Source organism: Salmo salar, chromosome 03 (genome assembly GCF_965601325.2).
Source record: "Salmo salar chromosome 03, fSalSal1, whole genome shotgun sequence".
NCBI classification, from domain to species: domain Eukaryota; kingdom Metazoa; phylum Chordata; class Actinopteri; order Salmoniformes; family Salmonidae; genus Salmo; species Salmo salar.
Genome location: NC_138293.1, coordinates 93,269,760 through 93,341,848, shown reverse-complemented (window position 1 = coordinate 93,341,848; position 72,089 = coordinate 93,269,760). Strand labels below are relative to the sequence as shown.

Below are 72,089 nucleotides of genomic sequence, written 5' to 3'. Positions count from 1 at the left end.
AGTGCCATTTGCCATCACCCTCTGCCTTCTTGCTGTGGAGTAGCTGTGGAGCCAGGCTAGTAACCATCACCCTCTGCCTTCTTGCTGTGGTGTAGCTGTGGAGCCAGGCTAGTAACCATCACCCTCTGCCTTCTTGCTGTGGTGTAGCTGTGGAGCCAGGCTAGTAACCATCACCCTCTGCCTTCTTGCTGTGGAGTAGCTGTGGAGCCAGGCTAGTAACCATCACCCTCTGCCTTCTTCCTGTGGTGTAGCTGTGGAGCCAGGCTAGTAACCATCACCCTCTGCCTTCTTGCTGTGGTGTAGCTGTGGAGCCAGGCTAGTAACCATCACCCTCTGTCTTCTTCCTGTGGTGTAGCTGTGGAGCCAGGCTAGTAACCATCACCCTCTGTCTTCTTCCTGTGGCGTAGCTGTGGAGCCAGGCTAGTAACCATCACCCTCTGTCTTCTTCCTGTGGTGTAGCTGTGGAGCCAGGCTAGTAACCATCACCCTCTGTCTTCTACCTGTGGTGTAGCTGTGGAGCCAGGCTAGTAACCATCACCCTCTGTCTTCTTCCTGTGGTGTAGCTGTGGAGCCAGGCTAGTAACCATCACCCTCTGCCTTCTTCCTGTGGTGTAGCTGTGGAGCCAGGCTAGTAACCATCACCCTCTGTCTTCTTCCTGTGGTGTAGCTGTGGAGCCAGGCTAGTAACCATCACCCTCTGCCTTCTTCCTGTGGTGTAGCTGTGGAGCCAGGCTAGTAACCATCACCCTCTGTCTTCTTCCTGTGGTGTAGCTGTGGAGCCAGGCTAGTAACCATCACCCTCTGCCTTCTTCCTGTGGTGTAGCTGTGGAGCCAGGCTAGTAACCATCACCCTCTGTCTTCTTCTGGTGGTGTAGCTGTGGAGCCAGGCTAGTAACCATCACCCTCTGCCTTCTTCCTGTGGTGTAGCTGTGGAGCCAGGCTAGTAACCATCACCCTCTGTCTTCTTCCTGTGGTGTAGCTGTGGAGCCAGGCTAGTAACCATCACCCTCTGTCTTCTTCTGGTGGTGTAGCTGTGGAGCCAGGCTAGTAACCATCACCCTCTGCCTTCTTCCTGTGGTGTAGCTGTGGAGCCAGGCTAGTAACCATCACCCTCTGTCTTCTTCCTGTGGTGTAGCTGTGGAGCCAGGCTAGTAACCATCACCCTCTGTCTTCTTCCTGTGGTGTAGCTGTGGAGCCAGGCTAGTAACCATCACCCTCTGTCTTCTTCCTGTGGTGTAGCTGTGGAGCCAGGCTAGTAACCATCACCCTCTGTCTTCTTCCTGTGGTGTAGCTGTGTAGCCAGGCTAGTAACCATCACCCTCTGTCTTCTTCCTGTGGTGTAGCTGTGGAGCCAGGCTAGTAACCATCACCCTCTGTCTTCTTCCTGTGGTGTAGCTGTGGAGCCAGGCTAGTAACCATCACCCTCTGTCTTCTTCCTGTGGTGTAGCTGTGGAGCCAGGCTAGTAACCATCACCCTCTGTCTTCTTCCTGTGGTGTAGCTGTGGAGCCAGGCTAGTAACCATCACCCTCTGTCTTCTTCTGGTGGTGTAGCTGTGGAGCCAGGCTAGTAACCATCACCCTCTGCCTTCTTCCTGTGGTGTAGCTGTGGAGCCAGGCTAGTAACCATCACCCTCTGTCTTCTTCCTGTGGTGTAGCTGTGGAGCCAGGCTAGTAACCTTGGACACAGTTCAATGTCAGACAGATGTTGCAGGAGCTTTATGTGATCTACTCGATCAAAGGCTTTGGACATATCAGCAAGTAACACCCTCACCTTGTTGGTATTTTGGAGTCTGTAGCTGTCAGCCAGGAGTGTGTGTCTTTCAAAAGAGTGGTAGTAGTGCTGGACTTTGGTAGGCAGGCATACTGATTTGTGCACTCAGATAAAACTGTTGGCATGAGTTTTCTTTTAATGAAGTTCTCCTGGATTTGTCCAAGGCATGACGTTAGAGAGATGGGCCTCCAGTCACTCGTTGTACATGGGTTTGACACTTTAGGTATAGGACATCCTGATCACATCGACAGTGTTGATGAGATAATCCACAGTGTTCTACCGAAGTGTTTTCTCATTTGCCCGTAGTGGATGGTAGAGTATTCTCACAAACAGAGTTGAAACTGAGTTTGGGAGTCGTTTAGGACGGAGCCGAAGCCACATACACTCAAATTCCTCTTTCTCTAGGTCAGTTCTTCTCTTTGCTTGCATACTGTGATTCACATGCATAGCCACATCCCCTCTCTGGACCTGTCATTTCTGAACAGCTGATAGTTATATGTGAAAAGAGATTCGTCTGGGATATTTTCGTGGCCCAAGTTTAAGTGACGCATTCAATGTTTGCATTTACAGATTGAAGAAGCAGTTCAAATTCATCCACTTTGTTTATCAATGATTTTGAATTACAAACAAGCACATTCGGGGTCTCTGGGGCATTCTGGGACGTATTTGTGACGTCACATAATTCACTTTAGAATTCTGCATTCACGTGAGTGATTGTGTTTTTGATGTGTTTTAGGTCTGTTAACTTCTATTGTCAGTATTTTCCTCCCGAAGCACTAAAGTTTGTCTCGGATATGCGGTGCCAGTGGAGGTGCATGTTTTTTGTAAATCCGTAGAAAATGTGATGAGTATTCCACAACGTTTGTAATCCGTTAAAAGAGCAAGGAACAGTATGCAGTGCGACCAAAATAATGAAAAAACAACACAAACATTGTAATACATGTTACTCTCGAGTGGCTGCCTGGAAGCGCCACAGCATCAGTTCAAAACAAAATTGTCACACTGCTACCTTAGAGTGCATGCAACGCAATGGACTTCTGCAACGCTAGCTGGCTACTCCATAGTCCACGCTACGGTAAGAGCTGGCCATGTTGCACTGTCAGACAGGACAGAACTCAAATTGTAGCTGAGACAACAAATAAAATCTGATTTTATTGGTCCATACACATACTTAGCAGATCTTATTGCAGGTGTAGCGAAATGCTTGTGTTCCTAGTTCCAACAGTGCAGTAATATCTAACAATTCACAACAATAACGTTACACATCTAAAATAATGGAATTAAGAAAAATATAAATATTAGGAAGAGCAATATCGGAGTCCACAGTATAAATACAGTACATTCATAAGTATGTGGCCACCCCTTCAAATTATTGGATTTGGCTATTTCAGCCACACCCGTTGCTGACAGGTGTATAAAATTGAGCACACAGCCATGCAACCTCCATAGACACACATTGGCAGTAGAATGGCCTTACTGAAGAGATCAGTGACTTTCAACATGGTACCATCATAAGATGCCACCTTTCCAACAAGTCAGTTTGTCAAATTTCTGCCCTGCTAGAGCTTCCCTGGTCAACTGTAATTGCTGTTATTGTGAAGTAGAAATGTCTAGGAGCAACAACGGCTCAATCGAGAAGTGGTAGGCCACACAAGATCACAGAACGGGACCACCGAGTACTGAAGCGTGCAGCGCATAACAATCGTCTGTCCTCAGTTGCAACACTCCCAACCTAGTTCCAAACTGCCTCTGGATGCAACGTCAGCACAATAACTGTTCGTCGGGAGTTTCATGAAATGGGTTTCAATAGCTGAGCAGCCGCACACAAGCATAAGGTCACTATGCGCAATGCCAAGTGTCGGCTGGAGTGGTGTAAGGCTCACCGCCGAACGACAAATCTGGGTTTGAAGGATGCCAGGAAAAGCTACCTGCCCCAATGCATAGTGCCAACTGTAAAGTTTGGTGGAGGAGGAATAATTGTCTGGGGCTGTTTGTCATGTTTCCTTAGTTCCATTTAAGGGAATTCTTAATGCTACAGCATGCAATTACATTTTAGATGATTCTGTGCTTCCAACTTTGTGGTAAGTTTGGGGAATGCCCTTTCCTGTTTCAGCATGACAATGCCCCCGTGCACAAAGCGAGGTCCATACAGAAATAGTTTGTTGAGATTGGTGTGGAAGAACTTGACTGGCCTGCACAGAGCCCTGACCTCAACCCCATCGAACACCTTTGAGATGAATTGGAACGCAGACCGCAAGCCAGGCCTAATTGCCCAACATCAGTGCCCAACCTCACTAATGCTCTTGTGGCTGAATTGAAGCAAGTCCCCGCAGCAATGTTCCAACATCTGGTGGAAAGACTTCCCGGAAGTGGAGGCTGTTATAGCAGCAAACGGGGGACCAACTCCATATTAATGCCCATGATTTTGGAATGAGATGTTCAACGAGCACGTGTCCACATACTTTTGGGCATGTAGTGTATGTGATGGGATTCTCGTGGAAATTCAACACAGGGACACTCGAAGTCAATCTTAAATGAATTAAGGTTTTTTATCAGCATGCTGGAGAGGTCAAAGTCAAACTTAGAAGTATAAAGTACCGTTCTGAAGGTAGCTCCCTCGGGGCAGTCCCGTTAGATTTCTTATATACTGGTTACTGATAGGTTACATAGTCATCGTTCATAGGGTTGGTTCCGGCATGTGTCTGGCACCGTCTCCTATCTTAACTTATAGACCATATTCTGGGCGTTCTGCCAGATGGTCCTAAGGAGGGGGTCATACCAAGTCTGTGCTGATCAACAGTGCCAAACTAACAACTCTGCCATTAGACATGCTTGATTGTATTTACAGCTCTGATCTGGATGGTAGACTAGCCCATGTGTTGGATATTTGTCAACGGCCATTCCAGTGGTGTGGTGCTTGGGGTGGGGGAGGGGCTAAAGCCCCCCAAACCCTGATTATATAAATGTATAGGATGCATAACTCTGCAATGCTTTAGGCTAGAACAAGCTGTAAAAGGCACCAGAAAGACGTGGAAGGTAAAACCAAAAAATGTACGGATTTGGCTCCAAATACTACATCATAATGTAGTTCAGGTGTTTTAGTTATTCCTCACTTGTTATTATGACAAATAACGATTTTGCAGGTGTTGGCATTTTGGAAAGGAAAGGGGACATTCGGCCCGTATCTTGAAAGAGAGGGTGGAGCTCTTCATTCCTGCATCTGTTAAGCTCTCATCCTAACACGTATGAACTCAGAACTAAATCGTGCGGCTGACCAATTACGTGAGACATTAGTTCTGGGTTAACCAAGATTGGCTCAGGGGTGAAGGATGTGTTCAACTCCAATGAATACTCAATCAAAGGTTCTGAACATAAGACGGGGCATTACAAGTGTTATACGTTTTTACATTAGTAAAAAAATATACCACTTCCATTTGAAAAATGTCCTAAAGTGATTTGAACTGTACATTTGTGGAAAGTAATGAACGATTACACACTTCAGGAGAAAGGAGGTATTATAAGGATGCACCAATCAATCAGAGATTTAGACTAAAGTAATCAAATGTTTGGTCTAATGATATTCTATGTACAATACTTCCTGTGGTCACCAGGACAGAGCCAGCCCGTCCCCCTCCACTCTGCCGGAGTCCCCTGCTTACAACTCTCCTGGTAGCACCTTACTGCTGGGTCTGGAGAGAGTGTCTGTGGGGCTGGTCGACTGCAGGAAAACAGCAGGGCAGAGTGGAACTGTGAGAGGGGGACACGAGGAGGGAGATTTGATTTCATCAAGTAAGAACAATGGGGTGTGTGGATGAGACCACAATCTGTTTCTGCAACTTCTGTTAATTGATTTATAAACAGTAAAACACTCAGGGGCTAGTTAATTGTCAATCGTATTTTGGGAACAGAGGATGGTGTACCTAATAAACTGTCCACTGAGTGTATATTGATGAAAAGAGAGACAGGTAGTCTTGTGTTTAAGAGCGTTGGGCCACACATTGAAAGGTTGCTGGTTTGGATCTCTGAGCCGACTTGGTGGAAAATCTGTCTGTGCCCTTTGAGCAAGATACTTAACCCTAATTGCTCCTGTAAGTCACGCTGGAGAAGAGTCTGCTATATAACTTCTTTTTAAAAAAAATTTTATTATAGTATTTGTTTATGGACCCATATTTCCAAAAAATAGTTATTCAATGTCTTTGTTTCACAGGGGACACCCCTAACCATTCTCTCAGTTGGAGGGGCTTGTCATCTGGGGATCCTCAACCACATGTTGCTGACGAGACAGAGAAGAATCTTTCCAGATCAGAACATCTCAAGAAGCACCAGCAGAGACGTACAGGGAAGAAACCTCACCACTGCTGTTCTGACTGGGGGAAGAGTTTCACAAGCCGGAGTGACTTCATTATTCACCAGCGGATTCATACCGGAGAGAAACCGTACTGCTGCTCACAGTGTGGGAAGAGTTTCGCTGTTTCTAACACTTTAAAATCTCATCTGAGAATTCATACAGGAGAGAAACCTTACCCCTGCCTTGATTGTGGGAAAAGCTTTTCATATTTGGGAGCCCTTAACATACACAAGCTAACACACACAGGAGAGCAATCTTATAGCTGTGATCAGTGTGGGAAGGGCGTCAGTCAATCACAGCCCCAAAATTCACACCAGCGAACACACACTGGAGAGAAACCTTATAGCTGTGATCAGTGTGGGAAGAACTTTGCTCTAGCTTCCTCCCTGACTAGACACCATCGAACACACACTGGAGAGAGACCTTATGTCTGTCTATGTGGGAAGAGCTTTGCTATAGCTTCCTCCCTGACTAGACACCATCGAACACACACTAGAGAGAAACCTTTTACTTGTGTTAAGTGTGGGAAGAGCTTCAGCCAATCAGGGACCCTAAATTCACACCAGCGAACACACACTGGAGAGAAGCCTTATAGATGTATTCAGTGTGGCAAGAGCTTTGCTCAATCAGTCCACCTGAATATACACCAGAGAAAACACACAGGAGAGAAACCTTTTAGCTGTGATCAGTGTGGGAAGAGCTTTGTGGTGTCAGAAAAACTTACTATACACCAGCGCATACACACAGGAGAGAAGCCTTATAGCTGTGGTCAGTGTGGGAAGAGCTTCTGTCAATCAGGGACCCTGAATTCACACCAGCGAACACACACTGGAGTGAAACCCTATGTTTGTCTATGTGGGAAGAGCTTTGCTTATTTAGGGCAAATGAAAAAACACCAGAAAACAAAAACGTGCTGTATTTCCTCTCCCTGCTATCTGTCACCGGTTCCAGATCCCTGAATAAAGGATCAGTATAAAACATCTAGTGAACAGTCATATCCATCTCCTATTGTCAAACAATTGATTTAGTCTGATCACCATGGTAACCTCTGTGGAGCATAATATGCAGCTCTGATCTAGCATCAGGTCTCCCATGTGCCTATGTAATATCACACATTGATCTAAATGGACAAATGTTATAGAAAATGTCATAGTGAACCTGTGTGACTGTGTGAGGGGGGATGTTGATAATTGTATCTTTCATACAGTGCCTTGCAAAAGTATTCACCCCCCTTGGCGTTTTTCCTATTTTGTTGCATTACAACCTGTAATTTAAATAGTTTTTTATTTGGGTTTCATATAATGGGCATACACAAAATAGTCCAAATTGGTGAAGTGAAATGAAAAAAAATAACTTGTTTCAAAAAATATATTTAAAAAATAAATATAGTGGTGCATGCATATGTATTCACCCCCTTTGCTATGAAGCCCCTAAATAAGATCTGGTGCAACTAATTACCTTCAGAAGTCACATAATTATTTAAATAAAGTCCACCTGTGTGCAATCTAAGTGTCACATGATCTGTCACATGATGTCAGTATTTAAACACCTGTTCTGAAAGGCCCCAGAGTCTGCAACACCAAGGCGCACCATGAAGATCAAGGAGGTCTCCAAACAGATCAGGGACAAAATTGTGGACAAGTACAGATCAGGGTTGGGTTATAAAAAAATATCTGAAACTTTGAACATCCCACAGAACACCATTAAATCCATTACTAAAAAAGGAAAGAATATGGCACCACAACAAACCTGTCAAGAGAGGACTGCCACCAAAACTCACATACCAGACAAGGAGGGCATTAATCAGAGAGGCAACAAAGAGACCAAAGATAACCCTGAAGGAGCTGCAAAGCTCCACAGCGGAGATTGAAGTATCTGTCCATAGGACCACTTTAAGCCGTACACTCCACAGAACTGGGCTTTACAGAAGAGTGGCCAGAATAAAGCCATTGCTTAAAGAAAAAAATAAGCAAACACATTTGGTGTTCGCCAAAAGGCATGTGGGAGACTCCCCAAACATATGGAAGAAGGTACTCTGGTCAGATGAGACTTAAATTGAGCTTTTTGGCCAGCAAGGAAAACGCTATGTCTGGCGCAAACCCAACCCCTCCCATCACCCAGAGAACACCATCCCCATGTTTTTCATTGGCAGGGACTGGGAAACTGGTCAGAATCGAAAGAATGATGGATGGCGCTAAATACAGAGAAATCCTTGAAGGAAACCTGTTTCCGTCTTCCAGAGAGTTGAGACTGTGACGGAGGTTCACCTTCCAGCAGGACAATGACCCTAAGCGTACTGCTACAGCAACACTTGAGTGGTTTAAGGGGAAACATTTCAATGTCTTGGAATGGCCTAGTCAAAGCCCAGACCTCAATCTAATTGAGGATCTGTGGTATGACTTAAAGATTGCTGTACACCAGCGGAACCCAACCAACTTGAAGGAGCTGGAGCAGTTTTGCCTTGAAGAATGGGCAAAAATCCCAGTGGCTAAATGTGCCAAGCTTATAAAGACATACCCCAAGAGACTTGCAGCTGTAATTGCTGCAAAAGGTGGCTGCAAAAGTTAAGCACGCTCAAGTTGTATGTTTTTTTGTCTTATTTCTTGTTTCACAATAAAAAATATTTTGCATCTTCTAAGTGGTAGGCAGGTTGTGTAATTTAAATGATACAAACTCCCCAAAAATCTATTTTATTTCCAGGTTGTAAGGCAACAAAATTGGAAAAATGCCAAGGGGGTGAATATTTTCACAAGCCATTGTATACTCATGATACTATTATTATTAAATGTCATTATGTAGAATAATGTTTCAACAATAGGTGTATATTCATGTATTCAATTGATCAATGAATTCCATCCATTCCTTATCTTCTAAACAATAAGTTATCTCTTTAATTTTATATTTTTATAATATGTAAATTTATTAAAATGATCCTTAAACGAATCCATAATACATTGAATAATAATATCCATGAGGTCAAGGCAAGAACTATGCATACTGTGTCTTGTAACAATGGTTAATGTAATAACTTTTATATTTATAATGTAATAAAACTGGTAAATGTAATATCTTGTTGGTTAATATGATAAAATGTTGAATTGTTATAGTAATAACTTTTTCCATTTAATTTAATAAGTTACGTTATCAGGTGAGTAACAACTTTTTTTAAAGAATAATGTAATAACTTCAACCGATCATGTAATAACACCTAAACCAATGTTTTATGTGTTACTTCACTAATGTTAATGCACATACCACCTTCCACCAATTGCAAACCCACACACACAATCCTATGCACTTGTACTCATACACAAACACACACTCTAATCTTCAAATGTATTGGTCACATACACATATTTAGCAGATGTTCTTGCGGGTGTAGAAATGCTTGTGTTCCTAGCTCCAACAGTGCAGTAATATCTAACAATACACAACAATACACACACACATCTAAAAGTATAAGATTGGAATTCTTGAAATATACACACCTGTACAATCCTATATACACACACACACATTGATAAAAAAATAAACAGAATGAATCTGTAGGCCTTATAGTCAATGAGTCAGGGGGCTCGGTGGGGCTCACCTGGGGTGAAAATGTCTCATAGTGATTTTTTTGTCCCTGGAGTTGAAAATGTGTTCTATCATACACATCAGAATGACCTGTTATTTATTTTAAAAGAAAATTATACATTTGTAACTTTTTTTGACAAGTAGTTCTGAAACATCATAAAAATGAGTGGCCAGGCTTCATGTGGGGAGACCCCCCGAACGTACCCCCACCCCATCATGTGCTACCACCTCCACCCTGACAACCACTCCTCGGAGAGGTCACTACACGCCTCAGAGGACTTTTCAGATAGAAACATAAAATAGACAAACATACTTTGATAATGTAATGTGTTGTCAGTTGGACAAAACAGGACCAAAATACACATTTGGAAAATGTGAAGATCATTGAAGCAAATTAAAAAGAGTAACGGACCAAGTATGGACTGTTGCCAGAAGAAGGTGAAGAGTAAAGAATATTTTGACTCTGACTCCAATATTATGTTAATGCTACAGGCCCATAATTGTATAAATTAATCTAGCCAAGGTAGCGAGCCTTGAGTCACCATTTGGAATACTATGAAATGCAAGTGTCTAGGTTTAGCGTTATGCATTTATTAAACGACTAAGGGACAACAGCTAATATCTTGCAATCAATGACTTAGCACAGACCAGAAACAGCTTTGCCGCCCTGGATCCAGAGGTTCCGGCGACTTCTTCCGCGGTGGCTTCCCAATCAAGATCGGATCCGGAGGTACCTGCGTCTTCATCCTCGGTTCTGTCTCCCTCTCCGGTGGCTTCTACCTCGGGTTCAGATCCTTGGAGCTCCCAGCCTCACCAGACCGTGAGGCTGCCTGAGAGACCGGCCTTTCAACATCACCAGCTGTCATCATAAGCAGCTCTATGGTGAGAAACATCTCGGTCCTCAAGGCAAAAACCCTGTGCTACCCAGGAGCTCGAGTACAGAACATAACAAGGCTGCTTCTGACTGTTCTACCACAGATGCCGGGAGCTGACACTGTCGTAGTCCATGTGGGGTCAAACGACATCAGGAGGGCTAGCTCGGAACATCTGAAAATGGATTTTAAAGAACTGATTTTTGCCTTAAGACTCCAAAAAAACAGCCAATAATTTCAGGTCCAGTACCATCGCTGGGCCGCGGGTGTGAAAGACTCAGCAGATTGCTGGCATTACACATTTGGCTAAAAGACTACTGTAGCTCTGCTGGAGTCACTTTTATTGATAACTTTGACACCTTCTGGAAATAGAAGATACTCTACAGGAATGACGGAGTCCATCCAAATCATCTTGGCTCCTTGACTCTGTCCACGCATTTCAAGGCTGCATTGAAACAATTACTGGTAAATGATCCATGACCAGCTCAGTTAATCCCTACCATTGTGACAATGAGTCGTCATAATGCTGCATCAAATGTACATGATCTTAGGGGCATTGGCAAACACAATGTAAGTAATTTAATTTATGTACCCCTAATTGCACCGAATACACATGTTTATCCTCCAGCTATTGTAGGCAGTAATCATGAGCCTATAAACCAGAGTTGCACTGTTAGCACTAAGGCGGTGTGCAATAGTAGAAAGACCACTTTATGCAGCTCACCCTGCCCTATCAGCTCCAATGTAAATAACATGAGTAAGTCTACTTCTGATAAGCTTCCCAGTAAAGCATTAGAAACAATCAAGAAACCCAGCAAAGTGCTAAAAAAATAGGCCATATTAACTAAGAAACAAGGTCCATGAAGTCAATAACTTGCTTATAACAGATGACATTCATATTCTGACTATCTCTGAAACTCACTTAGATAATACCTTTGATGATACAGTGGTAGCAATACATGGTTATAACATCTACCGAAAAGACAGAAATGCCAACGGAGGTGGTGTTGCGATCTATATTCAGAACCATATTCCTGTAAAGCTTGGAGACGATCTAATGTTAAATACTGTTGAAGTAATATGGCTACAGAGTCATCTGCCTCACCTAAAGCCCGTTCTTGTGGGAAGCTGCTATAGTGCTAACAGTCAGTATCTGGTATCAACAGAGAAGTATATTTTCAGGGTGATTTTAAATATTGACTGGCTATCATCAAGCTGCCCACTCAGGAAAACACTTCAAACTGTAACCAGTGCCTGCAACCTGGATCAGGTTGTCAGTCAACCTACCAGGGTAGTTACAAACAGCACAGGAATGAAATCATCAACATGTATTGATCACATTTTTACTAACGCTGAAGATATTTGCTTTAAAGCAATATCCAAATCCATAGGATGTAGTGATCACAATATAATAGCCATATCTAGGAAAACCAAAGTTCCAAAGGCTGGGCCCAATATAGTGTATAAGAGGTCATACAAGAAGTTTTGTAGTGATTCATATGTTGATGATGTAAAGAATATTTGCTGGTCTGTGGTGTGTAATGAGAAGCAACCAGACGCTGCACTTGACACATTTATGAAACTACTTATTCTAGTTACTAATAACCACACACCCATTAAGAAAAGGACAGTAAAAACTGTTAAATCCCCTTGGATTGATGAGGAATTGAAAAATGGTATGGTTGAGAGGGATGAGGCAAAAGGTATGGCAATTAAGTCTGGCAGCCCAACTGATAGGTAAACGTACTGCAAATTAATAAATCATATGACTAAACAAAACAAAAATAAACTACACTATGAAACAACGATAAATTGTATAAAGAATGATAGTAAAAAGCTTTGGGGCACCTTAAATGCAATTTTTGGGAAAAAAAGCCAACTCGGCTCCTTCATTCATTGAATCAGATGGCTCATTCATCACAAAGCCCACTGATATTGCAAACTACTTTAATTACTTTTTCATTGGCAAGATAAGCAAACTTAGGGATGACATGCCAGCAACAAACGCTGACACTACACATCCAAGTATATCGGACCAAATTATGAAAGACAAGAATTGTACTTTAGAATTCCGTAAAGTCAGTGTGGAAGAAGTGAAGAAATGATTGTTGTCTATCAACAATGACAAGCCACCGGGGTCTGACAATCTAGATGGAAAATGACTGAGGATAATAGCAGATGATATTGCCACTCCTATTTGCCACATCTTCAATTTAACCAGAGAGCGTGTGCCCTCAGGCCTGGAGGGAAGCTAAAGTCATTCCGCTACCCAAGAAAAGTAAAGCCCCTTTACTGGCTCAAATAGCCGACCAATCAGCCTGTTACCAAGCCTTAGAAAAAATGGTGTTTGACCAGATACAATGCTATTTTACAGTAAACAAATTGACAACAGAATTTCAGCATGTTTATATGGAAGGACACTCAACAAGCACAGCACTTACACAAATGACTGATGATTGGCTGAGAGAAATTGATGATACATTATTGTGGGGGCTGTCTTGTTAGACTTCAGTGCAGCTTTTGACATTATTAATCATATTCTGCTGCTGGAAAAACGTATGTGTTATGGCTTTACACCCCCTGCTATAATGTGGATATAGAGTTACTTGTCTAACAGAACACAGAGGGTGTTCTTTAATGGAAGCCTATCAAATATAATCCAGTTAGAATCAGGAATTCCCCAGGGTAGCTGTTTAGACCCCTTGCTTTTTAAAATGTTTACTAACGACATGCCACTGACTTTGAGTAAAGCCAGAGTTTCTATGTATGCGGATGACTCAACACTATACCCGTCAGCTAATACAGTGACAAATGACTGCAACACTCAACAAAGAGCTGCAGTTAGTTTCAGAGTGGGTGGCAAGGAATAAGTTAGCACTAAATATTTCTAAAACTAAAAGCATTGTACTTGGAACAAAAACACTCACTAAACCGTAAACCTCAACTAAATTGTGTAATAAATAATGTGGAAATTGAGCAAGTTGAGATTACTAAACTGCTTGGAGTAACACTAGATTGTAAACCGTCATGGTCAAAACATATTGATGCTGTAGTTGCTAAGATGGGGAGAAGTCTGTCCATAATAAAGCGATGCTTTGCCTTCTTAACAACACTATCAACAAGGCAGGTCCTACAGGCCCTAGTTTTGTCGCACCTTGACTACTGTTCAGTCGTGTGGTCCAGTGCCGCAAAAAAGGACTTAGGAAAATTGCAAATGGCTCAGAACAGGGCAGCATGGCTGGCCCTTGGATGTTCACAGAGAGCTAATATTAATAATATGCATGTCAATCTCTCCTGGCTGAAAGTTGAGGAGAGATTGACTCCATAACTACTTTTATTTATGAGAGGTATTGACATGTTAAATGCAACAAGCTGTCTGTCTAAACTACTGGCACACAGCTCGGACACCCATGCATACCCCACAAGAACTGCCACAAGAGATCTCTTCACAGTCCCCAAGTCCAGAACAGACTATGGGAGGCACACAGTACTACATAGAGCCATGACTACATGGAACTCTATTCCACATCAAGTAACTGACGCAAGCAGTAAAATTAGATTTAAAAAACATAAAAAAGCACCTTATGGAACAGCGGGGACTGTGAAGCAACAGAAACATTGGCACACACACACACACACACACACACACACACACACACACACACACACACACACACACACACACACACACACACACACACACACACACACACACACACACACACACTATAAATACACATGGATTTAGTACTGTAGACATGTGGTAGTGGTGGAGTAGGGGCCAGAGGGAACACAGTGTGTTGTGAATGTATTGTAATGTTTTAAAATTGTATAAACTGCCTTAACTTTGCTGGACCCCAGGAAGAGTAGCTGTTGCTTTGGCAGCAGCTAATGGGGATCCAAAATAAATACAAATACAAAGGTAAGAATCTATGGATTAACTATCTAATGTTAGCTAGATGAAGTAATGAATAAATTGGCTGCATTTCTTTAAATTGAAAATTCCATGACCTGTCATGGGCAAGTTTTAAAATTACACAATACCTGTTAGCAAAGGTGTCAGCTAGAGATGATATGCAGGGATTTGTAGTCTTACATGATGTCTACTTTCATGCTAATTAGTATTTGCGAAATTTGAGTTTAAATAGAGCCGACTATATTGACAAAAGTCACCTTGTCTGAGAGAGATTTACACAGTTATCAAAGTGTCTTGCCAGGGTAAGCCTATGGGAAATCCCCTATGGGAAATCCCCTATGGGAAATCCCCTATGGGAAATATGAATGCTGGAAAACAACTGGAACCATTTTCCTGTTTTGCCACTAGGTTTTATGGGTATTATGACTCAGCCATGTGGGGCTCTAAAGACAGAAATTGTAATGGCATCTTTTTATAGGCACTAATTTTGCCATGGTTCGTTGGACAAAGCCTATGGGGAAAATGTATGGCGTTTTCGTAGGGTGTTTGGATAAATGCCGAAAATAAGGACTGTTGAAAACACAGGTTTAGATGTTATACGTTTTGTTCTACAATCTGTATCAGCTAACGTCACTTCTTGTGAATTTTGAAGTATTTATGTAATTTAAAAAAGCACATCAATCACAAAGGCTTCATAATTAATAAAGGTCATATTAACTGACTGCTATTATCTCATAGAACAAAACGTATAAGATCTCCTTAGCCTGTGCTTACCTTCTTTTCTGTGTTTATTCCAAAACCCTCATTTTCCCCCATTCATTTTTCCCATTGGGATGGCTGAACGAGACAAAAGGTAACTAATGTCTGAGTTTCAAGACTACAAGCTGGCAAGCTTTAAAGCTCTGTATAGATCGACATTGACATGATTGGTTGACGATAAGTGGGGGCGGTACTTGCTCTATAAACACAAACTCCCTTCCTTGACTACTTCCTTCCAGCAGTGTGACTCAGGGAGATTCCTAGATGTGAGAAGTGTGCAGGAGGACCTGAGAGAAAGGAATGTGTACTATTGATGTAAAAGGTTGTGTGTGTAAACTGTAGGGGTACACATGGTGCTGGAGATCAGACGTGTCCGGTGAGAGAAAGACAGGTTGAGGTTACCAGGATCACAGTAGTGCAGAAGGTGTTGTATGCTGAGGCAGTGAAGAGAGTAGTAGAGGAAGATGAGTCCAGGGTGAGGGATCTTGAGAGGATCCCTGTGATTAGGCTGAGGTCAATAGAGAGTGACAGGAATAACATGCTTCAGTAAGTTTTAATTTTTTTGGTGTTCATAGCCATAGTTGTCAACTGTACCGCAGGAATAAAATGTAAAACACAGTGGATAGATGTTGTGGTGGCAGCTGTTGAGAAGTACTTGGGTGTACAATATTTTACTGCAGAGTTACAAGGTGTTTTGAACGATAATATCCCGTCCTCCCAGGCTGCTGGCCTGGTGTAGGATCAGAGGGCCAAAGTAGTGGAATAATTATGAAGTTTTAATGGGTGTAAGGTTATAGTTGTTTGGGCAATTTTTTCACAAAATGTAATGAATTCATACTAAAGAATAATACTACAGAATAGTAGGCTGATAAACAGACAAATCGGTAGGTGGCGGCATGCACCTATAACAATTGTATGCGAACCGCCATAATACCAAAGAAGAAGAAGACCTTTTCCTTCTTTTCAACAGCCCTGCTCTGTGACTCGCAGGAAGTATGAATGCCCTAACTGCTACTACGGTTGCATTGCTGTAAATGGCCACTGCAGACGTCGGATTGAACATACATCAGGTTTTACTGGTTCGCTGCACGGATAGCGTTGCTGTAATAAGTCTGGTATTTTACAGGCTTCCCTTACTGGGCCTTAGAGAGTTACAACTATCTGTACTCTTGAAGAGGTTGTTGTTCCAACAGACTCTCGGGTAGAGTTAGACGATAACAGGCAACAGGATTCTTGGTGAATAGGGTGTTGAACGTTTTCTTGACTTTAATACATTTTCAAGTTTTAACTGTGCACTCTCCTCAAACAATAGCATAGTATTCTTTCACGGCAATTTCGATTTTGGCCACTAGATGGCAGCAGTGTATGGGCCAAGTTTTAGACTGATCCAATGAACCATTACATTTCTGTTCAAAATGTTGTTTCAAGACTACCCAAATGTGCATAATTGGTTTATTAATCTATTTCAACTTTTAATTATTATTTGTATCATGTTTTTTGTATCTTTCTCAATGATTGTAAATGCAGTATGTCCACATGTGGTTGTATTGTTTTTACATTTGCAAATTAAATTAAATTAACATAACAAATCTAAGGTATTTATAGAAACAACAAAAACTGCTTGCAGCCTCTGGCTGGCTGTGGTTTGCTGGAAGGTGGCAGGCTGAATTTGAGATGAGAGAAATTCCTTGCTATGGTCTTTCCAATTAGCTCATGGCTAGATGGCTTTCTAGGGCTTATAGCCGTCCTCTGAATGGAAGACGCAAAAGCGGCCTGCCAAGGGCTTGTAGCGGTCCTATGAGTGCAGGCTAAGGAACTTCTATTCAATCAAATAAACCTCACATGGCAAATAAACCATTAGTTTCAGTTGAGCCTTGTCTGGCAGCCAAACAGTTAATTCAGCCTCATTTACTGCCTTTCAAAAAACGTAGCTGATATGGCTGACTTTGTCACGTCCTGACCATAGTAAGATGTTATTTTCTATGGTAGAGTAGGTCAGGGCGTGACAGGGGGTGTTTTGTGTTTTTCTATGTTTTCTATATCTATGTTTAGTTCTGGTTTTCTATTTCTATGTTGTTGTTTTTTTGGGATGATCTCCAGTTAGCGGCAGCTGGTCCTCGTTGTCTCTAATTGGAGATCATACTTAAGTAGGCTTATTTTTTTCCACCTGTGTTTGTGGGTAGTTGTCTTCTGTGTTGTTTATGTACCTGACAGAACTGTGCGCTTTCGTTTTTTCTCTTTGTTATTTTTCCTTTAGTGTTTTGAGTTATAATAAATATCATCATGAGCAATCAACACGCTGCGCTTTGGTCCCCTCTCTACGACAGCCGTTACAGACTTTCTTAAACAAATGTGGTTTCTACTGACAATTGTGATGTACAAACTATGGCATAAGGGAACAATGAGCAGATAAGAGGCAATCTGTAATTTCAATTAAGACAATGAACGATGTAGTAGTAGTCAATATAAAGACGGATGTATTCAATATAACTATTTGTTCAGCACTTTTAAAATGTACAGCAACAGAGTTCAGATCACAGTCTGTTCTTACAGTATTCTTCCTGTACACCAAGTCAGAATCGTAGGATAAATAAAGGGGGCATATAAGCATACAATGAAAGCTCTTACAATATTTGGTGATATGTCTCTAAAACAGGCTATAGGCTACATGTCAGAACAGTAAGCTAAGTTATGAGGGGGTAAGGGATCAAATTATTTGGGTGAAACACATGGGCTATTAACAGCTTACTACACAGCATACACTTAGTATTACTTTCTTAGCTACAGTATACATATCTCCCTGGCATATTACATAATTTATTCAGCAGCATACACATTTTTGGACTCACACTGTTGTGCTGTGCTCACTTGAACAGGATGGTGGCATGGCAGTCCTTCTTGTGGGCAAATTTTGTCATAAAACTTTGTCAGTCTCTCATTCTCTGGATTTACGGTGCTTTCAAGACAACTGAAAACTCTGAAAAAAACAATGTTGTATCATGACGTCAGTGATCTTCAGGTTGGATCTCTAGAAAGAGGCCCGAGTTCCCAACTTGGAATTCCTGAGTTGGATGACCGTTCAAAACATATTTTAGCTACTGATTCCTTCTAAACCACTCATTGTTGAATTTGGGATTTCAAACTTGTTTAATGTTTTTGTCAAATGGCTGATGAGCACCGATACATTTTATCTATAATTTCTCTTCATATGACAAGGATTGAAAAGGATTTGCCAGTAGATTGTCGACCTCATTCATGATTTTGACTGCTTGTCTAACTTGCTAGCTAAGATTTTGAAAGTGTTATGTTGACATAATCAGTCCAATCAAAATTACAGTAGATATAACGTGATTTGATGTCATTTTATCTGTGGCCAATGACCTTGAGCCTTCTTGGATTGGCACTTCTAATGTAAATTCATGGCAGCAAAGAGGCTTGAATTTTTTTGCTCTCCCTGTAGATTTTGTGGTGATGTTTTCTAGTTGTGCCGTGATTGGCTCAGTGTTGTGTCACACATGGGGAGGCTACATTACCAACCCCTACGCTCTGTATTTTCTGCAGAAAGCACTGAGATAAGATAATGAAACACCTTCATTTTGGAGCTGTCTAACTCAAGAAAGCAAAACAGGGACCATGTTGTATGCGGCTTTATTAACTAAATTAATTTTAAAAAATTACAATGTTTGCAAACTGATATGTGACACATATTAATGCCAAACAGGCAGAAAATGTAATAAAAAAAATATTATTTTTGTTCATTTTTTGCAAAACTGGCCTGAATGACGGCTTGCCACTGGCCATACAGCATTTACAGCGATGCAGCCTCCGCAGAAGTCAGGGCATTCATACTTCTTGCGCTTCATGGAACAGAGCTGTTGTGACAGAAATGATCTTCTTCTTTGGTGTCATGGCGTTTGCACATTTTGTTTGTGTGTGCTGCCAGCTACTCTGCAGTAGTGGGTGTTTTCAATCATGTTACATGTGGCACATAAAAAAAGAAAATTGCACCACCAACCCTAAACCTATATTACACTATTTCATAATATATACAGTACTAGTCAATTGTTTAGAAGCACCTACTCATTCCAGGGTTTTTCTTTATTTTTACTATTTTCTACATTGTAGAATAATAGTGAACACATCAAAACTATGAATTAACACATATGGAATCATGTAGTGTTAAAAAGTGTTAAACAAATCTGGAATGCATTTCAATTAACAGGTGTGCCTTGTTAAAAGTTAAAATAATTTATTTCCTTCTTAATGTGTTTGAGTTGTGTTGTGACAAGGTAGGGGTGGTATACAGAAGATAGCCCTATTTGGTAAAAGACCAAGTCCATATTATGGAAAGAACAGCTCAAATAAGCAAAGAGAAACGACAGTTGACCATTACTTTAAGACATGGTCAGTCAATCCGGAAAATGTCAAGAACTTTCAGTTCAGTCGCAAAAACCATGAAGCGTTATGATGAAACTGGCTCTCATGAGGACCGCCACAGGAAAGGAAGACCCAGGATCACCTCAGCTGCAGAGGATAAATTCATAAGAGTTACCAGCCTCAGAAATTGCAGCCTAAAAAAATCCTTCACAGAGTTCAAGTAAGAGACACATCTCAATATCAACTGTTTAGAGGAGACTACGTGAATCAGGACTTCATGGACGAATTGCTACAAAGAAATCACTACTAAAGGACACCAATAAGAAGAAGAGACTTGCTTGGGCCAAAAAACACAAGCAATGGACATTAGACTGGTGGAAATCTGTCCTTTGGTCTGATGAGTCCAAATGTGAGATTTTTGGTTCCAACCGCCGTGTCTTTGTGAGACGCAGAGTAGGTCAACGGATGATATCCGCATGTATGGTTCCCACCGTGATGCATGCAGGAGGAGGTGTGGGGGTGCTTTGCTGGTGACACTGTCAGTGATTTATTTAGAATTCAAGGTACACTTAACCAGCATGGCTACCACAGCTTTCTGCAGCGATACACCATCCCATCTGGTTTGCGCTTAGTGGGTCTATCATTTGTTTTTCAACAGGACAATGACACCTCCAGGCTGTGTAAGGTCTATTTGACCAAGAAGGAGAGTGATGGAGTGCTGCATCAGATGATCTGGCCCCCACAATCACTGACCTCAAACCAACTGAGATGGTTTGGGATGACTTGGACCGCTGAGTGAGAGAAAACCAGCCAACAAGTGCTCAGCGTATGTGGGAACTCAAGACTGTTGGAAAAGCATTCCAGTTGAAGCTGGTTGAGAGAATGCCAAGAGTGTGCAAAGCTGTCATCAAGGCAAACGGTGGCTACTTTGAATAATCTCAAATATAAAATCTATTTTGATTTGTTTAACACTTTTTTGGTTACTACATGATTCCATATGTGTTATTTCATAGTTTTGATGTCTTCACTACTATTCTACAATGTAGAAAATAGTAAAAATGTTTAAAAAAACTTGAATGAGTAGGTGTTCTAAAAAACTTTTGACCGGTAGTGCACATATCATGTATGCATGAATTTCTAGCAAGCGTATCAGGAAAGCTAGACATATTTTGGTTTAGATAAACAAATGTAGTTCGCTAGCGAGCTAAACTCAGCAAAAAATGAAACGTCTTCTCACTGTCAACTGCCTTTATTTTCAGCAAACTTAACATGTATAAATATTTGTATATACATAACAAGATTCGACAACTGAGACATAAACTGAACAAGTTCCACAGACATGTGACTAACAGAAATGGAATAATGTGTCCCTGAACAAAGGGGGGGTCAAAATCAAAACTTATAGTCAGTATCTGGTTTGGCCACCAGCTGCATTAAGTACTGCAGTGCATCTCCTCCTCATGGACTGCACCAGTTTTGCCAGTTCTTTCTGCTACCCCACTCTTCCACCAAGGCACCTGCAAGTTCCCGGACATTTCTGGGGGGAATGGCCCTAGCCCTCACCCTCCGATCCAACAAGTCCCAGACGTGCTCAATGGGATTGAGATCCGGGCTCTTTGCTGGCCATGGCAGAACACTGACATTCCTGTCTTGCAGGAAATCACACACAGAACAAGCAGTATGGCTGGTGGCATTGTCATGCTGGAGGGTCATGTCATGATGAGACTGCAGGAAGGGTACCACATGAGGGAGGAGGATGTCTTCACTGTAATGCACAGCGTTGAGATTGCCTGCAATGACAACAAGCTCAGTCTGATGATGCTGTCCACCACTGCCCCAGACCGTGGTGGACCCTCCACCTCCAAATCGATCCTGCTCCAGAGTACAGGCCTCGGTGTAACGCTCATTAGTTTGACGATAAACACGAATCCGACCATCACCCCTGGTGAGACAAAACCGTGACTCGTCAGCGAAGAGCACTTTTTGTTAGTCCTGTCTGGTCCAGCAACGGTGGGTTTGTGCCCATAGGCGACGTTGTTGCCGATAATGTCTGGTGAGGACCTGCCTTACAACAGGCCTACAAGCCCTCAGTCCAGCCTCTCTCAGCCTATTGCGGGCTGTCTGAGCACTGATGGAGGGATTGTGCGTTCCTGGTGTAACTCAGGCAGTTGTTGTTGCCATCTTGTACCTGTCCCGCAGGTGGGATGTTCGGATGTACCGCTCCTGTGCAGGTGTTGTTACACGTGGTTTGCCACTGCGAGGACGATCAGCTGTCCGTCCTGTCTCCCTGTAGCACTGTCTTAGGCATCTCACATTATGGACATGCAATTTATTGCCCTGGCCACATCTGTAGTCCTCATGCCTCCTTGCAGCATGCCTAAGGCACGTTCACGCAGATGAGCAGGGACCCTGGGCATCTTTCTTTTGGTGTTTTTCAGTCAGTAGAAAGGCCTCTTTAGTGTCCTAAGTTTTCATAACTGTGACCTTAATTGCCTACCGCCTGTAAGCTGTTAGTGTCTTAAAAACCGTTCCACAGGTGCATGTTCTTTAATTGTTTATGGTTCATTGAACAAGCATGGGAAATAGTGTTTAAACCCTTTACAATGAAGTGGAGTTATTTGGATTTTTACGAATTATCTTTGAAAGACAGGGTCCTGAAAAGGGGACGTTTCATTTTTTGCTGAGTTTAGTTAGCGACCTTATATCAGATTGCCCTCTTTTCTGCTGTGCTGATGTTGGCTGACTGAATGCCTTCATCTTTGAAATGAAGAGAAAAAAGGGGGGGAAATTATTTGATAGAATAGCATCACTTTTCAACGTTCAATGACATGCCAACCCCATAAATTGAGCCCCCATTTGCGTTTCAAAATCCTCTGGTTGACAGTGATGGCTACAAACAGACATTTTGATATTTCTCACATCAACTGGATACACCTCCACAGGGTGGTACTCCAAGTCCTGAAATCGCTATGAATTCTGGATATTGTGATTTGTTTACAACAATAAAATGTAGCTTGCCAGTTTCTACCAGTGAGATGCAGAAAATGTTCATATTTGCATGTAGTGAGGAATTTCAAACTTTTTATGACACGATATATTAATAACATATTAATGGACATACACTGAGAAGACAAAACATTATGATCACCTGCTCTTTCCATGACATAGACTGACAAGGTGAATCCAAGTGAAAGCTATGATCCCTTACTGATGTCACTTGTTAAATACACTTCAATCGGTGTTGATGAAGGGGTGAAGACAGGTTAAAAACTCAATATTAGGAAGGTGTTCTTAATGTTTTGTGCACTCAGTGTATGCAGGTAATGCTGACATGAATCCTAGAGGTCAAAGATCAAAGTTCTGTTGATCTGAACATTCTGAAAATGTGTCTGAAGGACAGCTGTGAATCTAAGCTTTCCAATGAGCTATGACTAAAGGGTTTACATGAGCAATAATAACCTGATGTACTGAATGCTGACATTGTCATAGTGATAACAAACAGAAAACTACCATTGCTGAAATGATAGAATTTTTTTGGGGGACATAGACCTTAAAATAAAAATCACTGAGACATTGTCACCCCAAGTATTTGTATTTATTATGGATCCCCATTAGTTCGTGCCAAGGCAGCAGCTACTCTTCCTGGGGTTTATTATGGATACCCATTAGTTCCTGCCAAGGCAGCAGCTACTCTTCCTGGGGTCCAGCAAAATTAAGGCAGTTTATACAATTTTAAAAACATTACAATACATTCGCAGATTTCACAACACACTGTGTGCCCTCAGCCCCCTATTCCACCACATATCTACAGTACTAAATCCATGTGTATGTGTGTGTATAGTCTGTATTTTATTGTGTGTGTGTGTATGCATGTGGCTGTGCCTATGTTTGTGTTGCTTCACAGTCCCCGATATTCCATAAGGTGTTTTTTCCATCTAATTTTACTGCTTGCCTCAGTTACTTGATGTGGAATAGAGTTCTGTGAAGTCATGGCTCTATGTAGTACTCTGCGCCTCCCATAGTCTGTTCTGGACTTGGGGACTGTGAAGAGACCTCTGGTGGCATGTCTTGAAGGGTTATGCATTGGTGTCCGAGCTGTGTGCCAGTAGTTCAAACAGACAGCTCGGTGCATTCAACATGTCAATACCTCTCATAAATACAAGTAGTGAGGAAGTCAATCTCTCCTCCACTTTGGGCAAGGAGAGATTGACATGCAAATTATTAATATTAGCTCTCTGTGTACATCCAAGGGCCAGCCATGCTGCCCTGTTCTGAGCCAATTGCAATTTTCCTGTCCTTTTTTTGTGGCACCTGATCACACGACTGAACGGTAGTCAAGGTGCGACAAAACTAGAGCCTGTAGGATCTGCCTTGTTGATAGTGTTGTTAATGTTAGGGTTTGTTCCTTTCATCCTTGTCAATCATTGGCTCATTGGTGAAATTAGCATTATGACAATATCTTTAGTTAAATCATTCAAAAGCCTTTATTAATGCAATTGCAGACAGAAGTTGGAAAATCAGGAACATAGCACGCATGTTTCCGAGTAAGTTCTGCATCAAAGAAAAGGTCTCAAGTTGTTTTGTTAAAACCTAAGTCCAGCCCTGGTGATGTCACTACCTACGTCATTACCTTTTTACTCCTGAGATGAAAACCCTGCCTACAAAGCTATATAAACAAGGCTTTTAGTGTTATCTAAAAACTTAGCAGTAAACATCCACTCCCCAAAGTTGATTTATTGTGGAATGTTTGACTAGTCTTATCTCCTTCACTCCCCTGTAGAGTTCTGTCTCAGTCACACATTTCTAAGAGGGGTCTTTTTATAATAGGCAGAGAGAGAGAGGGAGAACTAGAAAACAACTGTGGAACAATTCTAAACCTCTATAATGAATATATATATATTGTTAATCTGTAGTCGAGGACCCTATAAATGTGAGGAGGGAGGGGTCTTATAACCCCTCCCCTTCTATTGTTACAACATAAGAATAATCAATTATTCTAATACATCAATCATTTTGGTACAACCCTTATCATGACCCCTAGGTGAACCCAACATTAAGAAGGCAGAGCATCGCTTTATTATGGACAGACTTCTCCCCATTTTAGCTACTGTTGTATCAATATGTTTTGACCATGACAGTCTACAATCCAGGGTTACTCCAAGCAGGTTAGTCATCTCAACTTGCTCAATTGCCACAATTTCTAAGTGAGCCCGACCGACCTCCTGGCTCATTCACTATAAAGCCTACAGATTAATTCGGGTATTTTTTTTATCAATGCGTGTGTGTTTGTGTGTCTATGACTGTGCGGGTGTGAACATTTCAATGTGTGCTTGTGTGTGTGTATATGAATACAAGTGCATAGGCTTGTGTGTGGGGGTTTACAATTGGTGGAAGGTAGTATGTGCATTAACATTAGTGAAGTAACCCATTAAACATTGGTTTAGGTGTTATTATATGATCGGTTGAAGTTATTACGTTACACGTTAAAAAAGTTGTTACTCACCTGACTGATAAAGTAACTTATTACATTAAGTGGAAAAAGTTATTACTACAATTCAACATTTTATCATTAACAATCAAGATATTACATTTACCAGTTTTATTACATTATAAATATAAAAGTTATTACATTAACCGTTGTTACAAGACACAGTATGCATAGTTCTTGCCTTGACCTCATGGATATTATTATCCAATGTATTATTGATTAGTTTAGGATCATTTTAATCAATATAGATATATAAAATACAATTTAAGTGATAACTTCCTGTTTAGAAGATAATGGATTGAATTTATTGATCAATTGAATCCATTAATATACACCTATTGTTGAAACATTATTCTACATAATGACATTTCATAATAATAGTATCATGAGTGTATGAAAGATACAATTATCAACCCCCCCCCACACAGGTTCACTATGACATTTTCTATGATAACATTTATCCATTTAGATCCCAATGTGTGATATTACATAGACACAGGGGAGACCTGATCCTAGATCAGAGCTGCATATTATGCTCCAGAGGTTACCATGGTGATCAGACAAAGTAAACTTTTTAAGAATGGGAGATGGATATGAGTGTTCACTAGATGTTTTCTATTGATCCTTTATTTAGGGATCTGGAACCGGTGCCAGATGGGAGGGAGATGAATTACGGCATGTTTGTGCTTTCTGGTGTTTTCTCATTGGCTCTATATGAACAAAGCTCTTCCCAAATAGACAGACATAGGGTTTCTCTCCAATGTGTGTTCTCTTGTGTGAATTTTGAGTCCCTGATTGACTGATGCTCTTCCCACACCGATCACAGCTATAAATATTCTCTCCAGTGTGTTTGCTTGTGTATAGTCAGGGTAGAAGCTAGAGCAAAGCTCTTCCCATAGACAGACATACGTTTTCTCTTCGGTGGGTGTTTGATGGTGTCTAATCAGGGAGGAAACTACAACAAAGCTCTTCCCACACTGATCACAGTTATAAAGCTTCTCTCCAGTGTGTGTAACCTGGTGTCTATTCAGGGTGGAAGCTACAGCAAAGCTCTTTCCACACTGATCACAGTTATAAAGCTTCTCTCCAGTGTGTGTAACCTGGTGTCTATTCAGGGTGGAAGCTACAGCAAAGCTCTTTCCACACTGATCACAGCTATAATGCTTCACTCCCGTGTGTGTTAGCTGGTGTGTACTCAGGTTGCATGACTGATTGAAGCTCTTTCCACAATCAAGGCAGGGGTAAGGCTTCTCCGCTGTATGAATTCACAAATTATAATTGAGGGTATTAGAAGCAATAAAACGCTTCCCACACTCTCAGCAGCTGTAAGGTTTCTCTCCTTTATGGATTCTTTGGTGTACTTTAAGACCTCCTGCACAGAAGAAACTCTTCCCACACGGAGAGCAGCAGTACGGTTTCTCTCAGGTGTGACTCCACTGTTGAATAATGAAGCCATGCCGGCTTGTGAAACTCTCCCCACAGAGTAGCAGTGGTGGGCCTCCTGAATGGCGCAGTGGTCTAAATCACTGAATCGCAGTGCTAGCTGTACCACTAGAGAATCTGGGTTTGAGTCCAGGCTCTGTCACAGCCGGCCGAGACCAGGAAACCCATGGGGCGGCACACAATTGGCCCAGCATTGTCCGAGTTAGGGGAGGGTTTGGCCGGCAGGGATGTCCTTGTCCCATCTTGCACCAGCGACTCCTGTGGCGGGCCGGGCGCAGTGCACGCTGACACGGTCGCCAGGTGAACGGTGTTTACTCTGACACATTGGTGCGGCTGGCTTCCGGGTTAACCTGTTTAGGATAGGGGGCAGTATTTCCATGTCCGGATAAAAAACATACCCGATTTAATCTGGTTATTACTCCTGCCCAGAAACTAGAATATGCATATAATTGCTTGATTTGGATAGAAAACACCCTAAAGTTTCTAAAACTGTTTGAATGGTGTCTGTGAGTATAACAGAACTCATATGGCAGGCCAAAACCTGAGAAGATTGCATACAGGAAGTGCCCTCTCTGACCATTTATTGGCCTTCTATAGCCTCTTTATGGAAAATAGAGCATCTCTGCTGTAACGAGACATTTTTTAAGGCTCCCATAGGCTCTCAGAAGGCGCCAGAACGGGGAATGATGACTCTGCAGTCCCTGGCTGAAAAACAGTAGCGCATTTGGATAGTGGTCGTTCTGAGAACAATGAAACGGGTGCGCGCGTGCTCGTTAAGAGTCCATTTTACATTTTCAGTCTTTGAACGAAAACGACGTCTCCCGGTCTGAATATTATCGCTATTTTACGAGAAAAATCGCATAAAAATTGATTTCAAACAGCGTTTGACATGCTTCGAAGTACGGTAATGGAATATTTTGAATTTTTTTGTCACGATATGCGCCGGCGCGTCACCCTTCGGATAGTGTCTTGAACGCAAGAACAAAATGCCGCTATTTGGATATAACTATGGATTATTTGGAACCAAAACAACATTGGGTGTAAAGTACAAGTCCTGGGAGTGCATTCTGATGAAGAACAGCAAAGGTAATCCAATTTTTCTTATAGTAAATCTGAGTTTGGTGATTGCCAAACTTGGTGGGTGTCAAAATAGCTAGCCATGATGGCCGGGCTATCTACTCAGAATATTGCAAAATGTGCTTTCACCGAAAAGCCATTTTAAAATCTGACACCGCTATTACATAAAGGAGTTCTGTATCTATAATTCTTAAAATAATTGTTATGTTTTTTGTGAACGTTTATCGTGAGTAATTTAGTAAATTCACCGGAAGTTTCGGTGGGTATGCTAGTTCTGAACGTCACATGCTAATGTAAAAAGCTGGTTTTTGATATAAATATGAACTTGATTGAACAAAACATGCATATATTGTATAACATAATGTCCTAGGAGTGTCATCTGATGAAGATCATCAAAGGTTAGTGCTGCATTTAGCTGTGGTTTTGGTTTTTGTGATATATATGTTAGCTTGAAAAATGGGTGTGTGATTATTTCTGGCTGGGTACTCTCCTGACATAATCTAATGTTTTGGTTTCGTTGTAAAGCCTTTTTGAAATCGGACAATGTGGTTAGTTAAAGGAGAGTCTTGTCTTTAAAATGGTGTAAAATAGTCATATGTTTGAAAAATTGAAGTTTGGGGATTTTTGAGGAGTTTGTAATTCGCGCCACGCCCTATCATTGGATATTGGAGCGGTGTTCCGCTAGCGGAACATCTAGATGTAAGTGGGCATTGTGTCAAGAAGCAATGCAACTTGGTTGGGTTGTGTTTCGGAGGACGCACAGCTCTCAACCTTCACCTCTCCCGAGTCCGTACGGGAGTTGCAGCGATGAGACAAGACTAACTACCAATTGGATACCACGAAATTGCGGAGAAAAAAAGAGTAGCGTTTCTGCTGAGGTTTCTTGTTCTCATCTGGAGAGACTCTTCTCTGTTTCATCAGCAACATGATGTTGTTGAGGCTCCCCAGATGATAAGCCCCTCCCACTGAGAAAATGATGGTTAGGGAAAACACTGAATAACTAGGTTTTGGAAATGTGAGTCCATAAACAAATAATTTTTACTGGCCACTGAGTGTATACTGTTTATCATTATGATTTAACAGAAATGGCAGAAGAAGATTGTCGTCTACACACCCCATTGTTCTTACTTGATGAAAACAAATCCATGTGTTTTTCTGAAGTCGACCATTCGCTCAGACACCCTATTCAGACTCAACAGTAAGGCGCTAACGGGAGAGTTGTGACCAGGGGACTCCGGCAGGGCAGAGGGGGACGGGCTTTGGGGGTTTGTAGTTTTTCAAGTGATTCCCTATCCAGTATACAGTGACTTAGGGTTCATTTTGCACTTCCTAAGGCTTCCACTAGATGTCAACAGTCTTTAGAATGTTTCATGCTTCTACTGTGAATAGGGAGAGAATAAGAGCTCCTGGAAGTAGATGAGTGAGAAAATGACATGAGCTCAGTGGCGCGCGCTCCCATGAGAGTTAGCTGTGTTCCTTTTCTTTTCTGAAGACAAAGGAATCGTCCGGTTGGAATATTATGGAAGATTTATGATAAAAACATCCTAAAGATTGATTCTATACATCGTTTGACATTCTATACATCGTCGGTAATATAACTTTTTTTACTTTTCGTCTGAACTTAACTGCGCGAGCACAGTGCATTTGGAGTACTCTACCGAACGTGCAAACAAAAAGGAGGTAATTGGACATATATATGGACTTTATCGAAACAAATGAACATTTCTTGGGGAACTGGGATTCCTGGGAGTGCATTCCGACGAAGATCATCAAAGGTAAGTGAATATTTATAATGTTATTTCTGAGTTTTGTTGACTCCACAAAATGGCGGGTTTGGTTTAGTCTCTGAGCGCTGTACTCAGATTATTGCAAAGTGTGCTTTCGCTGTAAAGTTTTTTTGAAATCTGACACAGTGGTTGCATTAAGGAGAAGTGCATCTATAATTCTTTGAATAACAGTTTAATAGTTTATCAACGTTTATGATGAGTATTTCTGTAAATTGATGTTCTCATTCACTGGAAGTTTTGGGAGGCAAAACATTTCTGAACATTACACGCCAATGTAAAATGGTTTTTTTGGATATAAATATGAACTTTATCGAGCAAAACATACATGTATTGTGTAACATGAAGTCCTATGAGTGCCATCTGATGAAGATCATCAAAGGTTAGTGATTCATTTTAGCTGTATTTCTGGTTTTTGTGACCCCTCTCCTTGCTTGGAAAATGGCTGTGTGGTTTTTCTTGTCTCGGCGCTGTCCTAACATAATCTAATACTATGCTTTCGCCGTAAAGCCTTTTTGAAATAGGACAATGTGATTGGATTAACGAGAAGTTCATCTTTAAAATGGTGTAAAATAGTTGTATGTTTGAGAAATGTGAATTCTGAGATTCTTGTTGTTTTGAATTTGGCGCCCTGCTATTTCACTGGCTGTTGAATAGTGTGTCCCGCGGGTAGGACGCTAGCGTCCCACATTTCCCAGAGAGGTTAACCCAGAACTAATGTCTCACGTAATTGGTCAGATGCTCAATTTAATTTTGGGTTCATACGTGTTAGCAGGAGAGCTTAAGAGATGCTGTAACGAAGAGCTTCACCGTCTCTTTCAAGATGCGGGCCGAATGTCCCCTCCCCTTTCCAAAATTTGAAGGACGCCAACACCTGCGAAATCGTGATATGTCATAACCAGTGAGGAAAAACCTGAACTACTGCTGCTCATTATGATGTAGTATTTTGAGCCAAATCCATCAATTATTTGGTTTTAACTTCCACCCTAAATTAAATGAATGTCAATTTATACAGTTATCCCCATGTACAATAGAGTCTTTCTGGTGCCTTTTACAGCTTGTTTCTAGTCTAAAGCGTTGCAGAGTTATGCACCCTATGCATTTGTGGCTCAGTTGGTAGTCCATGGTGTTTGCAACGCCAGGGTTGTGGGCTCGATTCCCACGGGGCACCAGTACGAAAAAAAAAGAAAAAAGAAAAATGTATGAAATGTATGCATTCACTACTGTAAGTCGCTCTGGATAAGAGTGTCTGCTAAATGACTAAAATGTAAATGTATATGGGGAGGGTTTGGCCCATCATTATACATTTGTTCTTAACGGACTTTCCTAGTGAAATGAAGGTTAAATACATAACATTTTTATTAGGGTTTGGGGGGGCATTAGCCCCTCCCCCACCCCATTGCCACTCCACTAGAATTGACAAATATCCAACACATGGGCTAGTCCACCATCCAGATCAGAGCTGTAAATACAATCAAGGCTGTCTAATGGCAGAGTTGTTAGTTTGGCACTGTTGATCAGCACAGATTTGGATAAAAATGTCAAGACAGGAGAAGGAGCATACTGGAATCTGTTCTGGATGTTCAAAACTGGTGAGTTTTTCTGATGCTAGCCAGCATGCATTTGCACACTGCAGTGGACAATGTTCTGTTTACATGTGTATTTGCCCTCCTCTGACCTCCCTTCGCAAATCAGATCACGAATGCAATCTGCTGCTCTCTTCCCATCCACATTGACGGGCAACAGTGAAGGTAAAAAGCTTGAAGTGCCTTTGTGTACACATCACTGACAATCTGAAATGGTCCATCCACACAGATAATATAGTGAAGAAGGCTCAACAGCACCTCTTCAAACTCAGGAGGCTGAAGAAAATTGGCTTGGCCCCTAAGACCCTCACAAACCTTCACAGATGCAGATTACCCAGTTCATATATATATACTGTATTCTTGTCAAGGTCCTCCTACTCAACTATTTCTGTATATATACACACACAATCTTTTCACCTACATATTGTACAGATATTCTAAATATTCTATGCACATAGTGTCCATTGTGGTGGAAAATTACAAATTAGACATGCTATGCTGTTTTTTACTTGTCTATTAGTATATGATAGTGTTTTTTCACTCATACAAACTTGTCTTGGGTGACTTAGTCATATGTCTGGGTGTACAGATTAGAGCCGTTTGTTTGGGTGCGACCACAGCATGTGACATATACAATTTTTTACTATCTGCAGGAACTCAGCTGTGTGGAACCTTGAAGAAAGGAACAGAGAATGGTGTGATCTGTGGCAACTGCAGTTAGATGGTTGAGCCATCGTGTGATCAATGTCAGATATCTTAAATCTGCACAGACAAGCTAATCACCTTTTACCCACTGTTCCCCGCCTGTTTCCACACATCTACTAACTGCCGCGTAGATAATAAGGTTGTACTTTTCTATAAAAGTTCTATAAATGTATTGCAGGTATTCTAAGGTAGCAGCGTGACAAGTTGGTTTTGAACTGATGTAGCTAGCTAGCTATGTTTTGTGTACAAATGTAGGACTGGCATTTGGACGTCAACTAGCTATTGTTAGCTAGCGTTTGTGTCGATGTCAGCTGTTGTTGTCTGCTAGCTAGCTAATGGCTGAAGTTATTTGTGTAACAAAATTTCCATAAACAATTACAGCTAGCTACATTTATTTGCCTTTTTGTTAGCTAGCTAGCTTTCAGGTGACTTGTGTTAGCTAGCTAGCTACAGAGGCTAGGTGTTAGACTTTGGACAAGTAAGCTAATGTTAGCTAATAGAGCTGTATTGTTGCCAAGCCAAGTTCCTGACAAGCTTAGATAGAACTCAGAGATTTGGCTAAAAGAAATTAGCAATACCAGAAATACTACAAAAAGGTAGCACATCATTGATTCTTAATGGATGGAAATGTGCACGTGAGAGTGATAAATTATAAATGTAATAAAAAATGTGTCAATCTGAAAAGTCCAATGGAATCTTTATGGAAGCTATATGTATGACTCCCTGATAAAATAAAGGTAAAATATACATGGCCTTCCCTGTAGCTCAGTTGGTAGAGCATGGTGTTTGCAACGCATGGTGTTTGCAACGCCAGGGTTGTGGGTTCAATTCCCACAGGGGGCCAGCACAGGAAAAAAAAAAAAAAGAAATAAAATGTATGCATTCACTACTGTAAGTCGCTCTGGACAAGAGTGTCTGCTAAATATGTAAATGTATATATACAGTGTTGTTTTAATCCAACACAAAAATTTGAGCATAATAGGCGCAGAAAATACTCCAAACTATAATATAATGGAATACAACACAACAAAATACTAAATAATAATTGTCCAAATGACATTTTTTGAAAGTGTGTAGGTGGTGAGATGAGTTTCTCACAGTTACTTCTCAAAAAGAGTAATCATTTGAAAAGAGGCAATTAACTAGCTGGACTAGCGCATCGTTGCCCATGAATTAAAGGCTAGTGAGCAAACATTTTAGCTAGGTAGCCTAGGACAACAAAAACTAAAAACATGTACTGTATGATGTTCATAGACCTTTCAGGGAACATGGAAGATGAGGATGGCATTGGCATTTCTCTACAAGTTGGGTGAGTCAACATGTTTTTTTCTACTTGCAAGCACACACAGAAATCAGTACCATGGACAAACACATATTTAGCTTAGGTTAAACAGACTAAATCATTTTTGGCATCTTTTAGTTGATTAGATGATGTTGAAGTGGTGATGGAATAGTGGAGGCAGCCCCTGTTTTTTGCGACTTGCGGTAACTCTAAATCAATAGTTGTTTAGTAGTCCATAAAAGTGGGAAACTTTAACTTGCTTGACCATCCTGTAGGTCATGTAACTGTTTGTTACATGCAATGTTTTGTGAAATTCACCGGACAAATCTTGCTCTCCGGTTTTATGATTGAACAAAAGGTGTGGTTGAATGTATTCTTCCACTGTCTTCTTGTCTCGGCTGTGTCAAGGCATATTAACCTGTTGGGTCTAGGGGGCAGCATTTGCACGTCTGGATAAAAAAAATGTACCCGATTTAATCTGGTTACTAATCCTACCCAGTAACTAGAATATGCATATACTTATTATATATGGATATAAAACACTCTAAAGTTTCCAAAACTGTTTGAATGGTGTCTGTGAGTATAACAGAACTCATTTGGCAGGCAAAACCCTGAGACATTTTCTGACAGGAAGTGGATACCTGATGTGTTGTATTGAGTTTAAACCTATCCCATTGAAAAACACAGGGGTTTAGGAATATTTTGGCACTTCCTATTGCTTCCACTAGATGTCACCAGCCTTTACAAAGTGTTTTGAGTCTTCTGGAGGGAGATCTGACCGAACAAGAGCCATGGAACGGTGATGTCCCATTAGACACCTGGCGCGCTACTTCATGTTGGGTACCCTCGTTCCAATACGTTATAAAAGGCTATGCATTCGTCCACCTTGAATATTATTCATGTTCTGGTTAAAAAAGGCCCTAATGATTTATGCTATACAACGTTTGACATGTTTGAACGAACGGAAATATATTTTTTCCCCTCGTTCATGACGAGAAGTCCGGCTGGCTTACATCATGTGCTAACGAGACGGAGATTTTTGGACATAAATGATGAGCTTTTTTGAACAAAACTACATTCGTTATGGACCTGTGATACCTGGAAGTGACATCTGATGAAGAGAATCAAAGGTAATGGATTATTTACATAGTATTTTCGATTTTAGATCTCCCCAACATGACGTCTAGTCTGTATCGCAACGCGTATTTTTCTGGGCACAGTGCTCAGATTATTGCAAAGTGTGATTTCCCAGTAAGGTTATTTTTAAATCTGGCAAGTTGATTGCGTTCAAAAGATGTAAATCTATAATTCTTTAAATGACAATATAATATTTTACCAATGTTTTCTAATTTTAATTATTTAATTTGTGACGCTGACTTGACTGCCGGTTATTGGAGGGAAACGATTTCCTCAACATCAATGCCATAGTAAAACGCTGTTTTTGTATATAAATATGAACTTGATAGAACTAAAAATGCATGCATTGTCTAACATAATGTCCTAGGAGTGTCATCTGATGGAGATTGTAAAAGGTTAGTGTATCATTTTAGCTGGTTTTATGGTTTTGGTGACCCTGTCTTTGACTTGACAAAACATTACACACAACTCTTGTAAATGTACTGTCCTAACATACTCTAAATTTATGCTTTCGCCGTAAAACCTTTTTGAAATCGTAAAACGTGGTTAGATTAAGGAGATGTTTATCTTTCAAATGGTGTAACATAGTTGTATTTTTGAAAAATTTGAATTTTGACATTTATTTGGATTCAAATTTGCCGCTCTTGAAATGCACCTGCTGTTGATGGAGTGCACCACGGGTGGCACGCTAGCGTCCCACCTAGCCCCAAGAGGTTTTAACTAACAGGTTATTGAGCAAACAACGCAATTATCACAACACACAGGTTGTAATATGGCTCTTTTTTCTGCCTTGGCTTGCCGGTGATTTTACCCACGCACCCCTACTGCAAGGTGTAGGCTTGGCCTCATTATTTCTTCATGGTTCTGACTTTACCTGCTCGTTGCGCATTGCCTTGTATCAATCTTTGTGTTTTAGGCTAGTAGGGTACTTTGCTGAAGGACAAAATATCCCAAGTGTTTATTACCACCATGGTTTCTTTTGTCCAGCTGTTCAAATCGAACTCATGGATATGGAAGATCAAAGATGATGAAACTAGGCCTAGACATGTTATACACCACAGTAGGCATATTGTTAATAGAATTAAACCAAACTTACCCGATCCATCGTGGAAGCTATTCTTTCTTAATATCTAGACGTTGCGCTAGCGGAACACCTGCTCCAATATCCAATGATAGGCGTGGCGCGAATTACAAATTCCTCAAAAATACAAAAACTTCAATTTTTCAAACATATGACTATTTCACAGCATTTTAAAGACAAGACTCTCCTTTATCTAACCACACTGTCCGATTTCAAAAAGGCTTTACAGCGAAAGCAAAACATTAGATTACGTCAGCAGAGTACCAAGCCAGAAATAATCAGACACCCATTTTTCAAGCTAGCATATAATGTCACAAAAACCCAGAAGACAGGTAAATGCAGCACTAACCTTTGATGATCTTCATCAGATGACACACCTAGGACATTATGTTATACAATACATGCATGTTTTGTTCAATCAAGTTCATATTTATATCAAAAAACAGCTTTTTACATTAGCATGTGACGTTCAGAACTAGCATACCCCCCGCAAACTTCCGGGGAATTTGCTAACAATTTCCTAAATTACTCACGATAAACGTTCACAAAAAGCATAACAATTATTTTAAGAATTATAGATACAGAACTCCTCTATGCACTCGATATGTCCGATTTTAAAATAGCTTTTTGGTGAAAGCACATTTTGCAATATTCTAAGTACATAGCCCAGCCATCACGGGCTAGCTATTTAGACACCCGGCAAGTTTAGCACTCACCAATATCAGATTTACTATTATAAAAGTTTGATTACCTTTTGTTGTCTTCATCAGAATGCACTCCCAGGACTGCTACTTCAATAACAAATGTTGGTTTGGTCCAAAATAATCCATCGTTATATCCGAATAGCGGCGTTTTGTTCGTGCGTCCCAGACACTATCCGAAATGGTAAATCATGGCGCAATTCATGACAAAAAAAATCTAAATATTCCATTACCGTACTTCGAAGCATGTCAACCGCTGTTTAAAATCAATTTTTATGCCATTTTTCTCATAAAAAAGCGATAATATTCCGACCGGGAATGTCCATTTAGCTAAACAGAGGAAAGAAAACAAAGCTTTCGGTCGACGCGGGCACGAGCCTGAGTCTCACAGTACTGTAACCAGCCACTACCCAAACGCGCTACTTTTTTTCAGCCAGAGCCTGCAAAGCCACGATTCAGCGTTTTGCCGCCTTCTGAGAGCCTATGGCAGCCGTAGGAAGTGTCACGGGACAGCTAAGATCCTCACTTTTCAATAAACAGAGACAAGAAGAACGACACCTTGTCAGACAGGCCACTTCCTGCATGAAATCTTCTCAGGTTTTTGCCTGCCATATGAGTTCTGTTATACTCACAGACACCATTCAAACAGTTTTAGAAACGTTAGGGTGTTTTCTATCCAAAGCCAATAATTATATGCATATTCTAGTTACTGGGCAGGAGTAGTAACCAGATTAAATCGGGTACGTTTTTTATCCAGCCGTGAAAATACTGCCCCCTAGCCATAACAGGTTAAGTAACTGTAGTGTACACATTTACTGTCTTTGTCACAGCGTTCAGATAAAGAACAGCTAGACCAGAGCAATCACACTTCCTTTTAAACATCAAAACTCTTTTTAAGTTGTGACAAATAAAAAGATCATGGATAATATTTTATCTGATCTATTAAAGTCAAGAAAACGTTCAACACCCTATCCACCAAGAATCCTTTTGTCTGTTATCGCCTATTTTTACCAGAGAGACACTTGGAACCCAAGTTTCCCTTCTTCTTCAATGAGGTTTGACGGCAGTTGGCATCCAATAAATGTTGCACTACCGCCACCTACTAGACTGGAGTATAACTCCCTTATACTTTGCTTAAATAATAATAATACAAAAATATAAAACTACCATCTAATGCTACACTCACTAAAAAAATAATAAATAAAAACCATACTCCACTATTTAAATATATTTAGTCCTACTTCAGGCCAACAGCCACTTAACACACCCTGTAACTCTTCTGATGTCAAATCTCGCACACCCAATACCTCTCTGTAGCTGCCACCACAACCTCTATTTTCTGCGACTTACATTCCATCCCAGCAGTACAGTTGATAATCAATGCTATTAATTCCAAAACTCCAATCTTACTGAAACATATATCACTTGTTGGTTTATCCCTTTGTGCTGGTAACAGATCTACTACTCACACCACTCCTCTCAGGATCTCTCCCCTTTGACTCATCTTCCTATATTTTCTTCACTGCCTCAGCATATGACAATGTCTGCACTACTCTAATCCTGGAAACCTCAACCTGTCTCTCGCGCACAGGACATTTCTGATCACCAGCCCCATGGGCACCCCTACAATTAACACATACCGCTACTTTCCCCAATGCTACACATTCCTTTCTTTCATGCCCTTCTGCACACTTCTCACACCTAGGAACCTCCCTCCTACACAGTGCTGCCACATGCCCATAAGCGTGACACCTGTAACAACGTAATGTATTCGGCACAAAAGCTCATACAGGATAACTTACAGATGAAGTCAAAGTTTACATACACCTTAGCCAACTACAATTAAACTCAGTTTTCCACAATTCCTGACATTTAATCCTAGTAAAGATTCCCTGTTTTAGGTGTTAGGATCACCTCTTTATTTTAACCTCTCTGGTGTCATTAGCCTCCCACCTCGACAACAGCCAGTGAAATTGCAAGGCGCCAAATTCAAACAACAGAAATCCCATAATTAAAATTCCTCAAACATACAAGTATTATACACCATTTTAAAGATAAACTTCTTGTTAATCCAACCACAGTGTCCGATTTCAATTAGGCTTTACGGTGAAAGCACACCATGCGATTGTGTTAGGACAGTGCCTAGCCACAAGAAACCATACAGACATTTTCCAGCGGAGGACTCATAAAAGTCAGAAATAGCGATGAAATGAATCACTAACCTTTGATCTTCATCTGGTGGCACTCCCAGGACTTCATGTTACACAATAAATGTTTGTTTTGTTCGATATTGTCCCTCTTTATGTCCAAAAATCTCACTTTTGTTGGTGCGTTTAGTTCAGTAATCCAAAAGGCACAAAGCGCGCTCTCAAAAGTCTAAAAAAGTACAATAAAAGTTCGTAGAAACATGTCAAACGATGTTTAAAATCAATCCTCAGGTTGTTTTTGTCATAAATAATCAATAATATTTCAACCGGACAAAAGCTTCATCAATAGAAAAGGAGAAATAAGAAAGGTGCGCTCCCGATCATGCGCTGGACTCATGTCTGGAAATTTCCACTGTCCACTCATTGAAAGTTCTGTATCTCCCTCATTTTTCAGAGTAAAAGCCTGAAACAATGCCTAAAGACTGGCCACATGTAGAAGAAGCCATAGAGATCGTGAACTGGGTCCTAAGTCTCTGTATGGTGGATAGGCTTTCAATGGAAAAACAGCCTTTCAAAAATAATAGTACTTCCTGGATGGATTTTCCTCAGGTTTTCGCCTGTCATATCAGTTCTGTTATACTCACAGACATTATTTTAACAGTTTTGGAAATTTTAGAGTGTTTTCTATCCAAATATGCATATCCTAGCTTCTGGGCCTGAGTATCAGGCAGTTTAATTTGGGCACGCTTTTCATCCAAAATTCCGAATGCTGCCCCCTACCCTAGTGAAGTTAAGAATGTGAAATGTCAGAATAATAGTAGAGAGAATTATTTATTTCAGCTTTTATTTCTTTCATCACATTCCCAGTGGGTCAGAAGTTTACATAAACTCAATTAGTATTTGGTAGCATTGCTTTTAAATTGTTTAACTTGGGTCAAACCTTTTGGGTAGCCTTCCACAAGCTTCCCACAATAAGTTGGGTGAATTTTGGCCCATTCCTCCTGACAGAGCTGGTGTAACTGAGTCTGGTTTGTAGGCCTCCTTGCTTGTGCACGCTTTTTCAGTTCTGCCCACAAATTTTCTATAGGATTGAGGTCAGGGCTTTGTGATTGCCACTCCAATACCTTGACTTTGTTGTCCTTAAGCTATTTTGCCACAACTTTGGACGTATGCTTGGGGTCATTGTCCATTTGGAAGACCCATTTGCGACCAAGCTTTAACTTCCTGACTGATGTCTTGAGATGTTGCTTCAATATATCCACATAATTTTCCTTCCTCGTGATGCGATCTATTTTATGAAGTGCACCAGTCCCTCCTGCAGAAAAGCACCCCCATAACATGATGCTGCCACCCCCATGCTTCACGGTTGGGATGGTGTTTTTCGGCTTGCAAGCCTCCCCCTTTTTCCTCCAAACATAACGATTGTCATTATGGCCAAACAGTTCTATTTTGGTTTCATCAGACAAGAGGACATTTCTCCAAAAAGTACAATCTTTGTCCTCATGTGCAGTTGCAATCCGTAGTCTGGCTTTTTTATGGCGGTTTTGGAGCAGTGGCTTCTTCCTTGCTGAGCGGCCTTTCAGGTTATGTCGATATAGGACTCGTTTTACTGTGGATATAGATACTTTTGTACCCGTTTCCTCCAGCAACTTCACGAGGTCCTTTGCTGTTGTTCTGGGATTGATTTGCACTTTTCACACCAAAGTATGTTCATCTCTAGGAGACAGAACGCGTCTCCTTCCTGAGCGGTATGACAGCTGCGTGGTCCCATGGTGTTTATACTTGCATACTATTGTTTGTACAGATGAACATGGTACCTTCAGGCATTTGGAAATTGCTCCCAAGGATGAACCAGACCTGTGGAGGTCTACAATTTTTTTTCTGAGGTCTTGGCTGATTTCTTTTGATTTTCCCATGATGTCAAGCAAAGAGGCACTGAGTTTGAAGGTAGGCCTTGAAATACATCCACAGGTACACCTCCAATTGACTCAAATGATGTCAATTAGCCTATCAGAAGCTTCTAAAGCCATGGCATAATTTTCTGGAATTTTCCAATCTGTTTAAAGGCACAATTAACTTAGTGTATGTAAACTTCTGACCTACTAGACTTGTGATACAGTGAATTGTAAGTGAAATAATCTGTCTGTAAACAATTGTTGGAAAAATGACTTGTGTCATGCACAAAGTAGATGTCCTAACTGACTTGCCAAAACTATATTTTGTTAACAACAAATTTGTGGAGTGGTTGAAAAACGAGTTTTAATGACTCCAACCTAAGTGTATGTAACCTTCCGACTTCAACTGTATATATCCTAACATCACTTTAGAAGGTTCTCTTCGAGAGTCCAGATATTTTTATTGGCTGAGGCCCAGTAAGGTTAGCCTCGTAAATACCAGACTGAATAGCGCTGCGCTAGATTTGTGTGTGTCGGTTTGGTGGAGGGTGGTGGGCATTAACATCAGTAAAGTAACACATAAAACATTGATTTCAGTGTTATTACATGATCGGTTGAAGTTATTACTTTATTGATCACAAAAGTTGTTATTCACCTGATAATGTAATTTATTACTTTAAATGGAAAAAGTTATACTATAACAATTCAACATTTTATCATATTAACCAACAAGATATTACATTTACTGGTTTTATTACATAAATCTAAAAGTTATTACATTAACCGTTGTTACAAGACACAACATGCATAGTTCATGCCTGGACCTCATGGATATTATTATCCAAAGTAATATTGATTAGTTTTCGGAACATAAATCAATTTAGATTTGTTTATTATAATAATACAAATATAACATTGAAGTGATATATTCATGTTTAGAATACAATGTATTGAATTTATTGATCAATTGAATACATGAATATACACCTATTGTTGAAACATTATTCCTCGTGACATTTAATAACAATAGTATCATGAGTATATGAAAGATACAATTATCAACATCCCCCTCACTCACACAGGTTCACTGTGACATTCTATGATAACATTTATCCACTCAAATCACAAATGTGTGATATTACATAGACACAGGGGTGACCTGATCCTAGATCAGAACTGCATTTTATGCTCCACAGAGGTTACCATAGTGATCAGACTAAGTCAACTGTTTAAGAATGGGAGATGGATATGACTGTTCACTAGATGTTTTCTACTGATCCTTTATTTATGGATCTGGAACGGTCCGGATAGGAGGGAGATGAAATATGTCATGCTTGTGCTTTCTGGTGTTTTCTCATTGGCCCTAAATGAACAAAGCTCTTCCCACATACAGTACCAGTCAAAGGTTTGGACACACCTCCCCATTCAAGGTTTACATTTTTTTTTTTTTTTACTATTTTCTACATTGTAGAATAATAGAGAATCAAATCAAACTTGATTTGTCACATGCGCCGAAAACAAGTGCAGACCTTGCCATCAAATGCTTACTTACAAGCCCTTAACCAACAGTTCAGTTCAAGAAGAGTTAAGAAAATATTTACCAAATGAACTAAAATAAAAATGTATAAAAAGTAACACAATAACATAACAATAACGAGGCTATATAAAGGGGGTACCGGTACCGAGTCAGTGTGGTGGGTACAGGTTAGAGGTAATTTGTACACGTAGGTAGGGGTGAAGTGACTATGCATAGATAATAAACAGCGAGTAGCAGCAGTGTACAAAACAAATGAGAGGGGGGGGTCAATGTAATAGTCCGGTGGCCATTTGATTAATTGTTCAGCAGCCTTACGGCTTGGGAGTAGAAGCTGTTAAGGAGCCTTTTGGAGTCTGAGGACCCATGCCAAATCTTTTTAGTCTCATGAGGGGGAATAGGATTTGTCGTGCCCTCTTCACAACTGTCTTGGTGTGTTTGGGCCATGATAGATCGTTGGTGATGTGGACACCAAGGAACTTGAAACTCTCAATCCGCTCCACTACAGCCCCGTTGATGTTAATGGGCGCCTGTTCGGCCCTCCTTTTCCTGTAGTCCACGATCAGCTACTTTGTCTTGCTCACATTGTGGGAGAAGTTGTTGTCCTGGCACCACACTGCCAGTTCTCTGACCTCCTCCCTATAGGCTGTCTCATCGTTGATCATGACTACCACTGTTGTGTCGTCAGCAAACTTAATGATGGTGTTGGAGTCGTGTTTGGCCACGCAGTCGTGGAAGAACAGGGAGTACAGGAGGGGACTAAGTACACACCCCTGAGGGGCCCCTGTGTTGAGGATCAGCGTGGCGGATGTGTTGTTGCCTACCCTTACCACCTGGGGTTAGCACATCAGGAAGTCCAGGATCTAGTTGCAAAGGGAGGTGTTTAGTCCCAGGGTCCTTAGCTTAGTAATGAACTTCATCGGCACTATGGTGTTGAACGCTGAGCTGTAGTCAATGAACAGCATTCTCACACAGGTGTTCCTTTTGTCCAGGTGGGAAAAGGCAGTGTGGAGTACAATTGAGATTGCATCATCTGTGGATCTGTTGGGACGATATGCGAATTGGAGTGGGTCTAGGCTATCTGGGAGGATGCTGTTGATGTGAGCCATGACCAGCCTTTCAAAGCACTTCATGGCTACCGACGTGAGTGCAACGGGGTGGTAATCATTTAGGCAGGTTACCTTTGCTTCCTTGGGCACAGGGACTATGGTGGTCTGCTTGAAACATGTAGGTATTACAGACTCAGTCAGGGAGAGGATGAAAATGTCAGTGAAGACACTTGCCAGTTGGTCCACGCATGCTTTGAGTACACGTCCTGGTAATTCATCTGGCCCCGCGGCTTTGTGAATGTTGGCCTGTTTTAACCTCTCTAGGGTAGGTGGCACCAAATCGTCCCACCTACGTAACAGCCAGTGGAATCCTGTGGCGCATTATTCAAATACCTTAGAAATGCTATTACTTCAATTTCTCAAACATATGACTATTTTACAGCATTTTAAAGACAAGACTCTCGTTAATCTAACCACACTGTCCGATTTCAAAAAGGCTTTACAACGAAAGCAAAACATTAGATTACGTCAGCAGAGTACCCAGCCAGAAATAATCAGACACCCATTTTTCAAGCTAGCATATAATGTCACAAAAACCCAGAAGACAGCTAAATGCAGCACTAACCTTTGATGATCTTCATCAGATGACACACCTAGGACATTATGTTATACAATACATGCATGTTTTGTTCAATCAAGTTCATATTTATATCAAAAAACAGCTTTTTACATTAGCATGTGACGTTCAGAACTAGCATACCCCCTGCAAAGTTCCGGCGAATTTACTAACAATTTACTAAATTACTCCCGATAAACGTTCACAAAAAGCATAACAATTATTTTAAGAATTATAGATACAGAACTCCTCTATGCACTCGATATGTCCGATTTTAAAATAGCTTTTCGGTGAAAGCACATTTTGCAATATACTCAGTAGATAGCCCGGCATCACAGGGCTAGCTATTTAGACACCCAGCAAGTTTAGCACTCACCAAAGTCAGATTTACTATAACAAAAATGTTATTACCTTTGGTGTTCTTCGTCAGAATGCACTCCCAGGACTTCTACTTCAATAACAAATGTTGGTTTGGTTCAAAATAATCCATAGTTATATCCAAATAGCGGCGTTTTGTTCGTGCGTTCAAGACACTATCCGAAAGGGTAAATAAGGGTTACGAGCATGGCGCATTTCGTGACAAAAAAATTCGAAATATTCCATTACCGTACTTCGAAGCATGTCAACCGCTGTTTAAAATCCATTTTTATGCAATTTTTCTCGTAAAAAAGCGATAATATTCCGACCGGGAATCTGCGTTTAGGTAAACAGACGAAAGAAAATAAAGCATGGGGTCAACTCGGGCACGCGCCTAAGCCCATAGTACTCTGATCGGCCACTTGCCAAAAGCGATAATGTGTTTCAGCCAGGCATGTAAAACGTCAGCCATCCTCTTCGGCGCCATCTTAACAAGAAGACATCAAAACTATGAAATAACACATATAGAATCATGTAGTAACCAAAAAAAGTGTTAAACAAATCAAAACATATTTTAGATTCTTCAAAGTAGCAACCCTTTGTCTTGATGAAAGCTTTGCACACTCTTGGCATTCTCTCAACCAGGTTCATGAGGTAGTCACCTGGATGCGTTTGAGCCAATCAGTTGTGTTGTGACAAGGTAGGGGTGGTATTCGGAAGATGACCAAGTCCATATTATGGCAAGAACAGCTCAAATAAGAAAAGTGTATAGTCATTCGGAAAAACCATCAAGCACTATGATGAGCGCTCTCATGAGGACCGCCACAGGAAGTCCCAGAGTGACGTCTGCTGCAGAGTATAAGCTCATTAGTTACCAGCCTCAGAAATTATAGCCCAAATAAATGCTTCACAGCGTTCAAGTAACAGACACATCTTAACATCAACTGTTTTTGTATTTTTTATTTAAACCTTTAATTTAACCTTCTCTGTTCAGAGGAGACTGCGTGAAATCAGGCCTTCATGGTTGAAATGCTGCAAAGAAACCACTAATAAAGGACACCAATTGGATGAACAGACTTGCTTGGGCCAAGAAACACGAGCAATGGACATTAGACCAGTTGAAATCAATCAATTTCAGATTTAAGTTTTTGCGAACTTTCAAAGTTCTTGAAATATTCCATATTGACTGACCATGTCTTAAAGTAATGTACTGTTGTTTCTCTTTGCTTATTTGAGCTGTTCTTGCCCTAATATGGACTTGGTCTTTTACCAAATAGGGACATCTTCTGAATACCTCCCCTACCTTGTTACAACACAACTGATTGGCTCAAAGGCCTTAAGAAGGAAAGAAATACCACAAATTAACTTCTAACAAGGCACACCTGTTAATTGAAATGCATTCCAGGTAACTACCTCATGAAGCTGGTTGAGAGAATGCCAAGAGTGTGCAAAGCTGTCATCAAGGCAAAGGGTGGCTACTTTGAAGAATCTTAAATATAAAATATATTTTGAATTATTTAACACGTTTCTTGGTTACTACATGATTCCATATGTGTTACGTCAATAGTTTTTATGTCTTCACTATTATTCTACAATGTAGAAAATACAAAAAAATTAAGAAAAACCCTGGAATGTGTAGGTGTGTCCAAACTTTTGACTGGTACTGTATGTCTATTTAATGTTTCTCTCCAGTGTGTGTTAGCTGGTGTGTTTTCAGGTTTAATGATTGACTGAAGCTCTTTCCACAATGATCACAGCTGTAAGGCTTCACTCCAGTTTGTGTTAGCTGGTGTGTAGTCAGGTTGCTTGACTGATTGAAGCTCTTTCCACAATCAAGGCAAGGGTAAGGCCTCTCCCCTGCATGAATTTGCAGGCGAGATTGGAAGGCGTTAGAAGCAGTGAAACTCTTCCCGCACTGAGAGCAGCAGTACGGTTTCTCTCGGGGGTGAATCCACTGGTGAATAATGAAGTCACTCCTGCTAGTGAAACTCTTCCCACAGTCAGAGCAGCAGTGTTGAGGTTTCTTCCCTATACGTCTCTGCTGGTGTTTCTTGGGGTGTTCTGATCTATAGAGACACTTCTCTGTCTCGTCAGCAACAATGTTGTTGAGGCTCCGCAGATGACATGCCCCTCCAACTGAGAGAATGGTTAGTGCTGTCCCCTGTGAAACAAAGACATTGAATAACTATGTTTTGGAAATATAGGTCCATAAACAAATACTATATATATTTTTTAAATGTGTTATTTAGCAGACTCTCTTCTCCAGCGCAACTTACAGGAGCAATCAGGGTTAAGTACCTTGCTCAAGGGCACAGACAGATTTTTCATCTAGTCAGCTCAGAGATTCATACCAGCAACCTTTATTAGTGGCTCAACGCTCTTAACCACTAACCTACCTGCTGCCCTTATCAATATACACTTAGTTTATTAAGTACACTCCCCTCCGTTCACAAAACTGGATCGACAATTTGCTGGCCACTGAGTGTATGTTTACTGCTTATCAACCAATTAACAGAAGTTGGAGAAGCAAATTGTAGTCTAATCCACACACCCCATTGTTCTTACTTGATGAATTCAAATCTCCCTCCTCGTGTCCTTCTCTCACAGTTCCACTCTGCCCTGGTGTTTTCCTGCAGTTGACCAGCCGCACTGACACCCTCTTCAGACCCAGCAGTAAGGTGCTACCAGGAGAGTTGTGACCAGGGGACTCCGGCAGGGTGGAGGGGGACGGGCTAGCTCTGTCCTGGTGACCACAGGAAGTATTGTACATAGAATATCATTAGACCAAACATTTGATTACTTTAGTCTAAATCTCTGATTGATTGGTGCATACTTGTAATATCACATTTCTCCTGAAGTGTGTCACTGATCACTACTTTCCACAACATTTTCAATCTCTTTGCCAAATCTTTCAGACGGAAGTGGTATATATATTTTTTTTACAAATGTCAAAACTGACAAGGTTTTCACACACTGTTGCTGGTATTTTGGCCCATTCCTCCATGCAGATATCCTCTAGAGCAGTGATGTTTTGGGGCTGTCGCTGGGCAACACAGACTTTCAACTCCCTCCAAAGATTTTCTATGGGGTTGAGATCTGGAGACTGGCTAGGCCACTCCAGGACCTTGAAATGCTTCTTACGAAGCCACTCCTTCGTTGCCCGGGCGGTGTGTTTGGGATCATTGTCATGCTGAAAGACCCAGCCACGTTTCATCTTCAATGCCCTTGCTGATGGAAGGAGGTTTTTCACTCAAAATCTCACGATACATGCCCCCATTCATTCTTTCCTTTACACGGATCAGTCGTCCTGGTCCCTTTGCAGAAAAACAGCCCCAAAGCATGATGTTTCCACCCCCATGCTTCACAGTGGTATGGTGTTCTTTGGATGCAACTCAGCATTCTTTGTCCTCCAAACACGACGAGTTTAGTTTTTACCAAAAAGTTAGATTTTGGTTTCATCTGACCATATGACATTCTCCCAATCCTCTTCTGGATAATCCAAATGCTCTCTAGCAAACTTCAGACGGGCCTGGACACGTCTGGCACTGCAGGATTTGAGTCCCTGGCGGCGTAGTGTGTTACTGATGGTAGGCTTTGTTACTTTGGTCCCAGCTCTCTGCAGGTCATTCACTAGGTCCCCCCGTGTGCTTCTGGGATTTTTGCTCACCGTTCTTGTGATCATTTTGACCCCACGGGGTGAGATCTTGCGTGGAGCCCCAGATCGAGGGAGATTATCAGTGGTCTTGTATGTCTTCCATTTCCTAATAATTGCTCCCACAGTTGATTTCTTCAAACCAAGCTGCTTACCTATTGCAGATTCAGTCTTCCTAGCCTGGTGCAGGTCTACAATTTTGTTTCTGGTGTCCTTTGACAGCTCTTTGGTCTTGGCCATAGTGGAGTTTGGAGTGTGACTGTTTGAGGTTGTGGACAAGTGTCTTTTATACTGATAACAAGTTCAAACAGGTGCCATTAATACAGGTAACGAGTGGAGGACAGAGGAGCCTCTTAAAGAAGAAGTTACAGGTCTGTGAGAGCCAGGAATCTTGCTTGTTTGTAGGTGACCAAATACTTATTTTCCACCATAATTTGCAAATAAATTCATAAAAAATCCTGCTGGATTTTTTTCCCTCATTTTGTCTGTCATAGTTGACGTGTACCTATGATGAAAATTACAGGCCTCTCATCTTTTTAAGTGGGAGAACTTGCACAATTGGTGGCTGACTAAATACTTTTTTAGCCCCACTGTAGATATATAAAATACACAATTTAAGTGATAAAGTTTTGTTTAGAAGATAATGGATTGAATGTATTGATAAATTGAATCCATCAATATACACCTATTGTTGAAACATTATTCTACATAATGACGTTTAATAATAATAGTATTATGAGTGTATGAAAGAAGATACAATTTAACCCCCCACCCCCACACACACACAGGATCACTATGACATTTTCTATCAACGATAAGATTTATCCATTTAGACCTGATCCTAGATCAGAGCTGAATATTATGCTCTACAGAGGTTACCATGGTGATCAGACTAAGTCAACTGTTTAACAATAGGAGATGGATATGACTGTTCACTAGATGTTTTCTATTGGTTCTTTTTTAGGGATCTGGAACCGGGGGAGGATAGGAGGGAGATGAAATATGGCACATTTTTGTTTTCTGGACCTAAATGAGCAAAGCTCTTTCCACATAGACAGACATAGGGTTTCTCTCTAGTGTGAAATCAGGGTCCCTGACTGATTGAAGCTCTTCCCACACTGATCACAGCTATAAGGCTTCTCTCCTGTGTGTGTTAGTTGGTGTGTTGTCAGGTTGATTGACTGACTGAAGCTCTTCCAACACTGATCATAGCTATAAGGCTTCTCTCCTGTGTGTATTCGCTGGTGTCTAGTTAGTTTTTCTGATACAGCAAAGCTCTTCCCACACTGACCACAGTTATAAGGCTTACCTGCCGCCCTACCTGCCGCCCTTATCAATATACACTCAGTGGCCAGTTTATTAGGTACAACCCCCCCATTCACGAAACTGGATCGACATTTTACTGGCTACTGAGTGTATACTGTTAATCAATCAATTAACAGAAGTTGCAGAAGCAGATTGTAGTCTCATCCACACACCCCATTGTTCTTACTTGATGAAATCAAATCTCCCTCCTCCTCGTGCCCCCCTCTCACAGTTCCACTCTGCCCTGGTGTTTTCCTGCAGTCGACCAGCAGCACAGACACCCTCTTCAGACCCAGCAGTAAGGTGCTACCAGGAGAGTTGTGACCAGGGGACTCCGGCAGAGTGGAGGGGGACGGGCTGGCTCTGTCCTGGTGACCACAGGAAGTATTGTACATAGAATATCATTAGACCAAGCATTTGATTAATTTAGTCTAAATCTCTGATCAGTGCATCCTTATAATACCTCCTTTCTCCTGAAGTGTATAATTGTTCACTACATTCCACAAATGTCTATTTATTTTTTAAATGACTGGCAAATTTTTCAGATCTAAAAACCACTTCTAATGCCCCCTGTCTTATGTTCAGAAGCTTTGATTGAGCATTCATTGGAGTTGAACACATCTTTAACCTCGGAGTTAATCTTGGTTAACCCAGAACTAATGTCTCACGTATTTGGTCAGCCGCTCTATTTAGTTCTGGGTTCATACAGTGAGGGAAAAAAGTATTTGATCCCCTGCTGATTTTGTACGTTTGCCCACTAACAAAGAAATTATCAGTCTATCATTTTAATTGTAGGTTTATTTGAACAGTGAAAGACAGAATAACAACAAAAAAATCCAGAAAACGCATGTTAAAAATGTTATAAATTGATTTGCATTTTAATGAGGGAGCAGGTTGAGAGCTTCAAGTTCTTTGGCATCCACATCACCAACAAACTAACATGGTCCAAACACACCAAGACAGTCATGAAGAGGGCACGACAAAGCCTATTCCCCCTCAGGAAACTAAAAAGATGTGGCATGGGTCCTGAGATCCTCAAAAGGGTCTACAGCTGCAACATTGAGAGCATTCTGACCGGTTGCATCACTGCCTGGCACGGCAATTGCTCGGCCTCCGACCGCAAGGCACTACAGAGGGTAGTGCGTACGGCCCAGTACATCACTGGGGCTAAGCTGCCTGCCATCCAGGACCTCTACACCAGGCGGTGTCAGAGGAAGGCCCTAAAAATTGTCAAAGACCCCAGCCTCCCCAGTCATAGACTGTTCTCTCTACTACCGCATGGCAAGCGGTACTGGAGTGCCAAGTCTAGGACAAAAAGGCTTCTCAACAGTTTTTACCCCCAAGCCATAAGACTCCTGAACAGGTAATCAAATGGCTACCGGTACTATTTGCATTGTGTGCCCCCCCCCCCCCAACCCCTCTTTTATGCTGCTGCTACTCTGTTTATCATATATGCATAGTCACTTTAACTATACATTCATGTACGTACTACCTCAATTGGCCCGACCAACCAGTGCTCCCGCACATTGGCTAACCAGGCTATCTGCATTGTGTCCCACCACCTGCCAACCCCTCTTTCACGCTACTGCTAAATATGTGTATGCGACCAAAACAATTTGATGATTAGAATGTGTGTTAGTGTACTAGTACAAGGGCATAGGATTGTGTGTGTGGGTTTGCAAGTGGTGGAGGGTGATATGTGCATTAACATTAGTGTAGTAACATAAAACATTAGTTTAGGTGTTATTACATGATCGCTTGAAGTTATTACTCACCTGACTGATAACGTAACTTATTACATTAAATGGAAAAGTTATTCCGATAACAATTCTATATTTTATTATTAACCAACATTTACCAGTTTTATTACATTATAAATCTAAAAGTTATTACAATAACCGTTGTTACAAGACAGTATGCCTAGTTCTTGCCTTGACCTTATTATCCAATGCATTATGGATTAGTTGTTTGTCATTTTAATCAATTTAGATATTATTATAAAAATATAAAATTAGTGAAATTAAATCCATTATCTTCTAAACAAGTTATTGATCAATTGAATACATGAATATACACATATTGTTGAAACATTATTCCTCATGACATTTAATAACAACAGTATCATGAGTATATGAAAGAAGATACAGTTATCAACAGCCCACCCCTCTCTCTCTCACACACACACACAACATTTTCTATGATAACATTTATCCATTTAGATCCCAATGTGTGATATTACATAAACACAGGGGAGACCTGATCCTAGATCAGAGCTGCATATTATGCTGCACAGAGGTTACCATGGTGATCAGACTAATGCAACTGTTTAAGAATGGTAGATGGATATGACTGTTCACTAGATGTTATCTATTGATCCTTTCTTTAGGGATCTATAACCGCTGTCAGGTATAGGATGGAGATGAAATATGGCACGTTTTTGTTTTCTGGTGTTTTTTCATTGGCCCTAAATGAGTAAAGCTCTTTCCACACAGACAGACATAGGGTTTCTCTCGAGTGTGTGTTCGCTGGTGTGAATTCAGGCTCCCTGATTGACCGAAGCGCTTTCCACACTAATCACAGATATAAGGCTTCTCTCTACGGTGTGTTCGATGGTGTCTAGTCAAGGAGGAAGCTCGAGCAAAGCTCTTCCCACACTGATCACAGCTATAAGACTTCTCTCCAGTGTGTGTTAGCTTGTGTCTATTCAGGGTGTAAGCAACAGCGAAGCTCTTCCCACACTGATCACAGTTATAAGGCTTCACTCCAGTGTGTCTTAGCTTGTGTGTTGTCAGGTGGACTGACTGATTGAACCTCTTCCCACACTGATTACAGCTATAAGGCTTCACTCCTGCGTGTGTTAGCTGGTGTGTAGTCAGGTTGCTTGACTGATTGAAGCTCTTTCCACAATCAAGGCAAGGGTAAGGCCTCTCCCCTGCATGAATTTGCAGGCGAGATTGGAAGGCGTTAGAAGCAGTGAAACTCTTCCCGCACTGAGAGCAGCAGTACGGTTTCTCTCGGGGGTGAATCCACTGGTGAATAATGAAGTCACTCCTGCTAGTGAAACTCTTCCCACAGTCAGAGCAGCAGTGTTGAGGTTTCTTCCCTATACGTCTCTGCTGGTGTTTCTTGGGGTGTTCTGATCTATAGAGACACTTCTCTGTCTCGTCAGCAACAATGTTGTTGAGGCTCCGCAGATGACATGCCCCTCCAACTGAGAGAATGGTTAGTGCTGTCCCCTGTGAAACAAAGACATTGAATAACTATGTTTTGGAAATATAGGTCCATAAACAAATACTATATATATTTTTTAAATGTGTTATTTAGCAGACTCTCTTCTCCAGCGCAACTTACAGGAGCAATCAGGGTTAAGTACCTTGCTCAAGGGCACAGACAGATTTTTCATCTAGTCAGCTCAGAGATTCATACCAGCAACCTTTATTAGTGGCTCAACGCTCTTAACCACTAACCTACCTGCTGCCCTTATCAATATACACTTAGTTTATTAAGTACACTCCCCTCCGTTCACAAAACTGGATCGACAATTTGCTGGCCACTGAGTGTATGTTTACTGCTTATCAACCAATTAACAGAAGTTGGAGAAGCAAATTGTAGTCTAATCCACACACCCCATTGTTCTTACTTGATGAATTCAAATCTCCCTCCTCGTGTCCTTCTCTCACAGTTCCACTCTGCCCTGGTGTTTTCCTGCAGTTGACCAGCCGCACTGACACCCTCTTCAGACCCAGCAGTAAGGTGCTACCAGGAGAGTTGTGACCAGGGGACTCCGGCAGGGTGGAGGGGGACGGGCTAGCTCTGTCCTGGTGACCACAGGAAGTATTGTACATAGAATATCATTAGACCAAACATTTGATTACTTTAGTCTAAATCTCTGATTGATTGGTGCATACTTGTAATATCACATTTCTCCTGAAGTGTGTCACTGATCACTACTTTCCACAACATTTTCAATCTCTTTGCCAAATCTTTCAGACGGAAGTGGTATATATATTTTTTTTACAAATGTCAAAACTGACAAGGTTTTCACACACTGTTGCTGGTATTTTGGCCCATTCCTCCATGCAGATATCCTCTAGAGCAGTGATGTTTTGGGGCTGTCGCTGGGCAACACAGACTTTCAACTCCCTCCAAAGATTTTCTATGGGGTTGAGATCTGGAGACTGGCTAGGCCACTCCAGGACCTTGAAATGCTTCTTACGAAGCCACTCCTTCGTTGCCCGGGCGGTGTGTTTGGGATCATTGTCATGCTGAAAGACCCAGCCACGTTTCATCTTCAATGCCCTTGCTGATGGAAGGAGGTTTTTCACTCAAAATCTCACGATACATGCCCCCATTCATTCTTTCCTTTACACGGATCAGTCGTCCTGGTCCCTTTGCAGAAAAACAGCCCCAAAGCATGATGTTTCCACCCCCATGCTTCACAGTGGTATGGTGTTCTTTGGATGCAACTCAGCATTCTTTGTCCTCCAAACACGACGAGTTTAGTTTTTACCAAAAAGTTAGATTTTGGTTTCATCTGACCATATGACATTCTCCCAATCCTCTTCTGGATAATCCAAATGCTCTCTAGCAAACTTCAGACGGCCCTGGACACGTCTGGCACTGCAGGATTTGAGTCCCTGGCGGCGTAGTGTGTTACTGATGGTAGGCTTTGTTACTTTGGTCCCAGCTCTCTGCAGGTCATTCACTAGGTCCCCCCGTGTGCTTCTGGGATTTTTGCTCACCGTTCTTGTGATCATTTTGACCCCACGGGGTGAGATCTTGCGTGGAGCCCCAGATCGAGGGAGATTATCAGTGGTCTTGTATGTCTTCCATTTCCTAATAATTGCTCCCACAGTTGATTTCTTCAAACCAAGCTGCTTACCTATTGCAGATTCAGTCTTCCTAGCCTGGTGCAGGTCTACAATTTTGTTTCTGGTGTCCTTTGACAGCTCTTTGGTCTTGGCCATAGTGGAGTTTGGAGTGTGACTGTTTGAGGTTGTGGACAAGTGTCTTTTATACTGATAACAAGTTCAAACAGGTGCCATTAATACAGGTAACGAGTGGAGGACAGAGGAGCCTCTTAAAGAAGAAGTTACAGGTCTGTGAGAGCCAGGAATCTTGCTTGTTTGTAGGTGACCAAATACTTATTTTCCACCATAATTTGCAAATAAATTCATAAAAAATCCTGCTGGATTTTTTTCCCTCATTTTGTCTGTCATAGTTGACGTGTACCTATGATGAAAATTACAGGCCTCTCATCTTTTTAAGTGGGAGAACTTGCACAATTGGTGGCTGACTAAATACTTTTTTAGCCCCACTGTAGATATATAAAATACACAATTTAAGTGATAAAGTTTTGTTTAGAAGATAATGGATTGAATGTATTGATAAATTGAATCCATCAATATACACCTATTGTTGAAACATTATTCTACATAATGACGTTTAATAATAATAGTATTATGAGTGTATGAAAGAAGATACAATTTAACCCCCCACCCCCACACACACACAGGATCACTATGACATTTTCTATCAACGATAAGATTTATCCATTTAGACCTGATCCTAGATCAGAGCTGAATATTATGCTCTACAGAGGTTACCATGGTGATCAGACTAAGTCAACTGTTTAACAATAGGAGATGGATATGACTGTTCACTAGATGTTTTCTATTGGTTCTTTTTTAGGGATCTGGAACCGGGGGAGGATAGGAGGGAGATGAAATATGGCACATTTTTGTTTTCTGGACCTAAATGAGCAAAGCTCTTTCCACATAGACAGACATAGGGTTTCTCTCTAGTGTGAAATCAGGGTCCCTGACTGATTGAAGCTCTTCCCACACTGATCACAGCTATAAGGCTTCTCTCCTGTGTGTGTTAGTTGGTGTGTTGTCAGGTTGATTGACTGACTGAAGCTCTTCCAACACTGATCATAGCTATAAGGCTTCTCTCCTGTGTGTATTCGCTGGTGTCTAGTTAGTTTTTCTGATACAGCAAAGCTCTTCCCACACTGACCACAGTTATAAGGCTTACCTGCCGCCCTACCTGCCGCCCTTATCAATATACACTCAGTGGCCAGTTTATTAGGTACAACCCCCCCATTCACGAAACTGGATCGACATTTTACTGGCTACTGAGTGTATACTGTTAATCAATCAATTAACAGAAGTTGCAGAAGCAGATTGTAGTCTCATCCACACACCCCATTGTTCTTACTTGATGAAATCAAATCTCCCTCCTCCTCGTGCCCCCCTCTCACAGTTCCACTCTGCCCTGGTGTTTTCCTGCAGTCGACCAGCAGCACAGACACCCTCTTCAGACCCAGCAGTAAGGTGCTACCAGGAGAGTTGTGACCAGGGGACTCCGGCAGAGTGGAGGGGGACGGGCTGGCTCTGTCCTGGTGACCACAGGAAGTATTGTACATAGAATATCATTAGACCAAGCATTTGATTAATTTAGTCTAAATCTCTGATCAGTGCATCCTTATAATACCTCCTTTCTCCTGAAGTGTATAATTGTTCACTACATTCCACAAATGTCTATTTATTTTTTAAATGACTGGCAAATTTTTCAGATCTAAAAACCACTTCTAATGCCCCCTGTCTTATGTTCAGAAGCTTTGATTGAGCATTCATTGGAGTTGAACACATCTTTAACCTCGGAGTTAATCTTGGTTAACCCAGAACTAATGTCTCACGTATTTGGTCAGCCGCTCTATTTAGTTCTGGGTTCATACAGTGAGGGAAAAAAGTATTTGATCCCCTGCTGATTTTGTACGTTTGCCCACTAACAAAGAAATTATCAGTCTATCATTTTAATTGTAGGTTTATTTGAACAGTGAAAGACAGAATAACAACAAAAAAATCCAGAAAACGCATGTTAAAAATGTTATAAATTGATTTGCATTTTAATGAGGGAGCAGGTTGAGAGCTTCAAGTTCTTTGGCATCCACATCACCAACAAACTAACATGGTCCAAACACACCAAGACAGTCATGAAGAGGGCACGACAAAGCCTATTCCCCCTCAGGAAACTAAAAAGATGTGGCATGGGTCCTGAGATCCTCAAAAGGGTCTACAGCTGCAACATTGAGAGCATTCTGACCGGTTGCATCACTGCCTGGCACGGCAATTGCTCGGCCTCCGACCGCAAGGCACTACAGAGGGTAGTGCGTACGGCCCAGTACATCACTGGGGCTAAGCTGCCTGCCATCCAGGACCTCTACACCAGGCGGTGTCAGAGGAAGGCCCTAAAAATTGTCAAAGACCCCAGCCTCCCCAGTCATAGACTGTTCTCTCTACTACCGCATGGCAAGCGGTACTGGAGTGCCAAGTCTAGGACAAAAAGGCTTCTCAACAGTTTTTACCCCCAAGCCATAAGACTCCTGAACAGGTAATCAAATGGCTACCGGTACTATTTGCATTGTGTGCCCCCCCCCCCCCAACCCCTCTTTTATGCTGCTGCTACTCTGTTTATCATATATGCATAGTCACTTTAACTATACATTCATGTACGTACTACCTCAATTGGCCCGACCAACCAGTGCTCCCGCACATTGGCTAACCAGGCTATCTGCATTGTGTCCCACCACCTGCCAACCCCTCTTTCACGCTACTGCTAAATATGTGTATGCGACCAAAACAATTTGATGATTAGAATGTGTGTTAGTGTACTAGTACAAGGGCATAGGATTGTGTGTGTGGGTTTGCAAGTGGTGGAGGGTGATATGTGCATTAACATTAGTGTAGTAACATAAAACATTAGTTTAGGTGTTATTACATGATCGCTTGAAGTTATTACTCACCTGACTGATAACGTAACTTATTACATTAAATGGAAAAGTTATTCCGATAACAATTCTATATTTTATTATTAACCAACATTTACCAGTTTTATTACATTATAAATCTAAAAGTTATTACAATAACCGTTGTTACAAGACAGTATGCCTAGTTCTTGCCTTGACCTTATTATCCAATGCATTATGGATTAGTTGTTTGTCATTTTAATCAATTTAGATATTATTATAAAAATATAAAATTAGTGAAATTAAATCCATTATCTTCTAAACAAGTTATTGATCAATTGAATACATGAATATACACATATTGTTGAAACATTATTCCTCATGACATTTAATAACAACAGTATCATGAGTATATGAAAGAAGATACAGTTATCAACAGCCCACCCCTCTCTCTCTCACACACACACACAACATTTTCTATGATAACATTTATCCATTTAGATCCCAATGTGTGATATTACATAAACACAGGGGAGACCTGATCCTAGATCAGAGCTGCATATTATGCTGCACAGAGGTTACCATGGTGATCAGACTAATGCAACTGTTTAAGAATGGTAGATGGATATGACTGTTCACTAGATGTTATCTATTGATCCTTTCTTTAGGGATCTATAACCGCTGTCAGGTATAGGATGGAGATGAAATATGGCACGTTTTTGTTTTCTGGTGTTTTTTCATTGGCCCTAAATGAGTAAAGCTCTTTCCACACAGACAGACATAGGGTTTCTCTCGAGTGTGTGTTCGCTGGTGTGAATTCAGGCTCCCTGATTGACCGAAGCGCTTTCCACACTAATCACAGATATAAGGCTTCTCTCTACGGTGTGTTCGATGGTGTCTAGTCAAGGAGGAAGCTCGAGCAAAGCTCTTCCCACACTGATCACAGCTATAAGACTTCTCTCCAGTGTGTGTTAGCTTGTGTCTATTCAGGGTGTAAGCAACAGCGAAGCTCTTCCCACACTGATCACAGTTATAAGGCTTCACTCCAGTGTGTCTTAGCTTGTGTGTTGTCAGGTGGACTGACTGATTGAACCTCTTCCCACACTGATTACAGCTATAAGGCTTCACTCCTGCGTGTGTTAGCTGGTGTGTAGTCAGGTTGCTTGACTGATTGAAGCTCTTTCCACAATCAAGGCAAGGGTAAGGCCTCTCCCCTGCATGAATTTGCAGGCGAGATTGGAAGGCGTTAGAAGCAGTGAAACTCTTCCCGCACTGAGAGCAGCAGTACGGTTTCTCTCGGGGGTGAATCCACTGGTGAATAATGAAGTCACTCCTGCTAGTGAAACTCTTCCCACAGTCAGAGCAGCAGTGTTGAGGTTTCTTCCCTATACGTCTCTGCTGGTGTTTCTTGGGGTGTTCTGATCTATAGAGACACTTCTCTGTCTCGTCAGCAACAATGTTGTTGAGGCTCCGCAGATGACATGCCCCTCCAACTGAGAGAATGGTTAGTGCTGTCCCCTGTGAAACAAAGACATTGAATAACTATGTTTTGGAAATATAGGTCCATAAACAAATACTATATATATTTTTTAAATGTGTTATTTAGCAGACTCTCTTCTCCAGCGCAACTTACAGGAGCAATCAGGGTTAAGTACCTTGCTCAAGGGCACAGACAGATTTTTCATCTAGTCAGCTCAGAGATTCATACCAGCAACCTTTATTAGTGGCTCAACGCTCTTAACCACTAACCTACCTGCTGCCCTTATCAATATACACTTAGTTTATTAAGTACACTCCCCTCCGTTCACAAAACTGGATCGACAATTTGCTGGCCACTGAGTGTATGTTTACTGCTTATCAACCAATTAACAGAAGTTGGAGAAGCAAATTGTAGTCTAATCCACACACCCCATTGTTCTTACTTGATGAATTCAAATCTCCCTCCTCGTGTCCTTCTCTCACAGTTCCACTCTGCCCTGGTGTTTTCCTGCAGTTGACCAGCCGCACTGACACCCTTTTCAGACCCAGCAGTAAGGTGCTACCAGGAGAGTTGTGACCAGGGGACTCCGGCAGGGTGGAGGGGGACGGGCTAGCTCTGTCCTGGTGACCACAGGAAGTATTGTACATAGAATATCATTAGACCAAACATTTGATTACTTTAGTCTAAATCTCTGATTGATTGGTGCATACTTGTAATATCACATTTCTCCTGAAGTGTGTCACTGATCACTACTTTCCACAACATTTTCAATCTCTTTGCCAAATCTTTCAGACGGAAGTGGTATATATATTTTTTTTACAAATGTCAAAACTGACAAGGTTTTCACACACTGTTGCTGGTATTTTGGCCCATTCCTCCATGCAGATATCCTCTAGAGCAGTGATGTTTTGGGGCTGTCGCTGGGCAACACAGACTTTCAACTCCCTCCAAAGATTTTCTATGGGGTTGAGATCTGGAGACTGGCTAGGCCACTCCAGGACCTTGAAATGCTTCTTACGAAGCCACTCCTTCGTTGCCCGGGCGGTGTGTTTGGGATCATTGTCATGCTGAAAGACCCAGCCACGTTTCATCTTCAATGCCCTTGCTGATGGAAGGAGGTTTTTCACTCAAAATCTCACGATACATGCCCCCATTCATTCTTTCCTTTACACGGATCAGTCGTCCTGGTCCCTTTGCAGAAAAACAGCCCCAAAGCATGATGTTTCCACCCCCATGCTTCACAGTGGTATGGTGTTCTTTGGATGCAACTCAGCATTCTTTGTCCTCCAAACACGACGAGTTTAGTTTTTACCAAAAAGTTAGATTTTGGTTTCATCTGACCATATGACATTCTCCCAATCCTCTTCTGGATAATCCAAATGCTCTCTAGCAAACTTCAGACGGGCCTGGACACGTCTGGCACTGCAGGATTTGAGTCCCTGGCGGCGTAGTGTGTTACTGATGGTAGGCTTTGTTACTTTGGTCCCAGCTCTCTGCAGGTCATTCACTAGGTCCCCCCGTGTGCTTCTGGGATTTTTGCTCACCGTTCTTGTGATCATTTTGACCCCACGGGGTGAGATCTTGCGTGGAGCCCCAGATCGAGGGAGATTATCAGTGGTCTTGTATGTCTTCCATTTCCTAATAATTGCTCCCACAGTTGATTTCTTCAAACCAAGCTGCTTACCTATTGCAGATTCAGTCTTCCTAGCCTGGTGCAGGTCTACAATTTTGTTTCTGGTGTCCTTTGACAGCTCTTTGGTCTTGGCCATAGTGGAGTTTGGAGTGTGACTGTTTGAGGTTGTGGACAAGTGTCTTTTATACTGATAACAAGTTCAAACAGGTGCCATTAATACAGGTAACGAGTGGAGGACAGAGGAGCCTCTTAAAGAAGAAGTTACAGGTCTGTGAGAGCCAGGAATCTTGCTTGTTTGTAGGTGACCAAATACTTATTTTCCACCATAATTTGCAAATAAATTCATAAAAAATCCTACTGGATTTTTTTCCCTCATTTTGTCTGTCATAGTTGACGTGTACCTATGATGAAAATTACAGGCCTCTCATCTTTTTAAGTGGGAGAACTTGCACAATTGGTGGCTGACTAAATACTTTTTTAGCCCCACTGTAGATATATAAAATACACAATTTAAGTGATAAAGTTTTGTTTAGAAGATAATGGATTGAATGTATTGATAAATTGAATCCATCAATATACACCTATTGTTGAAACATTATTCTACATAATGACGTTTAATAATAATAGTATTATGAGTGTATGAAAGAAGATACAATTTAACCCCCCACCCCCACACACACACAGGATCACTATGACATTTTCTATCAACGATAAGATTTATCCATTTAGACCTGATCCTAGATCAGAGCTGAATATTATGCTCTACAGAGGTTACCATGGTGATCAGACTAAGTCAACTGTTTAACAATAGGAGATGGATATGACTGTTCACTAGATGTTTTCTATTGGTTCTTTTTTAGGGATCTGGAACCGGGGGAGGATAGGAGGGAGATGAAATATGGCACATTTTTGTTTTCTGGACCTAAATGAGCAAACGCTCTTTCCACATAGACAGACATAGGGTTTCTCTCTAGTGTGAAATCAGGGTCCCTGACTGATTGAAGCTCTTCCCACACTGATCACAGCTATAAGGCTTCTCTCCTGTGTGTGTTAGTTGGTGTGTTGTCAGGTTGATTGACTGACTGAAGCTCTTCCAACACTGATCATAGCTATAAGGCTTCTCTCCTGTGTGTATTCGCTGGTGTCTAGTTAGTTTTTCTGATACAGCAAAGCTCTTCCCACACTGACCACAGTTATAAGGCTTACCTGCCGCCCTACCTGCCGCCCTTATCAATATACACTCAGTGGCCAGTTTATTAGGTACAACCCCCCCATTCACGAAACTGGATCGACATTTTACTGGCTACTGAGTGTATACTGTTAATCAATCAATTAACAGAAGTTGCAGAAGCAGATTGTAGTCTCATCCACACACCCCATTGTTCTTACTTGATGAAATCAAATCTCCCTCCTCCTCGTGCCCCCCTCTCACAGTTCCACTCTGCCCTGGTGTTTTCCTGCAGTCGACCAGCAGCACAGACACCCTCTTCAGACCCAGCAGTAAGGTGCTACCAGGAGAGTTGTGACCAGGGGACTCCGGCAGAGTGGAGGGGGACGGGCTGGCTCTGTCCTGGTGACCACAGGAAGTATTGTACATAGAATATCATTAGACCAAGCATTTGATTAATTTAGTCTAAATCTCTGATCAGTGCATCCTTATAATACCTCCTTTCTCCTGAAGTGTATAATTGTTCACTACATTCCACAAATGTCTATTTATTTTTTAAATGACTGGCAAATTTTTCAGATCTAAAAACCACTTCTAATGCCCCCTGTCTTATGTTCAGAAGCTTTGATTGAGCATTCATTGGAGTTGAACACATCTTTAACCTCGGAGTTAATCTTGGTTAACCCAGAACTAATGTCTCACGTATTTGGTCAGCCGCTCTATTTAGTTCTGGGTTCATACAGTGAGGGAAAAAAGTATTTGATCCCCTGCTGATTTTGTACGTTTGCCCACTAACAAAGAAATTATCAGTCTATCATTTTAATTGTAGGTTTATTTGAACAGTGAAAGACAGAATAACAACAAAAAAATCCAGAAAACGCATGTTAAAAATGTTATAAATTGATTTGCATTTTAATGAGGGAGCAGGTTGAGAGCTTCAAGTTCTTTGGCATCCACATCACCAACAAACTAACATGGTCCAAACACACCAAGACAGTCATGAAGAGGGCACGACAAAGCCTATTCCCCCTCAGGAAACTAAAAAGATGTGGCATGGGTCCTGAGATCCTCAAAAGGGTCTACAGCTGCAACATTGAGAGCATTCTGACCGGTTGCATCACTGCCTGGCACGGCAATTGCTCGGCCTCCGACCGCAAGGCACTACAGAGGGTAGTGCGTACGGCCCAGTACATCACTGGGGCTAAGCTGCCTGCCATCCAGGACCTCTACACCAGGCGGTGTCAGAGGAAGGCCCTAAAAATTGTCAAAGACCCCAGCCTCCCCAGTCATAGACTGTTCTCTCTACTACCGCATGGCAAGCGGTACTGGAGTGCCAAGTCTAGGACAAAAAGGCTTCTCAACAGTTTTTACCCCCAAGCCATAAGACTCCTGAACAGGTAATCAAATGGCTACCGGTACTATTTGCATTGTGTGCCCCCCCCCCCCCCAACCCCTCTTTTATGCTGCTGCTACTCTGTTTATCATATATGCATAGTCACTTTAACTATACATTCATGTACGTACTACCTCAATTGGCCCGACCAACCAGTGCTCCCGCACATTGGCTAACCAGGCTATCTGCATTGTGTCCCACCACCTGCCAACCCCTCTTTCACGCTACTGCTAAATATGTGTATGCGACCAAAACAATTTGATGATTAGAATGTGTGTTAGTGTACTAGTACAAGGGCATAGGATTGTGTGTGTGGGTTTGCAAGTGGTGGAGGGTGATATGTGCATTAACATTAGTGTAGTAACATAAAACATTAGTTTAGGTGTTATTACATGATCGCTTGAAGTTATTACTCACCTGACTGATAACGTAACTTATTACATTAAATGGAAAAGTTATTCCGATAACAATTCTATATTTTATTATTAACCAACATTTACCAGTTTTATTACATTATAAATCTAAAAGTTATTACAATAACCGTTGTTACAAGACAGTATGCCTAGTTCTTGCCTTGACCTTATTATCCAATGCATTATGGATTAGTTGTTTGTCATTTTAATCAATTTAGATATTATTATAAAAATATAAAATTAGTGAAATTAAATCCATTATCTTCTAAACAAGTTATTGATCAATTGAATACATGAATATACACATATTGTTGAAACATTATTCCTCATGACATTTAATAACAACAGTATCATGAGTATATGAAAGAAGATACAGTTATCAACAGCCCACCCCTCTCTCTCTCACACACACAACATTTTCTATGATAACATTTATCCATTTAGATCCCAATGTGTGATATTACATAGACACAGGGGAGACCTGATCCTAGATCAGAGCTGCATATTATGCTGCACAGAGGTTACCATGGTGATCAGACTAATGCAACTGTTTAAGAATGGTAGATGGATATGACTGTTCACTAGATGTTATCTATTGATCCTTTCTTTAGGGATCTATAACCGCTGTCAGGTATAGGATGGAGATGAAATATGGCACGTTTTTGTTTTCTGGTGTTTTTTCATTGGCCCTAAATGAGTAAAGCTCTTTCCACACAGACAGACATAGGGTTTCTCTCGAGTGTGTGTTCGCTGGTGTGAATTCAGGCTCCCTGATTGACCGAAGCGCTTTCCACACTAATCACAGATATAAGGCTTCTCTCTACGGTGTGTTCGATGGTGTCTAGTCAAGGAGGAAGCTCGAGCAAAGCTCTTCCCACACTGATCACAGCTATAAGACTTCTCTCCAGTGTGTGTTAACTTGTGTCTATTCAGGGTGTAAGCAACAGCGAAGCTCTTCCCACACTGATCACAGTTATAAGGCTTCACTCCAGTGTGTCTTAGCTTGTGTGTTGTCAGGTGGACTGACTGATTGAACCTCTTCCCACACTGATTACAGCTATAAGGCTTCACTCCTGCGTGTGTTAGCTGGTGTGTAGTCAGGTTGCTTGACTGATTGAAGCTCTTTCCACACTGATCACAGCTATATGGCTTCACTCCTGTGTGTGTTAGCTTGTGTATGGTTAGGCCTCCTGCACTAACAAAGCTTTTCCCACAATCAAGGCAGGGGTAAGGCTTCTCCCCTGTATGAATTCTCAGATGAGATTTGAAGGTGTTAGATGCAGAAAAGCTATTCCCACATTGATCACAGCTATAAGGCTTCTCTCCTGTGTGTACACGCTGGTGTATGGTTAGAGTTCCAGAGTTAGCAAAGCTTTTCCCACAATCAAGGCAGGCGTAAGGCTTCTCCCCTGTATGAATTCTCAGATGAGATTTGAAGGTGTTAGAAGCAGCGAAACACTGCCCACACTGTGAACATCTGTAAGGTTTCTCTCCAGTGTGTATGCGCCGGTGTATAGTTAGATTTTCTGACAGAGAAAAGCTCTTTACACACTGATCACAGCTATAAGGCTTCTCTCCAGTGTGTATACGCTTGTGTATGGTTAGGGTTCCTGCATTAGCAAAGCATTTCCCACAATCGAGGCAGGGGTAAGGCTTCTCCCCTGTATGAATTCTCAGATGAGATTTGAAGGTGTTAGAAGCAGAGAAACTCTTCCCACACTGTGAACATCTGTAAGGTTTCTCTCCTGTGTGAATCCGCTGGTGAATAATTAAGCCACTCCGTCTAGTGAAACTCTTCCCACAGTCAGAGCAGCAGTGGTGAGGTTTCTTCCCTATACGTCTCTGCTGGTGTTTCTTGAGATGTTCTGATCTGGAGACATTCTTCTCTGTCTCGTCAGCAACATGTTGTTGAGGCTCCCCAGATGATAAGCCCCTCCCACTGAGAGAGTGACGGTTAGGAGAGTCCCCTGTGAAACAAAGACATTGAATAACTAGGTTTTGGAAATATGGATCGAAAAACAAACACTATAACAATTAGGGTTAAGTACCTTGCTCAAAAAGCACAGAGATTTTTCACCTTGTCGGCTCAGAGATTCAAACCAGCAACCTTTTGATTAGTGGCCCAACGCTCTTAACCACTAGGCTACCTGCTGACCTTTTCATCAGTTATTAGGTACACCCCGCTCCGTCCACGAAACTGGATTGACAATTAACTGGCCACAGTGTTTTACTGTTTACAAATCAATTAACATAAGCAGATTGTAGTCTCATCCACACACCCCATTGTTCTTACTTGATGAAATCAAATCTCCATCTCCCTCCTCGTGTCCTTCTCTCACAGTTCCACTCTGCCCTGCTGTTTTCCTGCAGTTGACCAGCCGCACTGACACCCTCTTCAAACCCAGCAGTAAGGTGCTACCAGGAGAGTTGTGACCAGGGGACTCCGGCAGGGTGGAGGGGGATGGGCTAGCTCTGTCCTGGAGACCATAGGAAGTAAAGTACATAGAATATCATTAGACCAAACATTTGATTACTTTAGTCCAAATCTCAGATTGGTGCATCCTTATAATACCTCCTTTCTCCTGAACTGTGTAATTGTTCACTATTTTCCACAAAATGTCTAGTTATTTTCAATCAATTTGGCAAATTTTTTAAATGGAAGTGGTATATTTTTTACAAATGTAAAAACGTATAACACTTCTAAATGCCCTTTGTCTTATGTTTAGAACCTTTAAGCAGTCATTGGAGTTGAACACATCTTTCACCCCTGATTTGTCATAATAACCAGAGAGGAAAAACCAAAACACATGAACTACTACTGCTGCTCATTATGATGTAGTGTTTAGAGCCAAATCCATCAATTGTTTGGTTTTACCTTCCACCCTAAATGAAATGTTAATGTATACAGTTATCCCCATGTACAATAGAGCCACGTCTTTCTGTTAACTTTTACAGCTTGTTTCTAGCCTAAAGCTTTGCAGTTATGCATTCTATACATTTATATGTAAGATGGCGCCGGAGAAGAAGGCAGTCTTACGTGCCCCCAGCCGATTGTGTTTTTTTGTTTGTTTATTTGCGTTGTTTGTAACTTATTTTGTACATAATGTTGCCGCTACTGTCTCTTATGACCGAAAATAACTTCTGGACTGCGATTACTCACCACGGACTAGCAGAATCCTTTTTTTCCCCTTTCAGGACCTTGACGAGCCCGACGCAAAGGATATACTGCTTCCTCGGGAACAGGCCCCGATCCCCGTGATCTGCGTGAAAAGGAGGCGGAGAAAGAGGGGCCGAAGGGAGGGCTGCCTTCTGAGAATTCGTGGGCTATCGAATAAACCCCCACTTCCCTCCATTCTGCTAGCAAACGTGCAATCCTTGGAGAATAAAATTGACGAGTTACGCGGAAGATTAAACTACCAACTGGACATTCAAAACTGTAGCATCTTATGCTTCACGGAGTCGTGGCTTAACGACGACAATATCAATCATACTGGTTATGGCAGGATAGAACAGCGGCATCTGGGAAGACAAGGGGCGGCAGACTATGCATTTTTGTAAATAACAGCTGGTGCACAATATCTAAGGAAGTCTCGAGCTATTGCTCGCCTGAGGTAGAGTATCTCATGATAAGCTGTAGACCACACTACCTGCCGAGAGAGTTTTCATCTGTATACATACCACCACAGTCAGAGGCTGGCACTAAGACAGCATTGAATGAGTTGTATTCCGCATTAAGCAAACAAGAAAACACTCACCCAGAGGCAGCGCTCCTAGAAGCCAGGGACTTCAATGCAGGGAAACTTAAATCTGTTTTACCAAATTTCTATCAGAATGTTAAATGTACAACCAGAGGAAAAAGAACTCTGCACCACCTATACTCCACACATACAGATGCATACAATGCTCTCCCTCGCCCTACACATCTCCCTCGCCCTACACATCCGGCGCCGACAGAGATGGCCGCCTCGCTTTGTGTTCTCAGGAAACTATGCAGTATTTTTTTTTTTATTATGCATTCTCTCTTACATTGTTAACCCAGGAAATCTTAAGTTTGATTACATACTGCCAGGAGGAACTATTGCATATAAGAGCAACGTCAACATACCAACACTACGACCAGGAATATGACTTTCCCGAAGCAGATCCTCTGTTTGGTCCTCCACCCAGGACAATGGATCGGATCCCAGCCAGCGACCCAAAACAACGGTGCCGCAGGAGGGGCAGAAGAAGCGGTCTTCTGGTCAGGCTCCGTAGACGGGCACATCGTGCACCGCTCCCGAGTTTACTACTCGCCAACGTCCAGTCTCTTGATAACAAGGTAGACGAAATCCGAGCAAGGGTTGCCTTCCAGAGAGACATCAGAGATTGTAACGTTCTTTGTTTCATGGAAACGTGGCTCACTCGAGACACGCTATCGGAATCGGTACAGTCAACTGGTTTCTTCACGCATCGCGCTGACAGAAACAAACATCACTCTGGTAAGAAGAAGGGCGGAGGGGTATGCCTTATGCTTAACGAGATGTGGTGTGATCATAACAACATACAAGACCTCAAGTCCATTTGCTCACCTGAGCTAGAATTCCTTACAATCAAATGTCGACCGCATTATATGTCAAGAGAAATCTCTTCGATTATAATCACAGCCGTATATATCGCCCCCAAGCAGACACATCGATGGCCCTGAATGAACTTCATTGGTCTCTAACTTCATTGGTATACTAAATATTCTATCCACATACTCTCCATTGTGGTGGAACATCACAAATTAGACATGCTATGTTGTTTTTTACTCAGAGAATAGTCTTGTTATATGCTAGCGTTTTTTCACTGATACAGACTAGTCTTGTGTGACTTAGTTATAAGTCTGGGCGTACAGAGAAGAGCCGTTTGGGTGCGAACGCAGCATGTGACGCATCCCGTTTTTTTTACTATCTGCTGTGTGGCAACTTGAAGAAAGGAACAGAATAGTGTGAGCTGTGGCAACAGCAGTTAGACGGTTGAGCCCTCGTGCTATCAACGTCAGCTACCTTAATCTGCACAGACAAGCTAATCACCTTTTACACACTATTTCCATGACACCATACATCCTGTGATGGGACATTTTATCATGTGAAGAGCAGCCGTGAAAATGTTAATCTTGTCTTAGTGTCATAAATAATACTTGGTTCCTGCCTGTGCTTGGTAAAGATATGAGGGGGCGACAAGCATTTCGCTACACCCACAATAACATCTGCTAAACGTGTATGTGACCAATGAAATTTGATTTGAAATGACCCCCTCTTTAGGACAATCTGGCAGCCATTTCATGAAACTCCTGTCAAACAGTTATTGTGCTGACGTTGCGTCCAGAGGCAGTTTGGAACTTGGTAGAAAGTGTTGCAACTGAGGACAGATGATTTTTACGAGCTACACGCTTCAGTATTCGTCGGTCCCGTTCTGTGAGCTTGTGTGGCCTACCACTTCTCGATTGAGCCGTTGTTGCTCCTAGACGTTTTTACTTCACAATAACAGCACTTACAGTTGACCGGGGAAGCTCTAGCAGGGCAGAAATTTGACAAACTGACTTGTTGGAAAGGTGGCATCCTATGGTGGTGCCACGTTGAAAGTCACCAAGCTCTTCAGTAAGGCCATTCTACTGCCAATGTGTGTCTATGGAGATTGTATGGCTGTGTGCTCAATTTTATACACCTGTCAGCAACGGGTGTGGCTGAAATAGTGGAATCCAATCATTTGAAGGGTGTCCACATACTCAATAATGTACTGCATTTATACTCTGGACTAATATTTACATATTTCTTAATTCAATTATTTTACTTTTAGATTTGTGTGTACTGTTATGAATTGTAAGATATTACTGCACTGTTGGAACTAGGAACACAAGCATTTCTCTGTGTATGCGACCAATAAAATCTGTCTGACAGTGCAACATGGCCAGCTCTTACCGTAGCTTGGACTATGGAGTAGCTAGCTAGCGTTGAAAAAGTCCATTGCATTGCATGTATTCTAAGGTAGCAGTGTGACAATTTGGTTTTGAACTGATGTAGCTACCTAGCTATATTTTGTGAAAAAATGTAGGACTTCCATTTGGAAGTGAACTTGCTATCATTAGTTAGCTTTTGTGTCGATATCAGCTGTTGTTGTCTGCTAGCTAGCTAATGGCTGAAAATATTTGTGTAACAAACCTTCCATAAACAATTATAGCTAATTACCTTTCTTTGCCTTTTCTTTAGCTAGCTTTCAGCTGACTTGTGTTAGCTAGCTAGCTACAGAGGCTAGATGCTTGACTTTGGACAGGCAAGCTAATGTTAGCCAATGGCAGCTGTATTGTTGCCTAGCATCCAAGTTGCTTACCAGTTTAGATAGAATTCTGTAATTTCTCTTAAAATAAATTACAAGTATAAAAAAAGCTGAAAAAATGGTAGCATATCATTGGTTTTTAATGCACAGAAATGCGCATGTGAGAGCAATAAATTATAAATGTAATAAAAAATGTTGCATCTACAAAATGTGTCAATCTGACAAGTTCAATGGTCACTTTATGGAAGCTAAGTACTCCCTGATAAAATAAATGTTCAATAAAAATAAATTCGTGTTGTAATCCAATGCAAGAATTTGAGCAAAACAGGCAAAATAGACTATAATTTAATGGAATATAACAAAATACTAAATAATAATTGTCCAAATACATTTTTTGTAAAGTGCGTATGTAGTGAGATGCGTATTTCATAGTTATCTCTCAAAAATAGTAATCATTTGAAAAGGGGCAATTAACTAGCAGGACTAGCGCATCGTTGTCCATGAATTAAAGGCTATCGATATACTGTATGATGGAGCCATAGACCGTTCAGGGAACATAATTGAGAATGGCATTTCTCTACAAACTGGGTGAGTCAACGTTTTTTTTCTACATGTGTAACCGATTGAAACGCTATTAGCCCGCACCACCGCTAACTAACTAGCCAATACACGAACACAGAAATCAGTACCATGGATAGATATATTTTGCTTAGGTTGATCAGACGAAATCGTTTTTCCTATCTTTTAATTGTCACTGTAGTAAACTATGCATAGGTGATTAGATTATGTTTAAGTGGTGTTGGAATAGTGAAGGCAGACCCTGTTTTCTTTGCGACTTGCGGTAACTAAATCAATAGTTATTTAGTAGTTCGAAAATGTCGGAAACATTATTATTGAGCAAACAACGCAAATATCACAACACAGGTTGTAATATGGCTATTTTTTCTAGCTTGGCTTCCGGGGTGATTTTACCCACACACCGCTACTGCAGCTTTGGCCTCATTATGTCTCTTTGATTCTGACTTTACCTGCTCGTTGCGGATTGCCTTGTATCAATATATGTGCGGTAGGCTACCTTGCTGAATATCCCTAGTTTTATTACCACGATTGTTTATTTTTTCCAGCTGTTAAAAAGGAAAGAATGAATATGGAAGATCGAAGATGATAACTAGGCCTCGACATGTTATATACCACATTAGGCATACTGTTAATAAAAGTAAACTAAACTTACCCGGTCCATCGTGGAAGCTATTCTTTCTTCAGCGTTTCTTCAACAAACAAAAAAACGTGACCGTAAATATGTAGCTAGCCTACACTAGTTACTTTGTTTGTCACAGCTAGAACAGGAAAATCAAACGTCCTTTTAAATATCAAAACTCGATTTAAGTTGTGACAAATACATGTCTGATTTAGGCTAATCATACTTCTGAAACATCCTGGAAACGATTTTACCAGATCTATTCAAATCAATAAAACGTTCAACACCCTATTAACCAAGAATTCTGTTGTCGTCTACTTCTACCCGAGAGTCTGTTGGAACAACGTCCTCTTCGACAGTACAGATAGTTTTAATTGTCTGAGGCCCAGTAAGGGAAGCCTGTAAAATACCAGATTTATTACAGCAGCGCTATCCGTGCAGCGAACCAGTAAAACCTGATGTATGTTCAATCCGACATCTGCAGTGGCCATACATTATTTACAGCATGTATACTTCCGAGTCTTCACGGCGATGAGGCAGATATTTCACCGGATGTATACATTTGAGACATCCGTTATTGGTAGTGAGAGGAACGCGTTTTCCGGCAGTGGGAGACGATTCAGCTAGATGGATTTGGGCTGGCATTCTGCAAATGTTCTCATCAATGGAACATTTGATCTCTATACAGTTTTGTTTCAAAAACTAGAATCTATAACACACAGAGTGCACTATTTTGGTAGACTTGATTTACCTAATTGTTTATAGATATTACTGTGTTTAGGACGCGTGCACTAGATAGTGGGCGTTTTCCTAATGAACGTCATTCATATTCAGTAGGCACAAATGGTCTTCATCCTCTTCTTGGCGGTAGCTAGCTTGTCCCAAGTAGATATCTAGCTGGCTAGCTAATTTACACAAAAAAATAGGTACTTGGTTTAAATAGCTAGAAATCGATTTATTTGCACGTTTTCCCACTACTAGTACTTCTGTGAATCAACTTTTTTTCACGATAAGAAGCATATGTCATCAATAAATACATTGTTTACTGTAAAATGGATGGAAGGACAATCCCCATTTTCCAGTTTCCAACAGACCTTGAAAGGTATGTAATAAATAATAAAGATGCATTTGTAGTAATTATTGCATGGTGAGGCACACGTCGTTGACTGTGTAATCAGTAGTGTGCGGTATGCATGACTATCCATCGAATCAATCGCCAAAGCAATGCTCACTGATAGATAAAACATGCTAGCTACCAATAATGAAACAAATCTATAGCTGGGTTTAACACAACTAGCATGAGGCAGCATGGCTAGCTGACATTAGTTTACCAATGTGCCCAGCCATATTACATCTAAGGCCATCCCAGGGTATGCTGCTCAATCAATAGAAGCCATTTGTGACACTGGGTCATTGCAAAGTAATTTATCGAGTTGTGGAACACCATTAACCACCTCTTAAATGATGGTAGATGTCTGTAAAACATTGTATAGGCAACTACTTATGTTCTGTTGCCCTAAGATCAGATTAAGTACGAATACCACAAAATATAGTCTACTGTAATTATATGCATCTTCAAAAAAATTGACAAAACTCAAAAGGTTGTACATTTATTAAATGCCTGTTAACATGGTGAACAATATATGTAACAGTGTAGGTTCCGTCCCTCTCTTCGCCCCAACCCGGGCTCGAACCAGGGACCCTTGCACACATCAACAACTGACACCCACGAAGCATCGTTACCCATCGCGCCACAAATAAACACGGCCCTTGCAACGCAAGGGGAAACCCTACTTCAAGTCTCAGAGCGAGTGACGTCACTGATTGAAACGCTATTAGCGCGCACCACCGCTAACTAACTAGCCATTTCACATCGGTTACATATAGAACATATCAAAACCATGATAGTAGAGTATTTGACCACATTGTGCATGCATCCCCTCAACAGGATAATGGTACAAAAAAGACATACACCATGTGTAGCATTAGAGCAGAGCTTCAACAAATCTCAGGTTTAAGAGGGCAGCAACTGAACATGTTTCATAGAACAGGATAGAGTGTAGGTCTTTATTGTAATGTTTCATAGGACAGTGGCGTGTCTTTGGCATCATGAAAACTGAAGCCATATTTATCAAATAACTCTCTGTAATTATTATTACGCAATTAACCTGATTAATCATGTAACTGTAATTAACTAGGAAGTCGAGGCACCAAGGAAAATATTCAGATTACAAAGTTATAATTTTCCTAATGTAACTTTCAGATATTTTAATATCTGATCAATTAGTCTTCCAATTAA

The 72,089-nt window shown here is 41.3% G+C and overlaps 2 protein-coding genes, 1 long non-coding RNA gene and 3 pseudogenes across 4 annotated transcripts in view; 2 read left to right on the top strand and 4 right to left on the bottom strand.

The window, feature by feature from the left end:
* Nucleotides 1-9,185, top strand: part of LOC106601476 (uncharacterized) — a 13,880-nt gene extending 4,695 nt beyond the window's left edge. The window contains exons 2-3 of one of the 2 annotated variants that reach the window (XM_014193698.3): nt 5,383-5,560; nt 5,979-9,185. In XM_014193698.3, the coding sequence (XP_014049173.1) occupies nt 5,383-5,560; nt 5,979-7,078 (1,278 nt within the window). In that variant the 3' untranslated portion in view covers nt 7,079-9,185. Of the gene's footprint in view, nt 5,561-5,978 lie in introns of both variants that reach the window. The other variant, XM_014193697.3, reaches the window with a different exon arrangement.
* A 16,552-nt stretch (nt 9,186-25,737) lies between these two features.
* On the bottom strand, nt 25,738-26,875 carry LOC145877517 (uncharacterized; annotated as a pseudogene).
* A 3,969-nt stretch (nt 26,876-30,844) lies between these two features.
* Nucleotides 30,845-32,386, top strand: LOC106601486 (uncharacterized). The gene is made up of 3 exons (XR_001328018.2): nt 30,845-31,003; nt 31,107-31,162; nt 31,651-32,386. It is a non-coding gene; the product is annotated as an uncharacterized LOC106601486 (long non-coding RNA).
* Nucleotides 32,387-49,238: 16,852 nt separating this feature from the next.
* Nucleotides 49,239-54,885, bottom strand: LOC145877516 (uncharacterized; annotated as a pseudogene).
* Nucleotides 54,886-55,270: 385 nt separating this feature from the next.
* LOC145877515 (uncharacterized) lies at nt 55,271-60,918 on the bottom strand (annotated as a pseudogene).
* Nucleotides 60,919-61,303: 385 nt separating this feature from the next.
* On the bottom strand, nt 61,304-70,356 carry LOC106601472 (uncharacterized). Its single transcript, XM_082972884.1, has 3 exons — nt 69,824-70,356; nt 64,589-64,772; nt 61,304-64,262 (listed from the first exon to the last, which is right to left on the bottom strand). Exons 1-3 carry the CDS (start codon nt 69,830-69,832, stop codon nt 63,091-63,093), a joined length of 1,365 nt encoding a protein of 454 aa, XP_082829010.1. The 5' UTR covers nt 69,833-70,356; the 3' UTR covers nt 61,304-63,090.
* Between the last annotated feature and the right edge of the window lie 1,733 nt (nt 70,357-72,089).

What these genes read in the sequence shown, in the direction of transcription:
- LOC106601472 (XM_082972884.1), bottom strand. An exon ending in TGGAGATTTGATTTCATCAA is followed by an intron (nt 64,263 to 64,588) that starts GTAAGAACAATG and finishes TTTGTTTCACAG; the next exon opens with GGGACTCTCCTAACCGTCAC.